The following is a 72089-nucleotide window of genomic DNA, read 5'->3' on the forward strand; positions in this document are numbered from 1 at the left end:
TTGGTCAGCATGAAGGCAGCAAGGCACTGGGGGCCATTGCATGTGAGTTAGGACTTGACTGTCTTAAAGGATTAGAAATGAATTAGTGATGTCATGAAATTGTCAACATTGGTTGATTCCACTGTCAGCACAAAGGAAAGATCTGTGCTGATTGATGATATGGAAAAATTATTTGTCATGTGAATGGAGAGAAAGACAGAGACATGTACACTGCTTAGCTCACTGACAATCCAGGCTAAAGTCAGAGGTTTTTTTCATATGCTAAAAAAATGATACTATGTGTATGCAAATGTTTATAGAAAATCATGGGTGATTCCAATATTTCAAAAAGTGTAGTTGTTATAATGTGGGGATCAGCAGTAAGAGTTGATACTCAAAGTGCTAATCTCTCTCTCTCTCTCTCTTTCTCTCTCTCTCTCTCTCTCTCTCTCTCTCTCTCTCTCTCTCTATATATATATATATATATATATATATATATATATTCTTTTTGAGATAGGTCTTGCTGTGTTCTCCAGGCTGGTCTCAAATTCCTGGACTCTAGGGATCCTCCTGCCTCACCTCCTCAGTAGCTGGGACCATAGGTGTGCACTACTGTACCCAGCTAGTGCTGAAGTTTTTAAGGAAGAGCTGAGTAGGATGCATAGGATGCCTGTGGATGAGAAATATTTGCCAGAACAAATATTTAAGGTTAATGAAACAAACTTGTTTTGGAAATGTGTGCAAGAACATGCATACATTCATCAAGAGTCTAAGACAATGCCAGGTTTCAAGAAAAAGACTGTGTAACACTGCTTTGGGGTGAAACTGTTGTCAGTTTCAAATTATAGCCTTTCCTAGTCAACCATGTGAAGAACCCTAGAGCATTCAAGAATGTGAGCAAGCATATGCTTTCCACTTAATATTGTCATAAGAAGAAAGCCTGGGTGACATTAGCATTATTTGAAGACTATTTTTTGAACTATTTGACTCTGAAAGTAAAAGAATATTGTGGGCAAAACAACATCTCAGTCAAGAGTCTTCTGAGCCTAGACAATTCTGTGGAGCATCCACAGTGTACAGTAACATGTACCCTGATGTAAAGGTTGTGCATTTGCTGCAGAACATAGCTGCACCCATTCAACTAATGGATGAAGACACAATAACTGCACTTAAAGTCAGTTACTTACATTATATATTGCAACAGGCTGTTGAAACAACTGAGTCTGGCAGAATGTTCTGAGAGTTTTGGAAAAAATTTTAACACTCTAAGTGCTACCTAGAATATTGCTGCAGCATGGGAAGAAGTCACATAGAAACACATGAATGGTATTTGGAAGAAAGTTTTGAAGACAAGTGTGAACTATTTAAAGACTTTAATGCATATACTGCTGTTGATTAAATTATAAATAACAAGCTATTAATGCTTGGGAAACAGCTGGAGTTGGACATTGATGAAGAGGGGTATTCACAAGCTCATTGATTTAGAGGTTGAGGAGGTTTTTAGTGAGGAGCTGATAGAATTGGAGGAATAAAGGAGTAAAGCAATGAGGCAGAGGAAGAAGCAGTTATACATACCCAAGGTGCCAAGAAAGTTCACAGCAAAGAAACTGGTGGAAGCTTTTGCTATTATCAGCAGTGACCTGTGAATCTAGAAGAAATGAAAGTCAGTTGTGAGAGATTCACAAGAACTGACAGGCAGATGCAGGATGCTCTTGCTAGATAAATAGATAAGAAAAGAAGAAACAGATGTACAATCAAAACTTATTATCTTCTTGAAAAACACTGTGGCTGTATCCATCAACAAGTGTTGATTCCCCCAGTGCCTTCTACCAGTGATTCTCAAGCCTCGTCAGAAGAGAGAAATTGTATATGTGTGGTTTTGTTTTGTTTTGTTTTTTTGGAGGCGAGAACTGGGGACTAAACTCAGGGGCACTCGACCACTGAGCCACATCCCCAGCCCTATTTTGTATTGTATTTAGAGACAGGGTCTCATTGAGTTGCTTAGTGCCTCACCATTGCTGAGTCTGTCTTTGAATTCTTGATCCTCCTGTCTCAGCCTCCCGAGCCACTCAGGTTACAGGTATGCACCACTGTGCTTGGCTAGAAGAGAGAAATCGATGATTCTATCACTATAGCATCCTCAGCATACAGCAGTTAATTTTAGTTCAATGCTTCAAACATTCCTCAGGCCCAGTGTGTTTTCAACTGTGTACATTAATGGTGAGCACCCATTCGATCATTGTGGTTTCTACTTTCTGCCAAGTGTTCAATAAACTACACAAGAGATTCAATGCCTTATTATAAAATGGGGTACATGTTAGATAGTTTTGTACAACAATAGGCCAGGTAAGTGTTCTTTAAGGTGAGCTGTAATGTTTAGTAAGTTAGCTGTATTCAATGCATTTTCTACTTCTGATACTTTCAACTGCTTTTTAAAAAAATATTTTATTGGTTGTCGATGGACCTTTATTTATTTATATGTGGTGTTGAGAATTGGAGCCATTATCTCACACATTCTAGGCAAGCTCTCTACCACTGAGCCACAACCCAAGCCCCCAACTACTTTTTAATTATGGGATTATCAGAATGTAACTCCATATAAGTTAAGGAGCATCTCTAAACTGTGTGTGTGTGTATATACATTTGTGTATTTGCAATGCCTGTTTTTATACAGATAACAAACAAAGGCTCAATGCTCACCTGTCTTGGTGTTTACTAGAATTAGAATTCAGAAATAAAATTCCTGCTATGGAGCACATATTGACATTTTTCCTTTAATTCAAAGTGAAGCTCGGTTTTTCACAGCACACACATGTCTGATTTGACTAATTGTTTATGTGAGAACTGGCTTTGCCAATGAGGTTTTATATAGCTGATATGTTTCATAAACAAAATGGGATAAATTTGCAACTCGAAGTATATTTTAAAATATATTTAAAATTTCATATGTAATATGCAATATTCTAGAAGTTGTATCTTTGTAACTATTACATTTATATAATATTTAAATGTCAACTTAAAAGTATAAGAATATATATATTTTAAAATCACAGTGTCAAATGGAATATTTTATGTGTATTATAAAGAAAGCTTTAATTTTAAGACCTTATAATAATTTAAAATCAGAAAAATTATGTTTTGAATAATAGGGCTTGACTAATTTAAGGGACCTAGAGACCCCATCAACTTAGTAATTAGAAAATGAGGGTAGAGAGAAGTCAATAACTAGTCTGTCCATTAAGATAAGGACTAACTCCATCCATTTTGCTTGCTTTGTCAGAATACTGCTCATTATACTTATAAAAGGCTTATGAAACTGCTATTGTCAGTCCATGAACTTTTATTATATAAGGGAGCATGAATATACTGTACAGTTCATGAAATACACATGCATAAATTTAACCCAATAACAATATAATATGTATTATAAACTGAGCATTTAATTAATAGCTGTTTCCTTACCTTCCTACCATTTATAAGGACTTCTAGACATTTTTGTAATACAAATCTTTTAAAATGTCACCTAGGGAACTGTGAATTGATTTCCCTTTTTCTTTCAATAATTTTCCCTTCAGCAAATACTTTTAAAGCTGTTGAAAATATTGTTAATTTACTAATTAGCCATCACAGTACCTTGTGAAACAAAGAGCACCAACTTCTGGAAATAGGAGGCTTGGACCTAGTTCTAGATGTACCACTATACGTCTGTGTGACTTTGGTCCTCGTGTATGTGTGTATGTGTGTGTGTGTGTGTATGTATGTGTTGAATTGGTTTCACTCTGAGATTCAACTGTAACTGATGACAATTTCGTGGAGTTTTGCATAAAGAATGCTACTTCTGGCTTTTGTGGGAAAGGGTGCTGATTGGTTGAAATGATCTCTTAAAGGTGTAGATGGAGGATGTTGCATATTTGTCAACTCATATGATACAAATAATTATGTTGACAGTATTTGGTCTTCTGATGCATGCTCACCTATGTGTGTGTGTGTGTGTGCGCACACGTGCACACACACATGTATGCACACGTGCTTGTGTGCCAGGAGCCATCTGTGAACTATGCATGAACTGAAGCAATGTTGAAGCCATTAGGCAGGAAAACCTGGTATCAGGAACTCCCAGTAGCAACCCTGCTGGTTTGAGAATGCCTGGTTCATGTGGCATCCTGCCTAGCTCCATCTCAAGCTAAGCACAGTATCAGAGATGGGGTGGCCCGCTAGAACCAGACAGCCTCTTGGAGATGGGTGTGGCTTGCCAAAAATGCCAATCAACCTGCTTACTGCAAGACCCCTGCTACACTGAGATGCAAGCACTGAATCAAGACTCCTCCTGCTGAAACCTTACCCCTGCCTTTGATGTACTCCCCCTTAGGTAAAGAATTAGGGCCCTTTTTCAGTTGTTCAATTCCAGCTCCTATTAGGACTGGAAGACCTATCAGACGCTTTCCTTTTTATATCTAATTTCTGACTCTGCCTCTATTTCTTAGTAATTATTTCAGACTTTTTGTTTCCCAGGTGGCTCACACCTCCTGAGCAGGAACCTACCCTGGCAGGGTGCTGGTCACCTCGATATGTGAGTGTTCCTCCTAAACAGGGATTCCTGAAAGGAAATAAGAAGACAAGAGCAATCATATTCCTTTAATTAGTGTGGGGCGACTGTCATTTATGAGTTTTTAAAAATAACTGCCAAGATCACCTCATTTTCCCTCTAGATGAACAGCTCACAAGATACCTAATGATGAGAATTAGAAATGAATTTATAAAAATTTGAGGGACAGATGAGGTGGTCTTCTGGGGTCAGGTATGTTGTAGGTAGAGCATTTCAGAAAAATTTTGATTGAGTCACTTTCTCATGGCTTGTACCGTTCCTTTGCAGATCTATGGATAGATTTGCTTGGTTGAAATAGATTTCTCTCTTTCTCTCTTTTTCTTTGATGCTGGGGATTGAACCTAGGTTCGAACACATGCTAAGCAAGAACTTTACCACTGAGCTATACCCCTGGTCCCTCTGAGCTTACTCTTGATGACAGATTCTTTGCTATTAAATTCACATGTATCTGGTGCATAATAACATTATACCTAATTAAAAATGGATGATAGATCTTTCACAAGTCCTTTACCTAAGATAGGCACTTCCTGGTATCAAGGTAACTGGGAAGTAAATTTATTACTGATCAGAAGAAAATCACAGAATTATAGTCCTGGAGATGAAGTGTGTTTAAATAGCCTTAAAAAAGACTCAAAAGGCATACTGGGCACTGTGCGTAAGGGGTAGTGTGTGTCATCAGCAGGCTGGCTTTCCATCTTGTCTTGGAATGTATAAACTATTTTTATATGATTTATGATCAAGTCACATTCCTATGAGTCACAGTTTTGGTATTTGTGGGACCTGAAGAGGACAATACTCTGGACTTGAAAGGTTGGCAATGCCCACCCTTTTTATTATCTATCTGAAGACAGTGCTGTGGCTGATGGGTGGGTGCTGGGAAGCACAGAATGAAAAGAAATTCAACATGAAGAAAAGATAAGAAAGGAAATCTTCAAGTACAAACATTCCAAAATTATGAATTTTTAAAAATAACTGCCAAGATCACCTCATTTCCCCTCTAGATGAACAGCTCACAAGATACCTAATGATGAGAATTAGAAATGAATTTATAAAAATTTGAGGGACAGATGAGGTGGTCATCTGGGGTCAGGTGTGTTATAGGTAGAGCATTTCAGAAAAATTTTGATTGAGTCACTTTTTGATTTAGCACCACTCAAAGGAGGCAATTGATTTTTATACTAGTTTGTTTCTGTCCTTCTTCCTTCTGAAACTGGATGTGGAATGTTATGGTGAATGGGAAGCTGAGGGGGATTGTGCCATGTGCTTGGATTATGATATGTGTACATGCATCAAAGGTGAGTCTGCATCTGGAGGCTGATGTCACATGGCACATTCTGCTTTGCAGACCCTTAGAAACCTATGTTTAAGTGGGGAGTCAGAGCATAGAATAAAATTGAGCTGTGATCCAGAAATTTCCATAGGGCAGAGATTGCTGACTCCTCTTTACTAATTGTTCTTCCTTTCCCTTTTAGCAATAGAATTCCTCTCCAGTCAGTTTCAGTGGAGAAGGTGGTCACTCCAGCTAGAGAACATATTTGTCAAGTTGTGGTCACGTAAGTAAGTTTAAACCAATGAGTGGTGGGAAGAAATATGTGTAATTTCTAGGTCTTATCCTTAAAGAGTACTGTTTATCTTGGATTGTTTTTCATCCCTTCCTGATAGCTGGGAAATATTGAGAACAGGTGCAACCTTAAAGATCACGGGTTGCCAATGTTAGAGCCACATTGCCAGCTCTGGACTGCCTAGTGGGAAAGTAATAAACTTTTTTTCTTATTATTTGGGGTCTTATTATTATGGCAACTAACTAATGCAGAAAATAGCACCTAGGACTGAGGTCCTACATAACAATAACAAAAACTATGCTTAGCAGGCTGTTAGTGGGTTGCTAGGCAACAGGTGTTATAGACTGTCATAATGCCACCTGCTGGCTGTTGAAAAAAACTTGATCCTATTTTGACTACAGCACCAGGAAGATAGAACACATGATTACTGATTCTGATAGTGTAGGGTAACTACATGGAAAAATTCAGAAGTTCCATTAGAGACTTGCTGCTCTTTTCAAGAGAGGTAAAGACAAGACAAATGCACTTGGAGCTTGGCAGAAGCAAACCTACAAAAGCCTATCCCATTTTTGAGGAAATGGTTGTGCCAAAGAAATTATACATATGGCTTACATAAGCTTATGATTGTTCTGAGCCACCCCCTTCATCCTGCACCTGGGTCAGCAGAAAACTGGCATATTTGTCAATATCTATGTCATGTGGCTGTGAGGTCATTACAATGGTGGGTGAGAGCAAAGCATCCAGACAGCAATGCCAGGGGACACAGAGGGTTACTGACAAAGGCGGTTCTTCTTAGTAAGTAGAACTATATTTCAACCAAGAAAAATGCTGTACTTGTAAGACAGGGAGTCTTCACAAATTCCACCTGGACAGATTCATGATTGCTGTAGATCAGCCATTGCTGTGCACACAACATTCCCTCATTCACAAGTGGCATGTGTTATTGCAGCTGCCCCTCCCTTCTCTACCATTGCAAGTGGGGCAGGGGAGAGACTTGTGTGTTAGTTTATAGGCTGCTTCAATGTGAGGAACTTCATTTGAACCTGATGGAAAGGACTTTAGCACCACTCAAACACCCAAGGTTTTAAGCTGGAAACATTCACAGGACTTGGGGATAGCGTAAGTGTGTTCTTTATGTACAAGAAACAACACGCATGAAAATTTGAATGACCAGATGGTTGGGTTGTGACATTATATCCTACCTTTCACCCCTGCTCCTATTACCAAGAAAATTCTCATAGCCAGCTAGGCATGGCATTTCTTCACCTCTCTCGCCAATTACTGACCAATAGGATGTGAGCAGAGGAATGTGTTTGGGTTTGGGGCATCTCCTTCAATATTCTTTTGCTTGTGCTAGTTATTCTTGTTTTCCTGTCACTAGTTGTGGAATGGTGAGACTTTGGAATGATCTTGAGAATCATGTGTAGGGAACAGCAGAGTTGACTCCACCAGGTCTGGATTATTTACATCTGGACTGCTCTGGGAGAGAATAAGCAACCTCTATTTCATTTGAGCACTACTCTGGCATTGTTTCCTTTGAGGTACTTTGTTACCCAAAATCAATTTCTTTCTTCTGGCATTACTAAAGTAACTGTGGATGCACTCCTGATAATAGTAACACAATGGCTTGCTAGGATGTATCTACTACATTCTAAGATCTTATCACAACCATACCACAGTGGAGACTGACTCCCTGCTGGTGGGGTTATTTGTGTCTTGAACAGTACTGGTTAGAAGTGATGTGGTTTTTCTGAATCTGATTATTACTTGCTTATTTTCCCTCTTTTCTGGTGATTTTAATTAAATAATGCTTATTTAACTTATTATATTTTTATAAAGCTGGAGGACAGTCTGTACAATTTCAGTATGTATTTATATAATTAGATGAACCCCTGGCATTCTTCAAGAAACCTGATATAATAGGCTGAATTAAAGAATTAGTACAAGATGACCCTTAATGAACAGAAATATGGTGTGAGATGCACCAAATAATGAAAGCTCTGTGTATCTATAAGAATAATGACACCATAATGATATCTAATGTATAATCAGTGTTTTAGTCAGCTTTTTTTGCTGCTGTGACTAAAAGATCTGATCAGACAATTTTAGAGGAGAAAAGTTATTTGGGGGCCAATAGTTTCAGAGGTCTCAATCCATAGGCAGCAGGCTTCATTCCTCAGGACTCAAGATAAGGTAGAACATTATGGTGGAAGAGTATGGCCAGGGAAGCAGCTCACATGATAATCAGAAAGCAGAAAGAGACTCCACTTGCCAGATACCAAATATATACACGCTAAAGGCACGCCCCCAGGGACCCACTTCCTCCAGCCACACTCTACCTGCCTTCAGTCACCACCCAATTAATCCTATCAGGGGATTAATTCACTGATTGGGTTATGTCTCTTATAACCCAATCATTTCTCCTCTAAACTTTCCTGCATTGTCTCACACATGAGCTTTTGAGAAAATACTTCACATCCAAACCATAACACTCAGTTAATTTAATTCTTTAAATTAATTTCAATTTCATGCTACTGCAGCTGAAGCAGAATCACTTCCTTGGACACCATAAGATGACCCATCACTACATTCATATTATGAGAGGGACAGGGAGAGAGGCATGGGAAAGAAGCTGGGAGGAGGAGAGACTCTCATTGTGTTGGGGAATTGAGTTGGGGAAGGGACTGTCCAGCAGCTGAGGGCCTCTCTCTTCCTCTCATGCTCTCACTGGGATTTGTAGTCCAGGGCTCTTACTCCTTGGAGGCCATGTGTACTATAGCGTCCACCAACCTGTTGCTACAGCCAAATTAATTTTCATACTAGGAAATATTTTTGCCAGAGTGGTCATTGAGGGTGAGGCCAGGCTCAGCATTGAAGGTGGAAGACTGGGTATCTCTGTTAACATTGCAGGAGGAAGCCTGGTCCTCCATTTAGTCCAGTATGTCCATTAGGGGCCCTAAAGCCTGCTTTACCACCTTCTTGATGTTATGGTATTTGGCAGCTTTCTTCAGGTGACAAGTCATATCCATTACCTACACTTTGGAGGTGGACACCGGAAGGCCATGCCAGTGAGCTTCCCACTGAGCTCAGGGATGACTTGGCCCAAAGGCTTGGAAACATGTGTGGACCCAGGGATGATGTTCTGTGCAGTTCTACTTCCATCATATCTCAGTTTCTCAGAGAGGCCATCTGTGGTCCTCTAAGTACCAGTGATAGCTCCCTCCATGATGCCACAGTTATGGATGACCTTAGCCAGGAGGGCTGAACAATTGGTGACACAGGAGGCACTGATGATAATCTGGAGGGAGTTGTACTTTTCCTGGTGCATGCCCACCACCAACATGGGGACATCAGCAGAAGGGGCAGAGATGATGACCTTTTAGGCTTCATCCTTCAAATGAACCCTATGGTGGGAGGTTGTACATATTTTTATACCCACTAACACTGATATCCTCAAGGTAGGCAGTATTCCATCACAAGTGGATTAATGATATTTATTAAAAAACAGGACCCCAAATGATATTATAAAGTTGGCACTGCAAGAAGTTTGGAACAAGCCAATAATGATATGTTCTCATGGGGGAGACACAATGAAAGTGGAATTTGAGAAGGATTAAAATAAAGATATTTTCCTTGGTGTCAGAACATTTTTCCAGCTTGAATAACTGATCTTCAAGAGCTTGTATTTATAATCATCATCCATAAGTTAGGGAGCTATGCCCATTGGTTATGAACCCACAGTATTCAAAATATTACTATTAGCTGCTTTTTATATAGAGAGATCATGATCATGTCTGGGTAGTTATAAAGGGAGATCAGTGAATTATTGCTGGCAATAATTGCACTAGTTGTAGTGTCCTTGTCCAGCCATTCTTCTGTCTCTGACACCATACAAATATGAGCAGCATGTGTTTGCATGATGCCCAAAGGGCAATCAAATGAGGCTGACTGATTTTAATATTCAGATTGAACTCTTAGTGTTAGGTTTGTAACTACCAGGCACTAACTTGTGAGTTAGCAATGTCAGACACTGAGTAATTATTATGTATTTGAATCTGTGCATATTGTTTTTATGTATAAAATCTATTAAATCCAGGAACTCAAACATAATAGGAATATATTACTTCATTTATAGTTCTGCCTGGCATCTTTCAAGGTATATAAAGACACAAAGAGTACAACTTCACATTAAAGGGTTTCCTGTGGTAAGCAGCATATATATATATTATTTATGTTAATAATCTGAAATTTACAAAGGCCATTTTAATAGTGGGTGGAAGAAACTTTTCATTTTATTTTTTTCCAGGTTATTGACATTGGTCCTGAAAAAACAGGGAATTAAAAAAATTCTCTTCCCTTACTTCAGTTTCTCTCTCTACTTCTTTGTAAGTTTGGTGAACCACATGACCCAAATATAATACTTTCTGGTATTTTTACAAATGGATATTTCAAGTAGCAGAGTCAGAATTTCTGCAATATAGAATGTGTTTCTTATGTCACATAAGCTCAGCTGCAAAGTTTTTTAAAAATTAACATGACGTTTCTATTTTTGTTTATTTGTAGCAGATAATGGTTTTAAGAAAATCTATAGGCTTTTATTTCTACAGGTTGACACTGTGAAACTAAACTGTTCAAGCTTTTTGCTAGAATGTCTCAGAATGAGTTGGAAAGAATGCCAGTTGTTGAACTTCATGTTTTCTCTCCCTTGTCAAGTCTGGTGTTAGGAGCTGCCTTAGTTAGGACTGTGGATTTATTTTCTATCCCTGTAACTATGGACACTGATGATGGGGAAAGGGGAGTTTTGGTTAGGGAGAAATGAGGCACTCTTTGGTCAATGCTATACTTAGGATAATATTCATGGGATTACAGAATTTAAAAATGTAGAGGATATCAGAGATGATCACATCCCTCACTTTCTAGAAGGAAATGGATTCCCAGAGGTTAAGTTGAGCTGCTGGTGGTAACTCATCCCAGTGGCAAAAAAAGATTGCAGCAGTGTGTGGAAATCTGGTTGTATTACCTAAGTTCAGGCCACATTTTCTCCCCTGGGGTTTTTGGTTTGGGTCAGCCTCATTTTTCCCTGCCTGTTTCCATCTCTTCACTTAAGCAGATGTGTCCTCAGTCTCTCCCAGTGAGAAGTCTTGCAAACAGAGGGTTTCCCTTAAGCTTGTGCCTATGTCCACTTCACAAAAGGCCTCATTATGATCTTCACCATCATTATAACATTTTTCTTGGAGATGCATTAAGAATGGAGAAGAGAGGAGTAAAGAAGGGAGAAAGGAGATTTTCTTCATGATTACTCTCTATCTCAAGAGGACACACCACTTCTTTTTCCTCTCTTTCTTCCTTCTGAGCAAAACCTGCCTATGTAGACGCATGTGGACTTTATGGCTCAGGCTTCTGTACTCCATGGAAACTGGTTCAGTACATGTCAACAGTCATTCTTGGATTGTCAAATACAAGGGATGCTTTTCTAGGTCTTTTCTGACTTGATCCTTCTGTACATCAACACATTTGGTAACTTGCCCCTTGAAATAGTTCTTCCTGCATCTTCTGTAACAAGACTGACTTCTCTCTCATTTTTCTATCCTTAAATATTTCTGTTCCTGCTTCATGGGCATCTCTATAAAGGCTGTGCCATATATTGGGAGTTAGGATGATGCAGTGCTTAAAATCTTATATTCTGGAGCCAGATAACCTGTGCTTAAACCCACTTGGGTCAGTTACTTAATTTTTCAGTGCCTCAATTTTGTCATCTGAAAAATGGTGATATTACTAGTACTGTTACTTAGTGTTTTGCAAATTAATTTTTTATTGATTTTTTAAAAAAAATAAATGTCAACAGAATGCATTACAATTCTTATTACACATATACAGCACAATTTTGCATATCTCTGGTTGTATATAAAGTATGTTGACATTAATTCGTGTCTTCATACATGTACTTTGGATAATGATATCCATCACATTCCACCATCCTTGCTAATCCCCTAACCCCTCCCTTCCCCTCCCACCCCACTTTCCTATCTAGAATTCATCTAATCCTCTCATGCTCCCCCTCCCTACCCCACTATGAGTCAGCCTCCTTATATCAGAGAAAACATTCGGCATTTGTGTGGGGGGGTTGCCTAACTTCAAAGTGAAGCAAATTAAATTATTTAATATTCCTAAAGTACTATGAGTAGTTCCTGGCAAATAATACATGTTATAAAAAGGAGAGAAAGAGAAAGAGAGAATGCAAGAGAGTGAGTATGTGAGTGCTCTGCTTAAGAACATTTGAATGTCTGTGATCCTCATGTGGAACTCTTGAACAAGCTTTCTAGACCCATGCTTAAGAGACAAATGAAACATGCTCACATATTCCTTTTTTGAATAGATTTAACTATTTTGCAATAACTACCCCATCTAAACTTTTGTGGCCAGATACACTACAGAGCTGCTGGACTCTGTGTTCATCTGTGTTCATTGCCCCTGCACCAGCCTCCTGCTCATATTCACCTGTCCAATGTCAGGCCAGCTTCCTCTGCCCCTGTGCTCATATTTGTAGCTTCAAACTTGTGTGTTAAATATAATCTCAGTAAAAATTAACATGGTGTCTACAGCCTTTTCCCCATTCTTACAGAAATATAAAGAACAGAAAGGTGTTTATTATAATTATCACAGGAGAAAGCATTGGGAACCAAAGAGGAAAGATACTTTCCAGAGCTCTGGGTGCAGGATGGTGGTGTGAGTGGTGGCATGGAGGTTGTGCTTGCAGAAGCTTTGATCTCCAGCTATGTGGCAGGGAGAAGTGACATTCTCATGGGCTGTTTCTATAGGAGGAGGTAATTCTCAGACAAACAAGTGTTCCCCACAGAATTTAATGCAAGCACTGTTGGCACTGCTGTGGTATATGAGGGCAGTGCCAGGGACAGGGTGGGTAGAAAGGAAGAATTTATCCTGGTTTGTCTAATCTCCATATAACCCCACAGTGTTCAAGAAATTGGTGTAAAGAACTTGGGTCATTTTTGAGATGACCTTTAGCTATTATGCCGTAGTCCCTCATCAACTGCTGAGACTGAGACTGGTGCCTGGCTTCATTAGGGTACATAAGTCAATATCTTTGCAAAGCATGAAATAAAATTTCGTCATCAAACATACTCCTCTGTTTGAAATCATAGCTGAAAATTTCCTCTGTGCTTTACCACTTAGTTGCCAATACTTCCCTTGCCTCTGAACTGCCCTTCTAGCAATTATTGAAGATCTCTCTAGGCTCATGTTTGCAATAAGATTCTTCTCACTGATGGTAACTCATTTGTTCACCCAGAAAAATGTTTTTAAAATCCACTTACAATTTATGAGCTTCTTGTGGTTAGGGAAAATGCTTGATATATCTTTTGCCCCTTATTTAGTTTTGCATTTTACCTAGTGTCTTTAAGGCACATTTCACATAATTGCTACAGTAAATCCTAAAACAAAATAAAAAACAATAATAAAATAAACAAAAAAAACCCTTTGTTCAATAAAAAGGTAGAGTAATTGCTCCATTTTACAGATGGAGAAAATGAGGCTCAGTGGTGTGGAGTGAGCTGCTCAAGGACATGTGACTTATAATTGGTGATTTTTTTTGGTAGTGGAGATTGAACTCAGTGGTGCTTAACCACTGAGCCACATCCCCAGCCCTTTAAAAAATATTTTATTTAGACACAGGGTGATGAGTGGCTTTATCCAACTATATTGTGAGAGGTTGGGTCAAGCCTTTGTAGGTTTGTCTTTCTCTGTTTGATATTAAGAGGACAAAATAAATATAAAAGTAAATAAATAAATAGAAAAAAGAAAACCATCAAGATGTTACATTCTGTTATATCTTTTTATTTTAGCATCTCTAGAAACAGAACCAGATTGCTGCCTTCTCATTCTGCCTCCATCACAGGCTACACAAGGATGAGCTGTTGGGCACCTTCTCAGTATTTCACAAAGTACCTTAGTGTGTGTGTGTGTGGGGGGGGGCTGGAAATACCACACTTGACAGAGGGGCATTCCTCAAAGGAACGTTGTGGAGAATTTTAGTATTTTAAGTTTCTAAGGGAAATAAATATCCACTTAGTGGGTTTTGGGGAAATGTGGATGCTAAGAAATTGGTGCTGACACTTGAATTCTGAGGACTATGATTGTAATGGAAACTTATAAAGAAAATGCACAGTTTTAACACAATCTATAGAAGAACAGTGTGGCACTGCAGGCTTAACTGACATTCCTGCAAGGCTGTTGCAGTTTTGATAACACTTCGACAAACTGTTTGACTTAATAGAACACCTCTGTGCTTGGACCCAGAATCATAGTTTGATGATGGATGGGGCCAATAAAGGATAAATATATTGGGTATTTCAGGATTAAAGATCAGAATCTCATGACACACTGAGGGTCTAACTTCATTTGTTGCTAAGTGGGTCCCCTTGTTCTTATGCCTTCCATGGTGATTTAATTTCAGTGAAATAGCACTTATTGTCTTTAAAGACGTTTTTAAGATTGATGTGAGGACTTACAAGGGTAGATGACACAAAACTGGTGTCCTCTAGTCCCTCCCTATTTAGGGAAGAAACTGGACTCCTACAAAATCCATCAGTTTGGAAGCCCTAAGTATTGCATTTCAATAGCTGCACAGGAAAAAAATCTATATTAAGTGTGTATACAGGCTAATCCCTAGTCTACAGAGTCAGCTATTTAAACCCTATTTCTGTGATATTCAATAGAAATTTGAGTTTCTTGTTAGGTTTCGGGGACTCCTGGGTTTATAAGACATGAACCTTGCTTTTGTGGTGCGGAAGAGATGTAAACAAAGCATGTGTGGGCAGGGCAGCTGGGCAAGTCTGTCCAACTACAGCAGGACAGAGGGGAAGGAGGGACCAGCTAGTTCAGGGAATGAAGGATGAAGTCAGGAGGAAAGGAAGGGCTGGGGAGAGGAGGGAGTTTAGCTATAATAAGGAGTGGTTACCAGTGGGCCAGGAACAGAGACATTCTGGGTAGAGGGAATGGCTTGTGCCTTCTGTTATACCTATCTTAAATGGACACTTAAAGGTTAATCAATCACATTTTACATTTAGAGTTTCCTTCAAAAACATGGTCTTGATTCAGTTTCTCAATTTTATGTAATGGTAGAAACAAAATTATTTCACTTTTATTCCAGTGTGGAAATGGAGTACACAAGTAATGGAAAGAACCATGAAATAAAGGACTGAAATAATGTTTAGGGTAGTACCTAGATTACTCACAATGCTGGCACCACTGCTGCTCTTCTAAAAATTCTGACTGCTTCATCAGTGATGAAGTTTTTGATAAATATGATGGACAAGATGTGACATTAAGTTGGATAACTGGTTTGTATGAATGTCTGGATGTTTCATTTTACAGTCAAAACTTTATCTGAAACTGCACTTGTTTGTTCTTATTGCAATCTTTCATGCACTGTATATTGTTTTTCTGGAAATAGTCATTAACTGGCATAGTAAGTCACTATCATTTGTTCTCATTTTCTGAAAAGACATACTCCTTTTTTTTAAAAACAAAGTCTAAGATCTGCTAAAATATTCGTAATCCAAAAATGTGATTCTGTTAGATTTTTTTTAAAAAGCAGAGGGCTGGTTCTGAGTTTGGCACAAATAGCAGAGAAAAAGACATCAATTAAAGTATAAATTATAAAACTTATCAGTTATATTTTTAAAAATTTCAGCCTCCTAAAAAACTGGCCAGAGCAATTAGATGAAAGAAATTAAAGGGATACAAATAGGAAAAGAAATCAAATTAGCACTATTTGCTGATGATGTGATTCTATACCTAGAAGACCCAAAAATTTTCACCAGAAAACTTCTAGAACAAGTAAATGAATTCAGCAAAGTACCAGGATATAAAATCAACATATGTAAAATGCCCATAAATCAAAGGCATTTCTGTATATCAGTGTAAAGTCCTCAGAATGGGAAATAAGGAAAACTACCCCATTTACAATAGCCTCAAAACAAACAAACAAACTTGGGAATCAAGTAATGAAGAGGTGAAAGACATCTACGATGAAAACTACAGAATGATAAAGAAAGAAATTAAAGAAGATCTTAGAGGATGGAAAGATCTACCTTGTTCTTGGATAGGCAGAATTAATATTGTCAAGATGACCATACTACCAAAAGCAATGTATAGATTTAATGCAATTCTAATCAAAGTCCCAGTGACATTCCTCATAGCAATAGAAAAAGCAGTCATGAAATTCATCTGGAAAAATAAGAGACCCAGAATATCTAAAGCAATCCTTAACAAGAAGAATAAAGTAGGTGGCATCACTGTACTAGACCTTAAACTATATTACAGAGCAAAAACAACATGGTACTGGTACCAAACTTGTAGACCATGATACAGAATAGAGGACATAGAGACTAACCCATAAATTACAGTTATATTAGACAAAAGCACCAAAAATATACATTGGAGAAAAGATAGCCTCTTCAACAAATGATGCTGAGAAAACTGGAAATCCATATGCAACAAAATTAAATTAAACCCTATCTCTCACCATGCACAAAACTCAAAGTGGATCAAGGAACTAGGAATTAAACCAGAGACATTGCGTCTATTAGAAGAAAAAGTAGGTCCAAATCTCCATCATGTTGGATTAGGACCCAACTTCCTTAATAAGACTCCTATAATGCAAGAATTAAAATCAGGAAACAATAAATGGGACAAATTCAAAACTAAAAAGCTTCTTGTCAGCAAAAGTAACAATTAGTGAGGTAAATAGAGAGCCTACAGAATGGGAGCAAACTTTTACCACTTGCACATCAGGTAGAGTACTAATCTCTAGGATATATAAAGAACTCAAAAATCTTAACCCCCCAAAACAAATAACACAATCAATAAATGGGCCAAAGAACTGAACATCCACTTCTCAGAAGAGGATATGCAATTAATCAACACACATATAAAAAAATGTTCAACATCTCTAGAAATTAAAAAAATGCAAATAAAAATAACTCCAAGGTTTCATTTCACTCCAGTCAGAATGGTAGCTATTAAGAATAAAGGCACACTCATACATTGCTAGTGGGACTGCAAATTGGTGCAGCCAACATGGAAAGCACTAAGGAGAATTCTTGGAAAACTGGGAATGGAACCACCATTTGACCCAGGTATCCCACTCCTCAGTCTATACCCAAAGGACTTAAAAACAGCATACTACAAGGACACAGCCACATCAATGTTTATAGCAGCATATTTCACAATAGTTAAACTGTGGAACCAACCTAGATGCCCTTGAATAGATGAATGGATAAAGAATATTTACTATATATACACAATGGAAACCTATTCAGTATTGAAAAAGAATAAAATCATGGCATTTGCTGGTAAATGGATGGAGTTAGAGTTGGAGAATATAATGCTAAGTGAAGTTAGCCAATCCCAAAAAGCCAAATGCCGAATGTTTTCTCTGATATAAGGATGCTAATTCATAATATGGTTATAGGAGGTGTGTGTGGGAGGGTTAGATGAACTCTAGATAGGGTAAAGGGGAGGGAGAGGAAGGGAGGGAGTATGAGGGTAGGAAAGACAGTGGAATGAAATGAACATCATTACCCTAAGTACATGTATGAAGACCCTAATGGTGTGACTCTACTTTGTGTAAAATCAGAGATATGAAAAATTGTGCTCTATATGTGTAATATGAACTGCAATGCATTCTGCTGTCATACATAACAAATTAAGTTAAATAATTTCATTCTTACTTCTGTTTCTTTTGCATGTTTTTATTAGTGTGCTATACCTAATAGTGGCGTTCATTGTGACAGATTCATGCATACAACATAATTTGCTCCATTTAATTCCCTAGTACTTCCCTTCTCCCTTCCCTCCTCCCTCCCCTGAATACCCTTCCTCTACTTGTCTGCCTTCTATTTATTTATTATTTTTAACTTGCATATTTCCATTTCTTAAAAGAAGGAGAGGCAGGGGAGAGAGGGCGTGGGGGTGGCAGCAGGCATCACAAAAGGAAAGGAATATATTTGTTATGTGGCTTTTCTTATATCTCTAAGATCATCAATAATAGACAGCATTTATGAAATGCTTACTCTGAACCTTTCAAAACAAATCTCTAAGGTAGGAAATATTATGATGATACTCATTTCGCAGTTTAGTAAACCGATGCCCAAGATGTGAAGCCACATGTCACCTGTGTGTGCATGTTCTCGGAACTGTTCTTCTACAGCTGCCTTCAATTTACACCTTTACTTTGTAGTAAGGGGCTCTCCCTGGCTAAATTTCTAGGGACTATTTCCTCCTGTGAAGTATATGTGTGAGTATGATGTGTGTTTCTACATGGGTGCATACTTATATATGTATGCTTTGTATATGTGGACCATCTGGGCAAAGTTTCATAAGCAACTGTTGTACTAGTCAAGATTAGGTAGGCCACGGCAGCAGTAACAAATGATCCATGAATCCTGATAGCTTAATACAGCAGAAGTTCCTGCAAACTTATGGAAAAATTTCTTCCTGTCCAACGTGGGATCAGACGTGGGGATAGGAGATGGTGATGGGAAGTTTGTAAATAATAAAAGGGCATAGAATAATATAACTTTAAAGCATTTATTAGGAGTAAACTCATACTCAAAATTTCTGGGCAATCTCAGCCTGCCCAACCACTTCACCTCTCCCCCTGACGTTTCTTGAGGATAGGCAAGACTGTGGGTCACAAGTCTAAATTCACTCTTGTGACATACTCTGGACTCCACTGGACATGTGGGATTTTTGAATGACTGATATTCTCTCTCTCTCAGCTTTGCCTCCATCCAGCTGTCATCTTCCCACTACATTGGGTGCTGCCATGCAGAAGACTGATAGAGCAAGGCTTTGCCTGTGATCAAGTCTCTGGATATCAGTAACAATGAAACTCTCTCAAAAATGCTCAGAAGGAAGAAGGAATGCAGCTTATTTCTTTTTTTTTTCCTGATTGAATTTTCATCACTATGTTCTGTGTCATTGCCACATTCAATATGGCACCTTGGCATATTGAATATTTCAAGCTGAAGGAATTTATAGAAGCTGGAAGTTCTCTCTGCACCCCCTCCCGAGCCCCACTGCCTTTTCCCTGAACTAGGTCATAAGAGTCTCATGTGAGAAGTACTCTCCCCAAACCTGTAGAGAAGAACATCCTTATCTTAAAAGATGAAGAAATACAGGGAGGAATCTGAATGAACAGGCCTTGATGGGTTCCCCAGTTCTCTGATATTTATCTCATACTCTATTTGAATCATATTTCTCCAGGACTGACCACTCTTAATCAATCCTATTACATAAAATACTCTGGTTTAACTGCCTCTTTGGGTCTTTATTTCCTCCCATGTCATGTAAAAATTAGATCAAATTTTATGCTTTTCTCTTATTGATCCATGTTTTATTATAGGAGTTCCAGTCATGAACTTAGAAGAGTTGAAGAAATATATATCCTCTCTTGCAACTGGCTCTTCCAAAGGACATTTATCAATTAACTGATTTATTGATAAATTGATCCATCTATCTCTGTGAAAGATATTTATAATATTCTTACCAGAAGTCCTTCTGGCCTAGGTCATTTGCATCACCTTTTTGATACTTAATTAAATAAACTGAAATGAGATTTTAGCATTTTTTCAGCCAGCTACTTCCCCAAGCAACTAATACAACTCACCAAATGTTGATACCTCTGTGCCCAGTCCACCAGATTTCCCTCAGAATTCGACTATGTTAAGTTCTTGATGGACATTCAATCCCTAATAAGGTAGGGGGAAGAAAATATCATATGACCCTCCAGCGTTCTTTTGAGGTCACAAACATGAAACAGAATCCTTGATATAAATATCTCCACAATACACAACCAATGCAGGGCAAGTAAAATATCATAGCCATAAAACTCACCTCCTGAATTATGAGAGGTCCAAAGGAAGTTAGGCTAGATCTTTATCCTGGAAAGTTTTTCTCGTGGAAGTTATTAACAGAATAAATATGATAATGTAAACATATCCATTGCTTCATGTTGTAGACTTATTAATGCACAAGTATTCCAACCTGATACACCTTGGCACAAGCTTTGGGACATTTGTTTCTTAGCCTGGTTCTTGGCCTCTGCAGCATCAGAATGGTAGAATGGACTTTCACACAGGCCTCAGAGTGATAGACTATGAGTTCTTTGAACCAAACTTGTGTGGGAAGGATGGGTTTAAGAAACTGAAAGAGCTCTTGTGCATGAGGCAGCCTGTGTACTTAAGGAGTTAGGAGAAAATCTCTTTCCAAAGATACTCTTCTGCCCTTCCACTCACTGCCAGTGGTAGATGGTCGCTTTGTCATAGCGACAGAAATTGTACTAATTAGTGATTCACTTATGTTAACAAGCATCCCTTTTAAGATGTAATTACTTTGAGATGGCAATTGCTAATTCACAAGTTCATGCAAATTTTCTTAATCATATTGCTTTCTCCTTAACACCTCGCTGTGACTGTTCTTTCTGAAGGAAATTAGAAGGAAATTTTGGAATTTGGTGGTGTTGGGGGCTGAGTAAGGGTGGGCACAGGGCAGAGACAAGAAAGAAAAGGTATTTTAATGTATTTTTTTTTCTAATTATCAAAATCTTTGATGCAGTTCAGTGGAGTCAGGCTTTGGGGCCAGGTTGCTCTTGCCAGTCCTGTGAGTTTGGGACATTGCCTCACTGCCACATACCTCAAAGACAGGAAGGAAACACTAATACTCACATCAGAGGATTCTGTTGTTATTGTACTTAAGATTAGTTGAGTTAATGCATGTGAAGACTTTAGTGCACAGAAACACTCAATAGATATCAACTATTTTGAACAATTTAGAAAATATAAACAATAAGAATTTCTTGAAGATCCATAACATGTCTCCAAACCATTGCACCTTTACAATGTCCACTGTTAATATTTTGCCCTGTTTTTATCCAGGATGTTTACATTCCATATAAAAAAACATAGAAATTTAGATCACATTTTTTTTTCAGATAATATTAGCTATGAATACTTTGGGGGAGACTTTGTGCAGGAGGTGGGTCAGTAAATGCATTTCCAGTTAGATTAGAAAGGTGTTCACAGGCTAGGGGTACAGTAAAAACAAAGGCATAGGAAGACCTGAGGATACCTGTGGGGGGTGGGGTGGGCAGGAGGGCTCAGGAGGTGGAGAGCTGAAGGAGCACTTGGGTCTCATTTTGGAGGAACAGGAATACTTGCTCTTTAGGCACTAACAGTGGTTTAAGTTTGCGGTGGGTTACAGGACATCAGTTAGGAGTTGCCTGCAATAATCTAGGGATAAGGGACTTGAACTGTTCACATTTGAATAAACAGAAAGTTATGGGAGACAGTATAGAGAAAGAATTAACAAAATGTGCGGATAAGAGGCTGTTGGAGAAGAGGGAAGAGATAAAAACAACCATGAGAATTCTAGAAAGTATAAATGGTAGGGTGTTATAGAGAGACAGGAAAGAGGAGGAAAAGTCATTCTGGTTGTTGTAGCTTTCAGATGAGAAAACAACAACCACCGCAACATTAGTAGTTGTCTGTTAAGCATTAAGTATAACTCTGGCATTGTGCTGAGCACTTTATATGCAAAATCTTGTTTGATCTCCATAAGATTATTCTTTTCTCCACAATTTATAGATGAGCAAATATTATGGGGAGAAGTGAATTCCTCTTCAAAGTAACACAGCACATAAAAAGCAGGGCCATAGTTGGAGGCCTGCCTACCACTGAACCTGATGTCCACCCTACTCAATGATAATGCCTCCATGCTTAGTCTGAGGTGTATGTGTGGTATTTTTTCACTGTTTCCAGCACAGAGATGGAAATTTGGATTTGAAGTCTAGGAGAGAAATCAGGATATATTAGAGATGTGCAGATGATCAACATGAACAGAATTAATTGAAGTACACACTATATAATAATACAGATTATTATATAGTGTACAGATTATTATATAGTGTGTATAATGAGAATATACAAATAATCTGAAAATGTAACTATAGAAGAATGAATATCTAATGGTGACTAAATGGAATGAGATAAACTGATATAAAGTCAGAATGACAAGAAAGAATTAGAATTAGGGAATTTTCAAAAAGTTAATTATGAAGATAAATATCCAGGAAGCAGGGGTCAACAGCATTAGGTTTCCAAGAGGTCTTGCAGGATGCGAATTAAGAAAATGGGTTAGATTTGTGACTATAAGTCCCTTAAAGACATTTAAGAGAGAATGTTTAGAAGATTAACAAAGAGGAGTAAAGATTGCAAGGTTAATAGTACATGGCTAAGAAGTTCAGAAAATGAGTGGACGAGTGTAGATAACTTTTTCAAGGGCTGATGTCAGGAAACATACCATGGAATGATAACTTAATGGGGGAATGAAATAAAACAGGTGAACCTTTTGCTTTGTTTGTTTCTGATTAATTTTGTTTTCTCTTTAAAGATAAGAAAGATCTCTATCTGACAGGAAGGGAACAGGTGAAGATGAAGGAGAAAGGTAAGATAGCGAATACAAAAAGATAAAGGGCCTCCTTGAAAAGGAGGAGGTTGCTACCCACTTCTGAGAGAGAGTGAAGGAAAGAGCATGCAGTATGGGGGTAGGTGAGAGATATTGCCATGGAAGGAACTGGAGATCAGATCATAGCTAAGGGCAGTGAAGACAAGCACTTTCTGGAGATGGTTATGGAGTGGAAGATGTTCTGACTAACCATGACGAAAGGTTAGGAATTTTTAAAAAGATACTCTAGTCCTTTGAGGCTTACCTGATTTATCAGAGAAGAACATATACCAATTTAAAACCAAATTTAAAATTCAATCAATGTGCTATACAAATTCTTTAGTTAAATAAACATATTAGTTATTGAAGACATCTTCTTTTACTATAGCAGTAAGGGAAAAGATGCATCATCATATAAGTTATGTGCTAATTCAGTTTTCCTTTCAATTATTTCTTGGACCTGAAGAACAGAAAGAACAGTGTCTTCTATGTCTATCTGAGGAATTGGTCATAAAGATTCTTTCTCTGTCCAGTGCTTTACCTATTGTCTAATAGGTGCACATGCTAAAGGAATGGAAAGGCAGAAAACTCTTGAATATAATTCACATTGGAAAAATATTTCTAGAAAAGGGATGGTCTTTCCCCGCTGAATAACCACTATTCCAGAAAAATTGTATAGAAAAGAAAGTAATACTCAAGAGCAACTCAGAGAGTTCTTCTAAGACCTTGTTAAAGGAGCTGTTGCAAGTGTTCTTGAAATTTGATACTTTGCCAGTAAAAATATTTCTTTTCCCTTAAATTTATGAAGGCTGCACAGAGTGCTCTAAGCTTCTTGAAATTCCAATTAGTACTTTCAGATTGTACAGCAATAATAATTTCTTAAACAGCCTCAAGCTCTTTTCTAGGAATGGTGATGAGTTTTGCAGATTAAGTTAAATTTCTGTGTAAGCATTTTAAAACATCTGGTTACATTTAGGCTACTGGTCCTTAGGCCAAGTCAGAAATGCTAATTATAGGGTTCTGAAGGATTGGCTTTGGCCTTGACACGATTATCTAAAACTCAGTTAACAGCACAGTGGAGGGCTCTTTACGGTCATATACACTAATTTCTGCTAGTTGCTACTCTTTCACATTTGAAACTCAGGAATGTGGCTTGTTGGATTTTTCATATTTAGAAGTGTTATATATAAACATCATGTTTTATATCCTTCACAGTTTTTATACACTCCATTTGATCCTCACAAATCCCTATGAAATATGCAGGTCAGAGCAATATTATTTTTCAACAGGGAAATAAGTCTGTAGTAAAGATGATTTATCCAAAGTCTCCTGCTTGTCAACATGGAAATCAGGATATAAGAGAACCCCCTTTCTCTTGTTTCTGCTTTTAACTGACATTTTAATGTTTATTTATCATGGGATTTGATTTGAGAGTAATAATAAAAGTGAATTTTGTTTTTATTATTTGGAAATAACATACAACTTCCACTTTTCTATGTCTGAAATGATTTAACATCAGCAGTGTCATACAGGGAGCCAAATCCTATGTGGAATTAGTGTGGACTTTCCAGTCAGACAAGCCTAAGCTGGAATTCCAGTTCTGCCCCATGTTAGTATTGAATTACCTCTATAAAACTATTTAACCTTCCTAATCATTTGCTTCCTGAGCTTTAAAAAAATGTTGACAATACTTAATATAGAGGTCCTCATGCAGAGCACATGGTACAATGTACTATCTCAGTACATGATAGATAGTAAGTTAAAAATTGCTCACAGCAAATATCATTGTCAGCAAAGGATTAACAATGCCAAATTGGATAATAAAATTACTATTTTAATTATATCTGTATGTTTGATATTGTGTTTTTAGAAAAGAAATAATTTGTCATTTTTTTGGTACTGGTGTGTTATTGATCACTTCAATTTCATTTTATTTTGCATATGTACATTTTCTTATTTTCTATAATAAACAAGGGATGATTCTTATAGTGGATATAAAGTTATAAAATAAAATTTTCTTTAATTACTCTGTGTTAAAATATTAATTATGTGAAAAAAGGACAGCTTTCTAAAAAATCAATAGACCTTGGATAAACAGAAATGGTTGATATTTAAAACAAAATTCAATATACCTCTTCCTTCTGCTACTTTGCATTCATTTACTCATTCAACAAATAATACATAAGTGGCAACCATGTTCCAGGAACTATGAGGAGAAAAAAAAGATGGAACTCTTAACTCATAACTGGTTATTGATAACTTATCTTTTCATTAGAATGTGGAAATGCAAAGAAACAGCCCCAATTTGAGCAGCCAGATGCATGTACTCTATATGCACAGGTAAGCTTGCTAAAACAGAGCAGGACATAGAAATTCAGCTCCAGGGAAATAAAGGATTATGCTTATCATAATTCAATGGCAACTGAAAAACTAATTTTTAAAGAGAAGGTAGTTTATTTGCCATTGAAAAAATCTTAAAAAACATACTAGGAATAGGTATTTGCTATCATTAAAATATTAAAATACTTCATGCAAGGAAAAATAATTATAGGTTTTCATGAAAAGAACTTTTGCCTTGGGATAGAATAACTTAACTAAAATTCAAGGAATCCTTGAAATAGCATGTTGTGAATTCTGTCCTGTATTTGCCACATGTTGGAACCAATATATTTCCCCTTCTTTCAAGATGTAGGTCAAAGTGAACACATTTTTTTATTCAATGTTTAAAATTTTAGTTAAACAGCATTGGTACTTATTGATTTATTTTTAACATTATAATTAGGAAGAAATGCATATTTTCAGAAGGTGCCTATTATAGAACTGGCAGCTGAATCTGAATCCTGTTTCTGTCCTAATTACTTGTATGATCTTAAGTAGGTCACTGAACAATTCTGAACTTCAGTTTTCTCATCTATTAATCAGGCACAATGGTTTCTAAGGCATGGGATGGTTGTGAGGATTAAGTGTGACAAGATAAGGAACATACCTATGACAGTATCCAAGACACAGACTCAAAAATGTTCCAGTATTTAAAAAGTATGATGAATGGAGTGTAGTTTTCAGAGATTTGGTTCGATTTTGATCCTAATTTAATTATTTCTTAATAATTGTTTCTCCTGCAGAAATATATAGCCAAGTTTATATAAAAGTCAAATGGAGAGGACAGTATGATCTGGTTTCTTAAATTAATTGTTTCACCTGGTATTTTAGATAAATGTCTATTTTTTTTTAATAGAAAGGTAGTCTTGTATGTTTGCAAATATTTTCACATGACACCAGGAAATAGTGGTATGAACTGACTTTTCATGCAATAAAAATATTTTGAGTAACTACTGTGAGGCATGAATGAAACAGACATGGAACCTTCTCTAATGAGACTCATAATATGATATATGAAAGATAGAGAATAGGGAACTACAACTCTAAATTGTGTGACATGAGAGGACATGTCAGTTAAGACTGAAGAATGAAAAAAAAATTAACCATGAGATAGTAGTGAAAAATAGGAATCCAAATGCCATGAAATGGGAAAAATGCATACAAAGAAATGACAAAAGGGAAGTATGGCCAGAGTACGGAAAGTTTGCAGAGAGTGGTGTGAAATATTAAAAAACTGGTTAGTGACCTATCACCCAGGTCCTTGCAGACCTTGTCAGGGAATGTTCATTTCCTTCAGAGCACAGGGAAGGCAAAGACGGAAAGTAAAAATTATAAAATGCCTGGCCCGTGTGCTGTCATTTAGGTAAGACATATATTGTGAAAAGAAGTGGGCCAAGACTTAGTGCTGAGGGACTCTGATGTTTGGAGGTTGGATTGAGGGGATGAGGGCAGGTTGAAGCCCATGGAGACCAAAGAATGACAAAGAAGATTACAAGATCTGAGAAGGAACCCAAGGCATAATTCTAAAAAGAAAGGTTATAGGATGGCAGAAGCAATTCTTTCTCGTTTTCTTACTTGATTTTTTCTCCAACAAGTCTGTATTTCAGCTATCACATTATTACTCTGCATAACTAAAACCTAATTGTATTAACATTTTCTTCGTACATAAAGTTCTCAAGTAATTGATATTGTGATCATAATAGCAATATTTGTATTCACTTCTTTCTTTTCTCATTACTGTTTATTGAGGGAACTATTTACCAAATATTTAGAAATATCTTCATCCTTAAATTGCTCCATAAGATTATTTTGTTCCCCATCTGCCTTTTTGCCTTTATGTATGTCTCAACATGTGTTTGTTAAAAAAGAAAAAAATGAACTGGACTAAAGTAAGATGGGTGTGGATGAGTGAGATTAAAGTATCACCAGAATAATTAATTAACTTTGAAAACAGGCTATTAAAGAAAATGGTAATGTCATCTATCACTGACATACCAGTATCTTCAAAGTCACAAATATAATACAGCAAGATCATTGGGCTTGGTTGAAAAAGAGCAGGATGGATAGTAGGTTTTGTTTTACTCAACTAATATAGATTTAATAAATCAAATTTTCAGGCTGGGTGTTACTTAAACAAGTCTATGTTTGATTTGATTTTCCAAAGCATCACCAGAAAATTAATTTTACTTCATTGTCAATGCTACCAAACAATTTCCTTGGTTTTGAAGTAATTCAAGGAAGGCTTAAAAAAAGAGAGCCAAGAATATATTTTCACAGTTGATTTTATCTGTCTTCTAATATCCTGACTTATTTCATAATTTAGAAATGTATTTGAAGCTACAGCCACCTTGGCCACTGGTAAAATACATGTTATTTTCTTTTCTCAGAAGAAGTTGTTCTTTCAATTTGGGTCTCATTAATGTTTCTACATTGTTCTCTTAGCTATGAAGAAAATACTGTACTCTTTGGCATTATGGCAAATAGTATACAATTACAGATTTTGCTTGAAGTTATTTCTTAATAGTCCAGGTGGTATTTATACTTGCATATGGAATACTTTAGTTTTAAGTAAAATTCTAAAGTCAATTTATATTAATTAAAATAACAGCAAATGGTCTCTTTTCTAATCATTATTTCTGATAAAGTTAGGACAAAGTGTTCTGAATTTGTGTCTTCATATAGTTTCAGTTTGAATACATAAGGAATAAGACTTAAAAACTATATAATGAAAGTATTCTCTTTCTCTCTCCCTCACTTTGTTCCTTTTCTCTTGTGTTTCACTAAGCTTTAAAGTGGCATATAAACATGTTTCTCTCTCTCTCTCTCTCTCTCTCTCTGTTACAGTAAATATAAGACTAGTAAGACATGTGAAGCAAAAGAAAAAGTAAAAGGTAGAAAAAGTAAAATGAAATCAGGAGTGAGATTAAATACCTAAATTGTAGCCACATAATCCCATGTACTTATTAGAAGTGGGTGGTGGATGTGAAACTAAGGCTTCTGATTGTCAATGTGAGTATGGAAAAACACATTTTTCCATAAGGAAAAAATAAGCTAACCTAGGGTAATCAGCATTATTCTTGACAGTGAGACCAAAAGAGCTGTTCTACACTTGATCCTTTTTGAGGGGCACTGTGTAACACAATCAACAAAATCCTCAACAACATTCTCAAAAATTAACACAGAATCACTCATATGGCCTTATGGCATTAATCCAAAATATAACTCAATAAAATAAATTCAGGTTCAAGGGGTTGGGAATATGGTGGGCACTTATAATGTGGTCAAGGGGAAACAGTCTGTAATGAACTACTTCTATTCAAATTACATAATATTTTGATGAATGGTAAGTTTCATATATTTTATAGCAGTGATCATCAAACTATAGGTTATATCTGCTAGTGGGTACTAAAATTAACCAACTTTTTAAAAAAAATAATAAAATAAATAGAAATAGGATGAAACAGAAAAATCAGAGTGTTTTGAGAAATGTTTCAATATTTACTATCATTTTGTGTGCTGGTCATGAAGCAATATGTATTTCCTACTACGGGTCTATTATGGGATTTTGAAAATTCTGAATTGAGACAATTCTCATAAGTTATCTTCTTTGCTTAAATTTGGGGATGGCATTGTTTGGCAGTATCTCTGAGATTATCTCTTGGTGAGCACCTTGAGACCTGCAATTCTGTGTTTAATTATCAGCTACAATAGATGGTAGATTGCAGAGAAGGGGAGTGGAAGGGAAGCACTGATATGTGTTTGGACAAATGAGGTCATTGGCAGTCCTACATACTGCTCTACAATGTGGTAAACCAAGACAGTATGTACCAGGCAGACCAGGATTTTTTATGGAGAAAAAAGGAAAACCTATATAAATAAATGCATTGCTTAGTTAAAAGTTGGAAGCCACCAATCCAAAATAGTGATTTGGGTCCTCTTTTCAGGGGAAGACCAAAGTTTCAGAGGTAAGAAATATGGTAACTGCATCATTGTGGTAAAATTACAGCAGGTACAATGAGATTAATCTAGAAAATAATACCTTCCTTCTCTTTCCATAAGGTAAGTATCCCTTATTCTAAAGACTTTTTTTTTGTTTTGTTTTAGATCTCAAGAATTTGATCAGATTTCAGAGGATTTGTCACTGATACATAGAAGTGCTTTTGATTTATGGGTATTGATTTTATATCCTGATACTTTGCCGAATTCATTTACTAGTTCTCAAAGTTTTCTGGTAAAGCTTTTTGGATCTTCTAGGTATAGAATCATATTATTAGCAAAGAGTGCTAATTTAAGTTCTTCTTTTCCTATACATATCCCTTTAATTTTTTTCGTCTGTCTAATTGCTCTGGCCAGTGTTTCAAGAAAAATGTTGAATAGAAGTGGTGAAAGAGGGCATCCCTGTCTTGTTCCAGTTTTTAGAGGGAATGCCTTTAATTTTTCTCCATTTAGAATGATGTTGGCCTGAGGCTTAGCGAAGATAGCATTTTACGATGTTGAATTTGTTTCTGTTATCCCTAGTTTTTCTAGTGTTTTGAACACAAACATGGTAATTCTTACATCCCACTTGTCCTAAGAGAAATCACATAAGGGAAGGTTATAACAGCTCATGTCTTATAAGTATATATTCTTGGTTCCTGTGAATCATTTTTTTCCTCTGGTCTTGGCTTATCCACCATCCCTAAGTTCCTTGAGGTCACTGACAATGTTCTCTACTTTTTAAAGAAGTGAATTCATTTAGGGAGAATTTATGTATGGTAGAATTTGTCCTTGTTGCGTGTACAGTTCTAATGAACTTTGACAAATGTATGCTGTGTTCTGTAACCCCCATTGAAATCAAGGTGTAGAACTCCTTTGTCACCACCAAAAGTTCTGTGACCATTCGTCATTATATTTCTGTCTCAGCCTCCAGACCTTGATAACCACTAATCTGTTTTGGTCTGGTTTTGTGTCTTCCTAAGTTATCTTTAAATTGAATTATGCAGTATGTACCATTTGGGGTTTATCTTCTTTTACTTTGCATAATATCTTTAAGATTCACCCATATTGTTGAATGCATGAGTGATCCATACCATTTTAATGCTGAGCTGTATTCCATTACATGCTTAATCTATTCACCAGTTTATAGACCATTTATGTTTTTCCAGTTTTTAGTGATGATAGCTGAAGCTGATATAAACAATTATGGTTTTTATATGGACATATACTTTTATTTCTCTTGGATAAATGCCTAGGAAGGAGGTTGCTGGGCATATGATGAATATATACTAACTAAAAGAAACTTCTTAACTACAGTCATTACTCAGTTGTTTTTAGCCAAGGACCAAAGCTAATATGGAAGAAATTTGGTACATGCAAATGAAAACCTTTTATTGGCCATTAATCCCAAGTGAATTATTACTAGAAAGTATAGGGTAATTGACTGAATTTTATCTCCTTAGTTACCTTTGTTCATTTTAAATTAGCTGGAAATAAAGAGTGAGGTGACCCAAGGCCTATAGAAAGGAAGACAGAGAAGCAATCAAAAATCTGCTAGATCCATAAACTGAAAAATAAGCATCTAGAGAAGTGTGGATTAACTATGCTTAAAATATATGTAGTGTTTATACTATTATCATTTTTATACTTTGAGGTTAAAATTTAGTGATATTTTAAAAGATATTATTTTTCAGTTAAAGCAGTTGATTTTGCATGTAAGTAACACTAAAGGTGACCCAGTTATTTCCCTTGAAAATATAAAGAAAAACAAAACAATTTTGCACTTATAGTGCTAAGTTATAGAATCTTGACTAGAGATAAATAAACAAACGCTATCAAATTAAGGTTCTGTTTGATGTTTAAGTATCTTAATGTATCTCTGAAAATAAAAAACCTACTACAATATGAAATTCACATTTTAATCAAAGACAATTTCCATTGTGTCCTTCCTTTTAATTTTTTGTTTGTAAAAATCTCAATTATTTTGACTATGGCTCAAAACTCCATCAATAGAGTGAAAAGCTGTTTTTCTGTCTTAAGTGCTCAGAAGAATTCTTCCAACTGAGTTAATTATCAGAGCTATTTTGATTAAGTGTTGTTCACTGTAGGAATTAGAATTCATAAGTGCAAAGATTATTTGAATGATAATTAGTTTTATTATTTTTTAACAAATAAGGTGTTGTGGGGATTTACTCACACAAAAACTCTGTTGAAATGGTTTTAACTTTTGAAATAATTATGTGCTTTTCAAATCATGTATTAAATATACACTGTAGACTATCACATTTTTATGGTTACTAATAAATGCAAAAACAAATTCCATGGTTATGAAAGAGGCAGTCAGGTTATACTTAGAAGATAGTATTATATTATTACACATAGAGTCACCAACTGGTACTTGGCAGGACCAGCAACAGTCTTACATGATAGTATGAAAAAAAGGCTAAAGAATAGATAATACTAGATAGGTTGAGGATGCCTGGAAACCATTGAAATGCCATAGATTGGGAAAACACAACTCATATCCTATCCATTGTAGGGCATGACTTGCTGCCTGCTTCCGGTCTTGAGGCCACGTATGTGGCTGGGATGGCTCCTGGCAATCAGCCATGAGGCAGTGCTGTGGGTAGTGATGGAAAAGGTGGACCACCTCCAGGATAGGTCCAGGACTCTTCCGCCCTCGTGGTCAGCTCGTGCCTTCCCTTACGGACTATGGGATGGGTGTACACGTGGACTCACTCCACCCCTCTGACCTTTATCCTGATTGGCTCCTGTGCAGTATATAAGTTGTGTGTACTTCCTCAGTCACTCGTCTCTCTGGCATGTCTGATTGTCCTCCGGGGAGGGAGGACTGAGTGCTGGCCACCAGTCGACCTGAGTGCTGGCCACCAGTCGACCTTTACCTTTGTTGGCTCGTCCTGTTTGGGGCGTGCTTTCCCTGCTTCTCCTGCGCTGGTCAGGAGGAGACAGGGGACTAAAAACCCTGACACTAAATGAACTTGCTTTTACTCTGGAAATATAAATAACTTTTTCATAGTTCCCTGTAGATAGTGCCCTGCCACCTTTGCATAGGACACTTGACCTAATCAATAATGGCTCCCTTTGCAAGTATGTATACAAAAATCAGAGCTCCTCAAAGGAGAAATGATGGTGCTTTAAACCAGGATGATAGTGGTGCAGAGGAAGAGAACAACCAGATTGATCAATGCCAAATTTGCTAATTGTTTGTTGGGCTGTGGGTGGGGGTAAAGAAAAGACATGAAGCAACGATGAACAACAAGGGACAGGAGAAACAATTAAGGGGTGCATTTTGATGAAATTAATTCCAAGATGCCAATAAATATGGATTGAAAATGTGAGACTCGCAGAACTCTTGGCATGAATGACTTCATTCAACTTCCTGTAATAAGAAACTTGACTGAACTCTACATAACTTCTATCAGCCCCACATCATATCCCTAACAAGACCCCAGCCCCTTTAAAATGCCAGCCTGAGAAAACTCTACAGTACTGTAAGAATTTACTGTTTGTTCCAGCCCAAACCTGACTGTAGATCCCTGATTTCCCTTTCTTTAGAACAAGTTATTTTAGAAAACTTGGAATTGTAAACCCTTTCTCTGCCACTTTTAGAAGTTAACTAGGAAGTTAAATGCCACCCAGATATGTCTTCCCAAGGACCTGGGAGTGGTCTGTTTGGAATGCAAACATCCAAGGAGACAGCTTTCCTCATTTCAATTCCTGTGGGAGGGTAAGACCTAACTTTGGTGGACATTGTGTTCTAATTTGCAAAACTACCTTCAGTCCTAAACATATGATTTATCTCTTGACATTGACATCTCTTGAAGGGGCAAGGAATGAGAGACAGGTAAGTGAGAAATGAAAGACAGAGATATACATGAGAGTTTGTCAGAGTTGACAAATAAAGGACATCTCTCTATAGTGGAGAGAGGCAAACAGTCTTGGGTCCCAGGACTTTCTAGGGGCAGGCTCAGGAATCAGAGCTGAGTGGGTCCTAATGCAGGTGGTTAGGGGTTGGGTTGGTATAAGGGAGTGGTGAGCCTCTTAGAAACACCCTTGGGTGGGAAATCAAAACTTAATAGTGGCTATCACTTAAGATGGCCATCCAGATGCTAAGCAAGGACCTTATATACCTCTTTTAAACACTTAATTTCTTTTCCTATCACGCATTTTGGTATTTAAAATGTCTCATGCCTTCTGTTTTAGTAGAATTGAGATCTGTTTGCACTCAATTTTTTCTCTTCTTCTACAGTATCTGAATAAAATTTGTCTTACTGCCTTTAACAAATTTCCAATTTTGTTATCCTTTTCCAGATGCCAAGTGGGCAATTGATATACACATCAAAAGTTCAGAGGATAGGTTGGGTATTAGACATGTGAATTCAGAAATCCTCAGTACATGAATGCTATCTAATTATCATAGAAAGAAGAAGTGGGAGAGAGAAGGAAACTTAGAAGAAAGTAGTGGGGAACCTTACATTTAGATGAGTACTATGGTTTAGATATGAGGTATATACCCAAAGCTCATATGTGAGATAATGCAAGAATGTTCAGAGGTGAAAGGATTAGGTCATGAGAGTCCTAACCTAGTTAGTGGATTAATCCACTGATATAGATTAACTGGGTGGTAACTATAGACAGGTAGGATGTGTCTGGAGGAAGTAGGTCTCTGGGGCCAAGCCTTGTTGTTTACATTTGGCTCCTGGTAAGCAGAGCTCACTCAGTCCACCCCCTTACTTCCTGGTTGCTGTGTCCTGTGCTTCTTTCCTTCTTTCCTCTACCACCTTGTTGTTCTCCCTCACCTCAAGAGAAATTGACTTGGAATCCTAACCTGGAATAACCTGGACTGAAGCTCTGAAACAGTGGGCCAAAATAACTTTTCCTCCTCTAACTTGTTCTTGCCTGGTCTTTTGGTCACAGAGATGCCAAACTGACTAAAACAGACTAGGAAGGGTAGAAGAGGAAGAATCAAACATCAAATGGAAAAAAATGTAGACAGAGGATTGAGGATAGCTTTCAGTGAGGTAAAAGGAAAACTGAGAGAGTATGTTATTGTCACAAAAACAAGGGAGGGAGTTATTCCAGGTTAGGAGTAGCTAGTCATATCAAATGATATGGATGAATAACACAAGGAAAGAGAAGTGACTACAAGATTTTGCAATGGGTTGGCATTGATGGCTTTGATAAGCTCTATCAGTAGGTTCTAAGGGTCAGAAGATAGAGCTTAGAGGATGAAGGAGTGAACGGGAGCTGAGGAAGAGGGAAATTTCGAGTTCTACTGGAAATAGAGTTAGAGAAGGGGACATTAAGTGCATTGTTTCATTTTTCTTTTCTTTCTTTTTTTTTTTAAATAAACACTAGAGCTGGATACAGTAGGACACATTTGTAATCCCAGCAATTTAAGAAGCTGAGACAAGAGGACAGCAAGTTTGAGGCCAGGCTAGACAATTTAACAAGACTCTGTCTCAAAAGAAATGTTAAAAGCATTGGAAATGTAGCCCAATGGTAGCATGTCTCTGGGTGCCACAATATGTCCACACTAGAGACTTTAAGATAGTTGGCATAGCCCAGTAGGAATGGAGAATTGATGATCTATCTGGGGCAGGGAAGGGAAAATGCTAGAGTGAAACCCTTCAGAAAGTGAGAGAGATGGGATCCTCCAAATTAAGGTCTGTACTCTTATAGGAGGAAGGGCACCCTCTCTATTCTTAAGAGCAGGAAAGTTTATGGATTGAGTGATATGAAGATAAATGAGTTCCTGTGTGGTGGTACTTATTTCCTCCATTAAACCTGAAGTGAGGTCACAGAGGAATGGGGAAAAGTCAAAGAGTGAGGGAAAAGTATAAAATTGTCATCTTGAGGGAGAATGGCACAATGACTGGGAAAAACAGTCAGATGCTGGTGTTTTCAAGGCCCGTGGGAGGCATGGTCATGAATGGTCTATGAAGCGGTCACTTTACATGTGTGATTTTCTCCAAAAATGTTCAGCTGTTTAGTTAACTATAATAAATTTGGCACCAACCAGGACTTTTATTTTCTATTGGCACTTCCATTTAGGGAGATAGGGCAAAGAAGATGGCCTGATAGAAAACCATGGAGTCGTTTGTTCTCTTATAGTCTAATTTTTTGAGTTCTTTGTATACTCTGGATATTAGGGCTCTATCTGAAGTGTGAGGAGTAAAGATTTGTTCCCAGGGTGTAGGCTCCCTATTTACCTCTCTTATTGTTTCTTTTGCTGAGAAAAAACTTTTTAGTTTGAGTAAGTCCCATTTGTTGATTCTAGTTATTAACTTTTGTGCTATGGGTGTCCTATTGAGGAATTTGGAGCCCGACCCCACCGAATGTAGATTGTAGCCAACTTTTTCTTGTATCAGACGGCGCGTCTCTGATTTGATATCAAGCTCCTTGATCCATTTTGAATTCACTTTTGTGCATGGCGAGAGAAAGGGATTCAGTTTCATTTTGTTGCATATGGATTTCCAGTTTTCCCAGCACCATTTGTTGAAGATGCTATCCTTCCTCCATTGCATGTTTTTAGCCCCTTTATCAAATATAAGAAAGTTGTAGTTTTGTGGATTGGTTTCTGTGTCCTCTATTCTGTACCATTGGTCCACCCGTCTGTTTTGGTACCAGTACCATGCTGTTTTTGTTACTATTGCTCTGTAGTATAGTTTGAAGTCTGGTATCGCTATACCGCCTGATTCACACTTCCTGCTTAGCATTGTTTTTGCTATTCTGGGTCTTTTATTTTTCCATATGAATTTCATGATTGCTTTCTCTATTTCTACAAGAAATGCCGTTGGGATTTTGATTGGCATTGCATTAAACCTATAGAGAACTTTTGGTAATATCGCCATTTTGATGTTGTTAGTTCTGCCTATCCATGAACAGGGTATATTTTTCCATCTTCTAAGATCTTCTTCTATTTCTCTCTTTAGGGTTCTGTAGTTTTCATTGTATAAGTCTTTCACCTCTTTTGTTAGGTTGATTCCCAAGTATTTTATTTTTTTTGAAGATATTTTGAATGGAGTGGTTGTCCTCATTTCCATTTCAGAGGATTTGTCACTGATATACAGGAATGCCTTTGATTTATGCGTGTTGATTTTATATCCTGCCACTTTGCTGAATTCATTTATTAGCTCTAATAGTTTCTTTGTAGAGCCTTTTGGGTCTGCTAGGTATAGAATCATATCATCTGCAAATAGTGATAATTTAAGTTCTTCTTTTCCTATTTTTATGCCTTTAATTTCTTTCGTCTGTCTAATTGCTCTGGCCAATGTTTCGAGAACTATGTTGATCAGAAGTGGAGAGAGAGGGCATCCCTGTCTTGTTCCAGATTTTAGAGGGAATGCCTTCAGTTTTTCTCCATTCAGAATGATGCTAGCCTGAGGCTTAGCATAGATTGCTTTTACAATATTGAGGTATGTTCCTGTTATCCCTAGTTTTTCTAGAGCTTTGAACATAAAGGGATGCTGTACTTTGTCAAATGCTTTTTCCGCATCTATCGAGATGATCATATGGTTCTTATTTTTAAGTCTATTGATGTGGTGAATAACATTTATTGATTTCCGTATATTGAACCAGCCTTGCATCCCAGGGATGAATCCTACTTGATCATGGTGTACAATTTTTTTGATATGTTTTTGTAACCGATTCGCCAGAATTTTATTGAGGATTTTTGCATCTAGGTTCATTAGAGATATTGGTCTGTAGTTTTCTTTCTTTGAAGTGTCTTTGTCTGGTTTAGGTATCAGGGTGATGTTGGCCTCATAGAATGAATTTGGAAGTTCTCCCTCCTTTTCTATTTCCTGAAGTAGCTTGAAAAGTATTGGTATTAGTTCTTCTTTAAAGGTTTTGTAAAATTCTGCTGTATACCCATCCGGACCTGGGCTTTTCTTAGTTGGTAGTCTTTTTATGGTTTCTTCTATTTCCTCAATTGATATTGGTCTGTTTAGGTTTTCTATATCCTCCTGACTCAATCTGGGCAGATAAAATCAACAAATGGGCCAAGGACCTGAACAGACACTTCTCAGAGGAGGACATACAGTCAATCAACAAGTACATGAAAAAATGCTCAACATCTCTAGCTGTCAGAGAAATGCAAATCAAAACCACCCTAAGATACCATCTCACTCCAGTAAGATTGGCAGCCATTAAGAAGTCAAACAACAACAAGTGCTGGCGAGGATGTGGGGAAAAGGGTACACTTGTACATTGCTGGTGGGACTGCAGATCGGTGCAGCCAATTTGGAAAGCAGTATGGAGATTTCTTGGAAAGTTGGGAATGGAGCCACCATTTGACCCAGCTATTCCCCTTCTTGGTCTATTCCCTAAAGACCTAAAAAGGGCATGCTACAGGGACACTGCTACATCGATGTTCATAGCAGCACAGTTCACAATAGCAAGACTGTGGAACCAACCTAGATGCCCTTCAATAGACGAATGGATTAAAAAAATGTGGCATTTATACACAATGGAGTATTACTCTGCATTAAAAAATGACAAAATCATAGAATTTACAGGGAAATGGATGGCATTAGAGCAGATTATGCTAAGTGAAGCTAGCCAATCCCTAAAAAACAAATGCCAAATGTCTTCTTTGATATAAGGAGAGTAACTAAGAACAGAGTAGGGATGAAGAGCAGGAGAAGAAGATTAACATTTAACAGGGATGAGAGGTGGGAGGGAAAGGGAGAGAGAAGGGAAATTGCATGGTAATGGAAGGAGACCCTCAGGGTTATACAGTGGAGGAGGTAGAGAGAATTCACGAATTCACGAATTCAGGGGAGAGGTGGGGAGGGGGGAGGGGGGAGGATGGGAAAGGCAGCGGAGCACAACGGACACTAGTATGGCAATTTGTAAATCAATGGATGTGTAACTGTTGTGATTCTGCAATCTGGGTATGGGGTGAAGGTGGGAGTTCATAACCCACTTGAATCAAAGTGTGGAATATGATATGTCAAGAAATTTGTAATGTTTTGAACAACCCACAATAAAAAATTAAAAAAAAAAAAAAAAAAAAAAAAAGAAAACCATGGAGTCCCAGAATAAAGGTCTTAATAAGATTTTGTTAGTGGAGGTATTAAATAAGTAATTTAGAGGACTGGAGGTGGTGAGTGAAGAATGAAATGTTTGTAATTGAGATTCTGAATGTGGAACAATTTCCAATGATAAGACATAGGACCTAGGATATAACGGTATGTGGGGGTGACTGGGGTACTGTGATGTGACGTACATCAGAGATAGTCTCTTAAGAAAATGATGGTCACAGGTACTCATGTGCATGTTGAAGCCATTCTGAATGGTGGCAGTAGTTTTGATGGAAAGGAAGGCCACACACAGAGCAAGGGAGGCTGACAAAGACCCTCACAGATGATAGCAAAGAAGAGACAAATGACATGCTATCTTTAGGTGGCCTATGCATCAAGGAAACAGGAGGTGTGTCCTTTCCCCTCCCAGGACATTTGCACCAACCACTTTAAACTCTTTGAAGGGGACCACAGGACTTCCTGCCTTTTCTGGTACCATGCTTCTGAACAGCACCTACATTCCAGTCACTATGGCCCTTCAGTTTCATGAGGAGGCTGAACTCTTCTACCTCAGGGTCTTACCACATGCTATTTCCTACGCTTTATATTCTTATCACACGAATGACCCCCTTTCAGCCTCAGTTTAGATGTCATTTCTTTCCTAATCTCACAGATAAAGGTGTTCCTATGTATAATACCTTGTTAACAAAATTTGAAAGTTACATATTTTTTTTTTTACTTTTAAAATTTTTTTAAAATTTGAATTTGTTATATATGATAGCAGAATGCATTATAATTCACATTATATAGAGAGAGCACGATTTTTCATATCTCTGGTTGTATACATTTTGTCTTCACACATGCACTTGGGGGTAATGATGTCCATATCATTCCACCATCTTTCCTACCCCCATGTCCCCTTCCTTCACCTCCCTCAACTTTGCTCTATCTAGAGTTCGTCTAATATTCCTAAGCTCCCCTTACACAACCACATTATGAATCAGCACCCTTATATCAGAGAAAACATTTGGAATTTGGTTTTCTGGGATTGGCTAACTTCACTTAGCATTATATTCCCCAACTCCATTCATTTACTTGCAAATGCCATGATTTTATTCTTTTTTAATGCTAAGTAATATTCCATTGTGTATATAAACAACATTTTCTTTATCCATTCATTCACTGAAGGGCATCTAGGTTGGCTCCACAGTTTAGCTATTGTGAATTGTGCTGCTAAAAATGTTGATGTGGCTGTGTCCCTGTAGTATGCTGTTTTTAAGTCCTTTGGGTATACATCAAGGAGTGGGATAGCTGGGTCAAGTGGTGGTTCCATTCCCTGCTTTCCTAGGAATCTCCATACTACTTTCCAGATTGACTGCACCAGTTTGCAGTCCCACCAGCAAAGTATGAGTGTGCCTTTCTCCCCACATCCTCACCAACACTTATTGTTGTTTGTGTCCTTAATAGCTGCCATTCTGACTGGAGTGAGATGAAATCCTGGAGTGGTTTTGATTTGCTAGAGATGTTGAACATTTTTTTTTCACGTATTTATTGATTGATTGTATATCCTCTCCTGAGAAGTGTCTGTTCAGGTCCTTGGTCCATTTATTGATTGGGTTATTTGTTTTTTTGGTGTTAAGTTTCTTGAGTTATTTTTATACTGAGAGATTATAGTGTTCTGTCTGATGTGCTTGTGTTTAAATTTGCTCCCATTCTGTAGGCTTTCAATTCACCTCACTGATTATTATTATTATTATTATTATTTTTGCTGAGAAGAAGATTTTTAGTTAGAAACCATCCCATTTATTGATTCTTGATTTTAATTCTTGCATTGTAGGAGTTTTATTAAGGAAGTTGGGGCCTAGTCCAACATGATGGAGATTTGGGCCAACTTTTTCTTCTAATAGGTGCAGTGGCTCTAGGTTAATTCCTAGGTCCTTGATCCACTTTGAGTTTTGTGCATGGTAAGAAAGAGGGGTTTAATTTCATTTTGTTGTATATGGATTTCCAGTTTTATCATCACTATTTATTGAAGAGGCTATCTTTTCTCCAATGTACATTTTTGGTGCCTTTGTCAATATAAGATAACTGTAATTATGTGGGTTAGTCTCTGTGTCCTCTATTCTGTACCATTGGTCTCCCAGTCTATTTTGGTGCCAATACCATGGTGTTTTTGTTTCTATCACTCTGTAGTATAGTTTAAGGTATGGTATTGTGATACCACCTGCTTCACTCTTCTTGCTAAGGATTGCTTTAGCTATTCTGGGTCTATTATTTTTTTAGATGAATTTCATGATTGCTTTTTCTATTTCTATGAGGAATGTCATTGGGATTTTAATTAGAATTTCATTAAATCTGTATGTTGCTTTTGGTAGTATGGCCATTTTGACAATATTAATTCTGCTGATCCAAGAATAAGGGACATCTTTCCATCTTCTAAGGTCTTCTTTAATTTCTTTCCTTAGTGTTCTGTAGTTTTTGTTGTAGAGGTCTTTCGCCTCTTTCATTAAGTTGATTCCCGAGTATTTTTTTTGAGGGGGGGGCTATTGTAAATGGGGTAGTTTGCCTCATTTATCTTTCAGAGGGTTTGTCACTGATATACAGAAATGCCTTTGATTAATGGGGGTTGATTTTGTATCTTGCTACTTTGCTGAATTCATTTACTTTAGCCCGTGGCCAGCACAGGTTTCATAAATGAAGGCTCAGCTATGTGAGAAATCCAAAAAGGGAGTTTGAATTAAAGAGACAGACTCTAATTACCTTTAAACCAGCTCCAGGATGGCTTCTCCTACCTTCAGCCTCAAGCTACCTATTAGAGTAGCGAGGTTTACTGAAGAGGCCAGTGAGAGAGAGAGAGAGAGAGAGAGAGAGAGAGAGAGAGAGAGAGAGAGAAAGAGAGAACAGGGAGTGGACTTTTATTGGGGAACAAAAAATTCTGGGGAAAATCCCATCCAATGAAGATTAAGGGGGGCAGTGTCCCAAGGTCAGGTGCGATGATTGGGTCTTCAGGAATTATGGCCAGACACGCCTCCACACAGACAAGCCCTCGGACCTGAGAAGGGTGGGGAAAGCTCTGGAAACAAAGTTGTGTCTAAGAGCCTCTTGCCCAGCCAGGGAGGTAACTCAAATCACCTGTGAGGATGGCCTCCTACAATTTACTAGTTCTAGAAGTTTTCTGGTGGAATTTTTTGGGTTTTCTAGGTTTAGAATCATATCATTGGCAAATACTGATAATTTGAATTCTTCTTTTCCTATCTGTATCCCTTTAATTTCTTTCATCTGTCTAATGGCTCTGGCCAGTGTTTCAATAGAATATTAAATAGAATTGGTGAAAGAGGGCATCCCTGTCTTGTTCCAGTTATTAGAGGGAATGCTTTCAATTTTTCTCCATTTAGAATGATGTTGGCCTGGGGTTTAGCATAGATAGCTTTTATAATGTTGAGATATGTTCCTGTTGTCCCTAGTTTTTCTAGTGTTTTGAATGTGAAGGTGTGCTCTATTTTGTTGAATGCTTTTTCTGCATCAACTGAGATGATCATATGATTCTTATCTTTGTGTGTGTGTGTGTGTTTTGCTTTTTTTAAAAATTTTTATTGTTGGTTGTTCAAAACATTACATAGTTCTTGACATATGATATTTCACACTTTGATTCAAGTGGGTTATGAACTCCCATTTTTACCCCGTATACAGATTGCAGAATCACATTGGTTACACATCCACTGATTTACATATTGCCATACTAGTGTCTGTTGTATTCTGCTGCCTTTCCTATCCTCTACTATCCCCCGTCCTCTCCCCTCCCTTCCCCTCTTCTCTCTCTACCCCATCTACTGTAATTCATTTCTCCCCCTTGTTTTGTTTCCCTTTCCCCTCACTTCCTCTTGTATGTAATTTTGTATAACCCTGAGTGTCTCCTTCCATTTCCATGCAGTTTCCATTCTCTCTCCCTTTCCCTCCCACCTCTCATCCCTGTTTAATGTTAATCTTCTTCTCATGCTCTTCTTCCCTACTCTGTTCTTAGTTACTCTCCTTATATCAAAGAAGACATTTGGCATTTGTTTTTTTAGGGATTGGCTAGCTTCACTTAGCATAATCTGCTCTAATGCCATCCATTTCCCTGCAAATTCTATGATTTTGTCATTTTTTAATGCAGAGTAATGCTCCATTGTGTATAAATGCCACATTTTTTTTTATCCATTCGTCTATTGAAGGGCATCTAGGTTGGTTCCACAGTCTTGCTACTGTGAATTGTACTTCTATAAACATCGATGTAGTAGTGTCCCTGTAGTACGCTCTTTTTAGGTGTTTAGGGAATAGACCAAGAAGGGGAATAGCTGGGTCAAATGATGGTTCCATTCCCAGCTTTCCAAGAAATCTCCATACTGCTTTCCAAATTGGCCGCACCAATTTGCAGTCCCACCAGCAATGTACAAGTGTACCCTTTTCCCCACATCCTCGCCAGCACTTGTTGTTGTTTGACTTCCTAATGGCTGCCAATCTTACTGGAGAGAGATGGTATCTTAGGATGGTTTTGATTTGCATTTCTCTGACTGCTAGAGATGGTGAGCATTTTTTCATGTACTTGTTGATTGATTGTATGTCCTCCTCTGAGAAGTGTCTGTTCAGGTCCTTGGCCCATTTGTTGATTGGGTTATTTGTTTTCTTATTGTTTAATTTTTTGAGTTCTTTGTATACTCTGGATATTAGGGCTCTATCTGAAGTGTGAGGAGTAAAGATTTGTTCCCAGGGTGTAGGCTCCCTATTTACCTCTCTTATTGTTTCTTTTGCTGAGAAAAAACTTTTTAGTTTGAGTAAGTCCCATTTGTTGATTCTAGTTATTAACTCTTGTGCTATGGGTGTCCTATTGAGGAATTTGGAGCCCGACCCCACAGTATGTAGATCGTAGCCAACTTTTTCTTCTATCAGACGCCGTGTCTCTGATTTGATATCAAGCTCCTTGATCCATTTTGAGTTACCTTTGGTGCATGGCGAGAGAAAGGGATTCAGTTTCATTTTGTTGCATATGGATTTCCAGTTTTCCCAGCACCATTTGTTGAAGATGCTATCCTTCCTCCATTGCATGCTTTTAGCCCCTTTATCAAATATAAGATAGTTGTAATTTTGTGGATTGGTCTCTGTGTCCTCTATTCTGTACCATTGGTCCACCCACCTGTTTTTGTACCAGTACCATGCTGTTTTTGTTACTATTGCTCTGTAGCATAGTTTGAAGTCTGGTATCGCTAAACCGCTTAATTCACACTTCTTGCTTAGAGTTGTTTTTGCTATTCTGGGTCTTTTATTGTTCCATATGAATTTCATGATTGCCTTCTCTATTTCTACAAGAAATGCCGTTGGGATTTTGATTGGCATTGCATTAAACCTATAGAGAACTTTTGGTAATACCACCATTTTGATGATGTTAGTTCTGCCTATCCATGAACAGGGTACATTTTTCCATCTTCTAAGATCTTCTTCTATTTCTCTCTTTAGGGTTCTGTAGTTTTCATTGTATAAGTCTTTCACCTCTTTTGTTAGGTTGATTCCCAAGTATTTTATTTTTTTTGAGGATATTGTGAATGGAGTGGTTGTCCTCATTTCCATTTCAGAGGATTTGTCACTGATATACAGGAATACCTTTGATTTATGCATATTGATTTTGTATCCTGCCACTTTGCTGAATTCATTTATTAGCTCTAATAGGTTTTTTGTAGACCCTTTTGGGTCTGCTAGGTATAGAATCATGTCACCTGCAAATAGTGATAATTTAAGTTCTTCTTTTCCTATTTTTTATTCCTTTAATTGCTTTCGTCTGTCTAATTGCTCTGGCCAGTGTTTCGAGAACTATGTTGAACAGAAGTGGTGAGAGAGGACATCCCTGTCTTGTTCCAGATTTTAGAGGGAATGCCTTCAATTTTTCTCTATTCAGAATGATGCTAGCCTGAGGCTTAGCATAGATTGCTTTTACAATATTGAGGTATGTTCCTGTTATCCCTAGTTTTTCTAGAGTTTAGAACATGAAGGGATGCTGTACTTTGTCAAATGCTTTTTCGGCATCTATCGAGATGATCATATGGTTCTTATCTTTAAGTCTATTGATGTGGTGAATAACATTTATTGATTTCCGTATATTGAACCAGCCTTGCATCCCAGGGATGAATCCTACTTGATCATGGTGAACCATTTTTTTGATATGTTTTTGTATCTGATTCGCCAGAATTTTATTGAGGATTTTTGCATCTAGGTTCATTAGAGATATTGGTCTGTAGTTTTCTTTCTTTGAAGTGTCTTTGTCTGGTTCAGGAATCAGGGTGGTGTTGGCCTCATAGAATGAATTTGGAAGTTGTCCCTCTTTTTCTATTTCCTGGAATAGCTTGAAAAGTATTGGTATTATTTCTTCTTTAAAGTTTTTGTAAAACTTTGCTGTATCCCTGTCCGGTCCTGGGCTTTTCTTAGTTGGTAGTCTTTTGTTGGCTTCTTCTATTTCCTCAATTGATATTGGTCTGTTTAGGTTGTCTATATCCTCCTGACTCAATCTGGGCAGATGATATGACTCAAGAAATTTATCGATGCCTTCACTATCTTCTATTTTATTGGAGTATAAGGATTCAAAATAATTTCTAATTATCTTCTGTATTTCTGAAGTGTCTGTTGTGATATTGCCTTTTTCATCCCATATGCTAGTAATTTGAGTTCTCTCTCTTCTTCTCTTCGTTAGCATGGCTAAGGGTCTGTTGATCTTATTTATTTTTTCAAAGAACCAACTTTTAGTTTTGTCAATTTTTTCAATTGTTTCTTTTGTTTCGATTTCATTAATTTCAGCTCTGATTTTAATTATTTCTTGCCTTCTACTTCTTTTGCTGTTGTTTTACTCTTCTTTTTCTAGGATTTTGAGATGAAGTGCGAGATCATTTATTTGTTGTTTTTTTCTTTTTTTAAGGAATGAACTCCAAGCAATGAATTTTCCTCTTAGAACTGCTTTCATTGTGTCCCATAGATTCCGATATGTTGTGTCTGTGTTTTCATTTATCTCTAAGAATTTTTTAATTTCCTCCTTGATGTCTTCTATAACTCATTGATCATTCAGTATCCTATTGTTCATTCTCCAAGTGATGCATGATTTTTCCTTCCTTCTTTTATCGTTGATTTCCAGTTTCATTCCATTATGATCAGTTAGGATGCATGGTATTATCTCTACTCCTTTATATTGTCTAAGTGTTGCCCTGTGACATAATATATGATCTATTTTTGAGAAGGATCCATGTGCTGCTGAGAAAAAAGTGTAACTGCTTGATGTTGGGTGGTATATCCTATATATGTCAATTAAGTCTAGGTTATTAATTGTTTTATTGAGTTATATAGTTTCTTTATTCAACTTTCTTTTGGAAGATCTGTCCAGTGGTGAGAGAGGTGTGTTGAAGTCTCCCATAATTATTGTATGGTGGTCTATTAGACTCTTGAACTTGAGAAGAGTTTGTTTGATGAACATAGCTGCACCATTGTTAGGGGCATATATATTTATGATTGTTATGTCTTGTTGGTGTATGGTTCCCTTGAGCAGTGTGTAGTGTCCCTCTTTATCCCTTTTGATTAACTTTGGCTTGAAATCTATTTTATTTGATATGAGTATGGACACTCCTGCTTGTTTCTGAAGTCCATATGAGTGATATGATTTTTCCCAACCTTTCACCTTCAGCCTATGTATGTCTTTTCCTATCAAATGTGTCTCCTGTTGGCAGCATATTTTTGGATCTTTTTTTTTTCATCCACTCTTCTAGCTTGTGTCTCTTAATTGGTGAGGTTAAGCCATTAACATTTAGGGTTATTATTGAGATATGGATTGTTTTCCCAGCCATATTTGTTTATTTATGTTACTTACCATGGTTTGTTTTTCCTCTTTGATTATTTTTTCCCTTTACTGTACTACCTCCCAGTGTTGGTTTTCATTGTTATTTTCCATTTCCTCTTCCTGTAATGTTTTGCTGAGGATGTTTTGAAGAGATGGTTTTCTAGCTGCAAATTCTTTTAACTTTTTTTATCGTGGAAGGTTTTAATTTCATCTTCCATCCTGAAGCTTAATTTCGCTGGATACAGAATTCTTGGTTGGAACCTATTTTCTTTCAGCATTTGAAATATGTTATTCCAGGATCTTCTAGCTTTCAGAGTCTGTGTTGAAAGATCAGCTGTTATCCCGATTGGTTTACCCCTAAATGTAATCTGCTTCCTTTCTATTGTAGCTTTTAAAATTATCTCCTTATTCTGTATGTTGGGCATCTTCATTATAATGTGTCTAGATGTGGATCTCTTATGATTTTGCACATTTGGCGTCCTGTAGGCTTCTAGGATTTGGGATTCTATCTCATTCTTCAAGTCTGGGAAGTTTTCTCGTATTATTTCTTTGAACAGATTGCTCATTCCTTTGGTTGGACCTCTATACCTTCCTGTATCCCAATGACTCTTAAGTTTGGTCTCTTAATGTTATCCCATATTTCTTGGATGTTCTGCTCATGGTTTCTTAACAGTCTCACTGAGCTGTCTATGTTCTTTTCAAGTTGAAATACTTTGTCTTCATTGTCTGATGTTCTATCTTCTAAATGTTCTACTCTGCTGGTAGTATTCTCATTTGAGTTTTTAAGTTGGTTTATTGCTTCCTGCATTTCTAGGATTTCTGTTTGTTTGTTTTTTATAACCTCTATCTCCCTGTATAGTTGATCTTTTGCTTCTTGGATTTGTTTATGTAAGTCACTGTCGAAGTGATCTTTCATTGTCTGATTTTGCTGTCTAATGTCTTCCTTGAGACTCCAGATCATCTGAAGCTTATATATCCTGAATTCTTTATCTGACATTCCATCTGCTGCAGATTTTACCTCTTCTAAAGTTGAGTTGAACTGCATTGCTTGTGGTCCTTTCTTTCCTTGTCTTTTCATACTGCTCATGTTTCTTTCTGCTTGGTGAAACTGTTGTGTTATTGAATTTTCCCCCTATATATTTATATTGCTCTTGTATAGTTGCAAAGTCTCCCTTGCAGGTGCGGGCGGTGGCTGTGCTCCTCCTCCAATTGGGGTCATCTATTATGCCGGCGGGCCGCTGGGCCCCTTCTCCGGGTCGTGTGGTCTGCCTACCTTGCGGGCAACGGCTGGGCCCCTCCTCCAATAGGGGTGATCTGTCTACCATGCTGGCGGGCCGCTGGGCCTGTTCTCCAGGTTGCAGATCTGCCTACCTTGCAGGCGCAGGTGGCAGCTCTGCCCCTCCTCCAATTGGGGTGATCTTTCAACTAGGCGGCGGGCCGCTGGGCCCCTTCTCCGGGTCGTGTGGTCTGCCTACCTTGTGGGCGGCAGCTGGGCCCTTCCTCCAAATGGGGTGATGTGTCTACCACACCGGCGGGCCGCTGGGCCTGTTCTCCCTGTTGGTCGCAGGTCTGCCTACCTTTCAGGCGCGGGCGGCAGCTCTGCCCCTCCTCCAATTGGGGTGATGTGTCTACCATGCCGGCAGGCCACTGGGCCTGTTCTGATTCTTATCTTTAAGTCTATTGATGTGATGAATTACATTTATTGATTTCCATATGTTGAATCAACCTTGCATCCCTGGGTTGAACCCCACTTGATTGTGGTGCACTATCTTTTTGATATGTTTTTGTATTGTATTTGCCTGAATTTTATTGATAACTTTTGCATCTATGTTTATTAGAGATATTGGTCTGAAGTTTTTTTTTTCTTTGATGTGGTTTTCTTTGCCTGGAAATCAGGGTGATACTGGCCTCATAGAATGAGTTGAATGAGTTTGGAAGTGCTCCCTTTTTTTTCTATTTCACAAAATAATTTTATGAGTATTGGCATTAATTCTTCATTAAAGGTGTTGTAGAACTTAGCTATGTATCCATCTGGTCCTGGGCTTTTCTTGGTTGCTTGGCTTCTGATGACATTTTCTATTTCATCACTTGAAATCAATCTGTTTAAATTATGTATATCATTATGATTCAATTTGGGCAAATCATAAGACTAGAAATTTGTTGATGCCTTCAATATTTTCTATTTTATTGGAGTACAAGTTTTCAAAATGATTTCTAATTATCTTCTGTATTTCTGTAGTATCTGTTTTGATATTTCCTTTATCATCATGTACAGTAGTAATTTGAGTTTTCTCTCTCCTTGTCTTCATTAGAGTGGCTGAGGGTTTGTCAATTTTATTTATTTTTTTCAAAGAACCTACTTTTTGTTTGTCCATTTTTTCAATTGTGTCTTTTGTTTCAATTTCATCTCTGATTTTAATTATTTCCTATCTTCTACTAATTTTGATGTTGTTTTGTTCTTTTTCTAGGGCTTTGAGATGTAATTTTAGGTCATTTACTTGTGAAGTTTTTCTTCTTTTAAGAAATGAACTCCATGCAATGAACTTTCCTTGTAATGCCTTCATAGTGTTCCAGGGATTTTGATATGTTGTATCAGTGTTCTCATTTACCTCTAAGAATTTTTGAATCTCCTCACTGTTCATTCAGCATATTATTTATTCTCCAGGTGTTGGATTAGCTTTTATTTTTTACTTTATCATTGATTTCTAGTTTTATTCCATTATGAACGAATAGAATCAGGGTAATATCTCTACTTTTTTTTTTGTATTTGCTAAGAGTTGCTTTGTGGCATAGTATATGGTCTATTTTAGAGAAGGATCCATGTGCTGTTGAGAAGAATGTGTATTCTCTCATTAAAGGATGAAATATTCTATATATATTGGTGATGTCTAAGTTATTGATTTTATTATTGAGTTCTGTAGTTTCTTTGTTCAGCTTTTGTTTGGAAGATCTATCCAGTGATGAAAGAGGTGTGTTAAAGTCACCCAGAATTATTGTATTGTGATCTGAATCTTGAACTTGAGAAGAGTTCTTTTGATAAACATAGATGCTCCATTGTTTGGGGCATATATATTTATAATTGTTAAATTTTGTTGGCATATGGTTCCCTTGAGCTGTATGTAGTATCCTTCTTTATCCCTTTTGGTTAACTTTGGCTTGAAGTCTACTTTATTTGATATGAGCATGGAAACCCCTGCTTGCTTCCGCAGCCCATGTGAGTGTTATGATTTTTTCCAACCTTTTACCTTTAGTCTATGGATATCTTTTCCTATGAGATGATTCTCTTAGAGGCAGCATATTGTTTGGTCTTTTTTTTTTTTTTTTTGATCCAAACTGCTAGTTTATGTCTTTTGATTGGTGAGTTTAGGCCACTAACATTCAGGGTTATTATTGAGACATGGTTTGTATTCCCAGACATTTTGGTTTATTTTTAGTATTTAATTTGACTTGACTTCTCCTTTGATTAGTTTTTCCTTCAGTGTAATACATCCCTTGTTGATTTTCATTGTTGTTTTTCATTTCCTTTTCATGGAATATTTTGCAGAAGATGTTTTGTAATGCAGGCTTTCTAGTTATAAATTCTTTTTACTTTTGCTTATCATGGAAAGTTTTTATTTCATCATCAAATCTAAAGCTTAATTTTGCTGGCTATAAGATTCTTGGCTGGCATCTATTTTCTTTCATGCTGTTCCATGGTCTCCTGGCTTTGAGGGTCTGCTGAGATAAGAACTGGTCTTCCCCTATACACGAGCTGATTCCTTCCTCTTGCGGCCTTTAAGATTATATCCTTATTTTCTATGCTAGGCATTTTCATTATAATGTGCCTTGATGTAGATACATGCTAATTTTGTACATTTGGTGTCCTGTAAGTCTTTTCTATTTGATTTTTCAATTCATTCTTCATGTTTGGGAAATTTTCTGATATTATCTCATTGAAAAGATTGTACATTCCTTTGGTTTGAAACTCTGTGCCTTCTTCTATTCCAGTAATTCTGACATTTGGTCTTTTGATGCTGTCCCATAATGCTTGGATGTTCTGTTCATGTTTTCTTACTACCTTCACTGTGTGGTCAACTTTGTTTTCCAGATTGTATACTTTATCTTCATTATCTGACATACCGCCTACCAAGTGATCTAGTCTGTTGGTGAAGCTTTCTATTGAGTTTTTTTCTTAATTTGGTTTATTGTTTCCTTTGTTTCAAGGATTTCTGATTGTGTTTGTTTTTCAGAATCTCTCTCTCTTTTGTGAAGTAAGCTTTTGCTACCTTTTTTTGCTCCCTTATCTCTTTGTTGGTGTGATCAATGGATACCTATATTTGCTCTCTTATCTCTTTCTTGGAGTCATCAATTTTTGCCTGTATTTGCTCATTTAGGTCATTCTTTAATTCACAGATAATTTTAATTATGAACTTTCTGAACTCCTTCTTTGACATTTCATCATCTGTGCTGTCCATAGGTTCTGTTATTGTGGTGTTCTGTTTTGTTTGGGGCACTTTCCTCCCTTATTTTTTCATGTTGTCTATGTGATTTCCTTACTTCCAGTGTGGATCTGAGTTATTACAGTTTCTACCCTACAATCTTGTAGTATCTGTGCAGATTATCTCTATCTCACTTTGGTGTTAGGTTTCCAGACCCTACTGGTGTTCCATGATGAATGCTGCTGCAACTATAGGTGGTAGTGGCACCAGCAGAGGTAACTCGAGATAGCAATGGAGGTGCCCCAAGATGGATGCAATGTCTTTCAGAGATGGGTCTGAAAGGGTGGCCTTACAGTGGCTTTGGGATACCTGCTCTGAGATGCAGCTTCTTCTAGGCCCTGTTTTGTTGTCACTAGTAGAGGCTACTGCATGGAGAAGGCTATGGCAAGGTCTGCAGTTTTCCAAGAAGGCAGTGGGTTAGACCTGGTCTCCTAGGTGTGGGGAGGGTGATGGACCTGGACCTACCCTGGGCCTGGGATTCCACACAGGTAGGTGGAGGTGGTTCTGGCCCAGGGCCTGAGCTCCAGGCAGAGGGTCTGCCCTTCGATGGGATGGACCTGGGCCTACCCAGGGCCTGGACTCCTGTGCAGGTTGGTGGAGTTGGATCTGGACTGGGCTTGAGCTCTTGCAGTGGTCTGCTTGTGGTGGGATGGACCTAGGCCTACCCTAGGCCTAGGCTCCCATCTGAAAGTTACATTTGATAGTTGACTTACCTTTTTGCTTTTTATGTTAGGTCCATGAATGTAGGATGTTCTTCTCCACATCTGTAGTTGCAGAAGCTAGGAGAGTGCCAGGTACACAATAAGTTGCAAACAGTAATGCACTACAGTGGTTAGGTGTGCAGGCTCTGGAGTTAGATGGTCTATGTTCAAATCCTGTCTCTAACAATCCTGCCGCTACCAGGTCATCCTCCAGTACTTAAAACATTGAGTTTTTTTTTTTTTTTGAAAATTATTTAACCTCTCTTTGCCTTTATCCTTTCCTACCCAATGTGTGAAATAGAGAGAAAATAATTATTTCACAGAGTTTAGAATAGATGTGAGGATTGGAAATAATGTTCGCAATTGTAATACTTATCAGAGAGTAAATGCTCAACAATTGTTGCTGAAAGATACAGTAAATAAACGTTCACTTATTCAACTATCTTGAGTATTAATTTGTTATAGGAAAAAAAAAACCTCTTTTAATTGTACAATCAAATTTTCTCTAACATTGAGCAATCGAACCTCTATATTGTTGATTTCCTTCAACTGTACAATGAGGGATTTGGGCATTGTCACCTCTGTTTTTTCTAGTTCTAAAATCCTCAGTCATGTGACTATAACATTGTCATTTTCCTTCCTTGGTTTGCCAGAAATGGTCATCCTCCAGTACTTAATGGTGTGTTTTATTTTATGGTTGTTTTTTTTTTTTTGTAATAGGAGTTGGTGGATAATGGAATCACCTAGAATTTTTGTTGGTTTGTTTTCAAATTACAGATGTTTTTCTATTCCTTTGCCTCTGATTCTGACACATGTAGGGAGAGAGTGTTTTAGTTTAAAAACCTCCCAGGTATATTAAATCCCCTTCTGGCTTCTCTCAGTGATCTGCTTCTATTATCTATCCTATTGAGAACCACCAATTTAACAGAGAAAAGAAGAGATACTTAGCATCTGTGCATGCATAAGCCAAACATTAATAACTTTTCTTTTTTGGACAGAGTGATGACTATGACCACGAACATGCACAAATGTGCCATTTATTCTCCTTAGTTGGAATTGTTATGAGTGTCGCTCTTCCAAAAATGATTCTATTCACAGCTCTGTGCAACTGCAGCTCTCCAATCTTTAGGACTTTTGTGTGAAATGGCATTTTATTAAATGAGCACAAATCTCCCTAAATAAAATTGCACTGTAACAATACAAAAGGATTTTAGTCATTTGAATTTCCTTGTATTCATTTTCATGAAATTCTGTTTAGATTTTAAAGGTTAGCATATATTCAAAATATGCTAAATTCAAATTCCAGTGAAAAATCACAACAAATCTAGGCTTCAAGTGTAAAATTTTGATTAAATGTTTGTTTGTCCTTCTTGTCTGGCCTGCTTCAATTCCTCTTTCATTTACCTTCAAACCACCTGGAGGCATCAGGGAGGCAGTTTCATTAGCAACAAAGGGCAGAGAGCTGGGTCAGCATGTGGACACTGGACCCTAGTAACTGCCAAGTTTTGTGTCTGGAGAGCACTTAATTGAGAGAGCTGATTTGCTTGCTTAGGTGCTGACCACTGACCTGCCCTAATTCATGGCACTTCTTCTCTTTGGATAGGTTTCCTCTGAGACACTTGTTCTCTGCAGGTGAAGCTAGGGAATTTTCTAGAATTTGAGGATGCCTACTCTACAGCAACTCTCACTGGAGAAACAGTCAATAGAAAACTCTAAAACTTAGTCTTACTTGTATTTCAATTTTCTTTTTATAGACTTAAAATTTCAGATCAAGTCAATTGTTGTGTGAAATTTTCATTTCAATCAGCACCTGTGCAAAAAAGCTTTCAGATTCTTTTGGATTTATACCTGGTAAAGTCAGTTCCAGTATTGTGAGGCATGTTTCTTTGCCATGAGTGAGCAGTTTTGCTGCATCAAGTACTTCTGCCATGATGTGCCACCATAGGCCCAAAGCAACTGTGTCAACAAATTATGGACTGAGACCTCTAAAACTGTGAGCCAAAATAATTCTTTATAAGTTGATCATCTTAGGAATTTGTTATAGTAATAGAAACTTACAGTGTTTGAAAGTAATTTCAGCAAGGTGGAATAAGGCTGATGTAGAGTTTTAGGCCTGAGACACTTTAAGGAGGTAGCAAAAGACTCAGAAGATTACCAGATGTTTAAAGGTGATAAATTTAAGAGGGGATCTGTGATATTCCATCTGATCCAATAGTTTCTTGTAGAAATTTCAATTCTTAAGTTTTTGGATTATACTCATCAAATTATAAACCAAGTAATGTATATCTTCTGTTAAGATGCACAAAATACAAATGTTTAAGTAGAAGTGTCTGATGTTATAATAATGTTCATCCAAGTAATGAAAAGCCCCATGTTCTGAATTCTTTACTGGACATTTTTTTTTACTCAGTAGTGACTATATTTACATATATTTTGATATATTATTTGTTTTGAATGTGACAGATTTTCCTTTGCAACATAAATATTCCTAGGTTTTTCAAACGTTCAAGTATATAGTGATAAATACCACTTTTTTCATTTTTATATAACAATTTCATTCAATTTTGAATACTTTATTTTTTAATGAAATAGGTATTTATGGATAAAATGACAACTATTCTTCACAATAAATCATTTTGATATTAAAATGTAGATTTTAAGTTGTATATAGTTCAGTTTTACTCACTTAGAACTATGCAACATCATGTTATGCAAATACACTTCCTTTTGAAACAAAATCTTTAAGGGCATTTATTAAAACTGGTTAACATTATAAGATAGATTATAAAAAGGATAAGTTTTTGGCATCTAATAGTGCTGCAAATAGAGGCTTATTTTGAAGATTTTATATTACAAACTTATTCTTTTTCTCCTGTACTTTTTGTTGGGGCATTTTAGTTGTACATAATGATGGGATTTGTTGTCACATATTTGTACAAAATTTATTCTTAACATGAAAGTTGACAGATTTAAAAATTCAGAAATAATGTTTTAAAAGATGTAGACTAATCATGCCATCACTTGCTCACAAATTAATGTTACACACACTATACTAATGATGGCATGATGGAAATAGATGATGCTTTGGGTACACTATGTAGAATAGGAAGACTACTCTGAACAGAGAGACCCTTTCCACTGATAAACTTCCTGGTCAGAAGCTTTTTTCCAGAGGGAGAAATAAAGCAGGAATGTTATCCATCCATTCATGAGAGAAGTGATGGGGGTGTGGCTGTAGGTGGGGGCAGGACTAAAGTTACTAAAATGTGTTGACATACCCTAAAACACTCAGGTGACTAATCCATCTCATTTAAGACCCATTCCTTGTTAATCTATATTCTATCCAGTCATCATTCATTGTCTGTTTAACATGTATTAATAATTACATTGATCCTTAGTCTAGGCTGTTGCAACCTGAGTGACCTAGGAACTTGCGAAAATGCTGAATCTTACCCCAATTCAGACCTTAGACCTACTATATTAATATCTAAAGTTTGCCATGATTCCAGGGTGATCCATTTGCACATTTAGATTGTAGAAGCACAGTGTTTCTCACACTTTAAGCTGTAGAAGAATTACATGAACATTTTATTAACAGGGAGATTCTGTTTAGTAGGTATATGTGGAGCTTAAGATACAGCACATCTAAGAAGTACCCAGGTATGGGATGCCCATGCCGTGGATCATTGTGCCACACTTGGAGCAATTAGACTAAAGAAGGGTTCCTAAATTTCTCTGATGCAAAGAATCACTAGGAAATCTGTTGAAAATACTGAATTCCAGTATTTTATGAGAATTCCAGTGCTTTACTAGAACAATTGAATTCCTTATCTGCTTCTAAATAGCTGTGTAACTCTGGGCAAGGGACTTAACCCTGAGTCTCAATTTTCCCGTATGAAGAAGGAAATAATAACAATACTAGTGTTTGGGTATGTATATGAGATCACACATATAAGAAAACTAGTGCAGCATATGAGGCACAGAGATAGCTGGTAATTCACAGGTTTTGTTACTACCATGAATCACACTTTGTTTCATTTGTATGTGTTTAACTGATCTTTGTTCTATTTTCAGCAGCTCTAAATTCTGCAAAAGTACTAATCATTGCTGTTTTAACCTAGGGAGGGCCGGGGTGATAAATGACAGTGGTGTCTATGACTCCATATGTTTTTCTATACCTGATTTTGTTGTGATATTTTAGTTTGATGAGTTATACCCGACTTAGATAATGTAGTCCCAAACACATATCTAGACTACGCTTTTTACACAACTGCTATATCCATATGTATATGAGTAAGTACCTAAGGCTTATGCATATGTGGCTTAATTTGGAGGAGAGCAGTGGAGACTCTCACTCACTGTATACTTAGGTAGTAACAGTTGGATTTCTATGTGATTATAATTCTATCTGACTGCTGATATCTCTATCGCATATGGTTTCATCATCTTTTCTGTCATTGTGACCTAAATACTGGCCAAGAATAACTTAGAGGAGGAAAAATTGTGGAGGAGGGGGGGTAGAGGGCTCATGGTTTCAGAGTTCTCAGTTCATAGATAGCTGATGTCCATTGGTCTGAGCCCAAGATGAGATAGCATATATGGGGGAAGAGTCCAGTCAAGGAAAGATGCTCAGTTCATGGCAGAAGTCAGGAAGCAGTGAGGAGGGAAGGGACTGCTGGGAAGATGGACCTTTCCAGGGCATGCCCGCAATGACTCACCTCCTCCAGCCAAATCCCACCTGTTTACACCCAGTCATTCAAACTAGGATGGACTGATTAGGTTACAGCTCTTACAATATGAATATGATCACTTTACCTCTGAACATTCCTGCATTAACACAGGAAATTTTGGGGAGACACCTCACATTCAAGCCATAACAACATATTGTTGATTTTTTTTCTCTGTCCTTTAGATAAGTAAACCTTGTTTCTAATGCCTATGCCTGGACTTTCTATTAATCTAAACACACACTTAGAAAATATACTATGAAATTATTGTCCCTTAACTAACTGCCACTAAACTAATTTGCCAAAATAATCATGCTCTCCATTGAGTTGTTGCTTACCAAAAGTAAGTTGTCTCAAAACTGCTATCTTAGTTGTACTATAACTCTAATCCTATACTTTCAGAATTTAATTAAATATTATACAACCAGTGATAAGAATGCAGAAGAAAAAAGGATCATTGCTGAATTATTTTTTGTGTAAAATACTAGATAAAAGTAAGATGCTTTCTTCAAATGACCAATATACCTAAATAATATTTAATTAATATTTAGTTAAATATCTAGTTATATAGAACATAAAAATTATTGCTATAGAATTAGGTGGGGTGTTTTTTTTTCATATTATATACAGTTAAATACAAATTCTACATTCTTTATTGCCTATTTTTTTAACCTATTCTATATTATTATTTCTCTTTGATTAGTGGAGTTGTAGAGAGTATTTTCAATAAGTTTTTATTATATGCTAGTATCTGGTTTGCTTTTAAGCTGTTACTGTTACTGGTAGTTATTTTCTCCTCTCAGAATAGTGCTGAGGTTTGAACATAGCACTTTGAACACATTGGTGGATGCTTGAATGTGAGATATACTCCCAACCAGGACACATCGTAAAGAGAAAGCAGCTCATTAAAAAGGCCCTTACATAATAGTGAAAGGCCATCCTAATAGATGTGCAAATCTCAACATAAAAACAGGAGATGAGAAGAAACAAGGTAGTAAGATACCACCAAAAATTCACAACCCCCCCCCCCCCAACTGAATCCAGAGATTACTGAATCTGGAAGAAATGCTAGAAAAAGAATTTTAAAAGTTCACTATTAAAATTATCAATGATTTAAAAAAAAACTAAAGAATGAACTGAGGAAGATAATACAGGATATGAAAGATCATTTAAATAAAAACAGATTCTGAAAAAGAACTGAACAGCAATTTTGGATATTAGAAACTCAATAAATCAAATAAAAAAAAATTCAGTGGAGAGTCTCACCAGAACCCTAGATCAAGCAGAAGAAAGAATATCAGAGCTCAAAGACAGGCATATGAAGTAGAACACTCAAACAGTAATTAAAAAAACAAAAGAAACTATGAACAGAATATATAAGAGCTCTAGGACATTAAAAGACCAACTGTAAGATTCATAGGTCTTGAAGAAGTGGAGATATGAGCTAATGGCATAGAACACTTATTCAGTAAAATAACAGAACATGTTCCTATTATTGGGAATGAGATGGACATACAGGTACTGGAGACATTTAGAACTTCATATAGACATGATCAGAAAAGAACCTCTCCAAGACGTACTATAGTTAAAATGCCAAAAATTCAGAACAAAGAAGGGATTTTAAAAGCTTTAAGAGAGAAGTGACAAGTCACTTAAAAAGGTAAACTGATAGGATTTACCTTTATAAGATCAGATTTCCCAGAAGAAACTCTGAAGGCCACAAGGACATAAAATTATGTATTTCAAGTTCTTAAAAATAAACTACCATCTTAGATTATTATATCCAGCAAAGCTATCTTTCAGAATTAAAGAAGAAATAGGGACCTTCCAAGATAAGCATAAACTAAAGGAATTTGTGACCACTAAACTAGCATTGCAGAAGATACTTGATGGAATCCTGCATACAAAAGAACAAAATAAAAATAACCAAGAAGGCATGGAAAAAATATTAGAAGAGTAAATAGACAAATGAGAATTAGGAACAAATCAAACTTTAAAAATAAAACAGAAGAACAGAAAGCTACACAGAGCTTTTTATAAAACCTCTGAATGCAAATAGTCTTAATTCTCAATGAAAGACATAGAATGGCAGAACCTAGTGAATACTGTCTGTAAAAAAACACACTTCATGGAGAAAGACATTCACAGACTAAAAAGATAAAAAATGGTATTCCATAAAAATAAAGCCTGAAAGCAATCTAGAGTAGCTATTCTCACATACAACAGGGTAGATTTCAAGCCAAAATTAGTCAGAAAGGACAAAGATGGTCTTTTACATATTGGTAAAAGTAACAGTCCAACAAGAAGAAATAATTATGTAAATATTTATATCTGAAAATTGGTGTATATAATTTCATAAAACAAATACTGTTCAGCCTAAAGGGACAGATAGGCCCAATACAATAATAGTGGGTGACTTTAATATACTCCTTTCTAGTAGATAGGTCATCCTGACCAAAAAAAAAAAAAAAAAATCAAAAGATACTACAGACTTTACTATAGATCAAATAGACTTAATAGACATTCACAGAATATTTCACCCATCAACACCTACATATACCTTTCTAGCTGCTCACGGCACTTTCTCCAAAATAGATCATATATTAGGGCATAAAGTAAATCTTAACTTTTTCTCAGTCTTTTTTCAATACAAAATATGGGAATAATTTCTAGTACATTTTCAGAGCACTATGGAATGAAATCAACAATAAGAAAAGCCACAAACACATAGAGATCAAAAAATATACTTTTGAATGATGAGTGGGGTCATTGAATATATCATGAGGTAAATTTAAAAATTCTTATAATTATTCATTGATCCACTGAAGGGCATGAAGGTTGGCTCCACATTTTAGCAATTGTGAATTGTGCAGCTATAAAGATTGATGTGGCTGTGTCCCTGTAGTATGCTGTTTTTAAGTCCTTTGGGTATAGTCTGAGGAGAGGGATAGCTGGGTCAAATGGTGATTCCATTTACAGATTTCCAAGGAATCTCCATACTGCTTTTTAGATTGGCTGCACCAATTTGCAGTCCCACCAGCCCTCTATGAGTGTAACTTTTCCCCACATCCTATCCAGCACTTGTTGTTTGTCTTCATAATAGCTGCCATTCTTACTGGAGTGAGATGAAATCTTAGAGTAGTTTTGATTTACATTTCTCTAATTTGCTAGAGATGATGAACATTTTTTTTCATATATTTGTTAACTATATATCCTCTTCTGGAAAGTGTCTGATCAGTTCAATGGCCCATTTGTTGATTGAGTTAAAAATTTGAGTTTTTGGTGCTTAGCTTTTTGAGTTCTTTATATACCCTAGAGATTAGTGCTCTATCTGATGTATGAGGGGTAAAGATTTTCTCCCAGGATGTAGGCTCTTTGTTCACCTCACAGATTGTTTCTTTTGCTGAGAAGAAACTTTTTAGTTTGATTCCATCCCATTTATTGATTCTTGGTTTTAATTCTTGTGATATAGGGGTCTTATTAAAGAAGTTGGGGCCTAATCCCACATGATGAAGATTAGGGCCTACTTTTTCTTCTATTAGACGGAGAGTCTCTGGTTTAATTCCTAGGTCCTTGATCCACTTTGAGTTGAGTTTTGTGCATGGTGAGAGATAGGGTTTAATTTCATTTTGTTGCATATGGATTTCCAGTTTTCCCAGCAGCATTTGTTGAAGAGGCTATCTTTTCTCCAATGCATGTTTTTGGCACCTTTGTGTAATATAAGTTAATTGTAATTTTGTGGGTTAATTTCTGTGTCCTCTATTCTGTACAATTGGTCTACCAGTCTGTTTTGGTGCTAATACCATGCTGTTTTTGTTACTATTGCTCTGTAATATAGTTTAAGATCTGGTATAGTGATGCCACCTGCTTCTTTACTCAGCAAATACAGAGAATAAAATCATGGCATTTGCAGGTAAATGGATGGTGTTGGAGAAGATAATGATAAGTGAAGTTAGCCAATCCCCAAATAACAAATGCTGAATGTTTTCTCTGATATAAGGAGGCTGACTCATAGTGCGGTAGGGAGGGAGAGCATGAGAGGAATAGATGAACTCTTGATAGGGCAGAAGGGTAGGAGGGAAAGAGAGGAGGCAGGAGATTAGCAAGGATGGTGGAATGTGATAAACATCATCATCCAAAGTTCATGTATGAAGACACGAATTGGTGTCAACATACTTTATATACAACCAGAGATATGAAAAATTATGCTTTGTACATGTAATAAGAATTGCAATGCATTCTGCTGTCATTTATTTTTTAAAAATATCAATAAAAAATAAAAATAAAAATTCTTAGAATTAAATTAAAATAGAAACACAACATAAGGAAGGGGATAATGAAAAGAATACAAAAAAGGTCAGTTGAGAAGATAAAGAGGAATGAAGGGAAAGGAGGAGAGATGGGATAGGGAAAGATAGAATGATTCTAACCTAACTTTCCCATGTACATATATGGCTATACCAGAGTGAATCTCATCATCATATATATCCACAATACACTAATTAAAAAAAACTGTAAGTAAGTAGCAGAAAGATCAGTAGAGTAGAGAGAAGGAATATGTAAGTATAGCAAGCAATTCAAAGAAAAGAAACACAACATACTAGAATCAGTGGGATGCAGCAAAGGCAGTTCTAAGAGGGAAGTTTATAGCTATGAATGCCTACATAAAACAATCAGAGAGGTTTTTGTTTGTTTGTGGTGCTGGGGTTGAACCCAGGGCCTTGTCCATGCAAGGCAAGCACTCTAACAACTGAGCTATATCCCCAGCCCCCAATCCTAGAGTGCTTAAACCAATGACCTAATGATGCATCTCAGGGTCTTAGAAAAATAAAAACAAACCAATCCTAAAACCAATAGAAGGAAAGGAATAATAAAGATTAGAGCTGAAATTAATGAAATGGAGAATAAAAGAACAATATAAAGGTTCAATGAAGTGATGAGTTGGTTCTTTGAAAAGGTAAAAAAGAGGGGTAAATCCTTATTTGAACTAAACAAAAGAGAGAAGCCCCAAATTAATAAAATTGGAGATGAAAATGGAGATATTACTTATGACATCAGTGAAATCCAGAGGATCATTAGGGTCTGTTTTGAAAACTTATATTTCAGTAAGTTGGAAAACTAAGAAGAAATTGATAAGTTTCTAGACACACTTGATGACCTACCATAAATGAACCAAGAGGATATAGAAAACCTAACAGGCCAATGGCAAGTAATGGAACCACAGCAGTAATAAAATGCTTCCCAAAGAAGAAAAGCCTAGGACTGGATGGATTCATAGCTGAATTTTACCAAATCTTAAAGAAGAACTAATACAGTTTGTTCCTCAAACTGTGTTTTGAAATTGAAAGGGAAGGAATACTTCCAAACTCATTTTATGAAGCTAGTATCAACCTAATACTGAAACCTGATAAAGACATATAAAAGAAAGAAAACTACAGGCCAATATCCTTGATGAACATAGATGCAAAAATTCTTAATAAAATACTTACAAACTGAATTCAATAGCATTTTTAAAAAATCATGCACCACAATCAAGTTGGTTTTATTTACCAGCAAGGATGGTTCAATATGCACAAATCAATAAAAATTAAATACCACATAAATAGAAAGATAAAAATCATATGATCATCTCAGTAGATGCAAAAAAAAGCCTTTGCAAAATTTGACATCCCTTCATTATAAAAATACTGAAGAAACTAGGAACAAAAGAAATATACCCCAACCTAATAAAGACTACATATGACAAACCCAAAACCAATATCATACTGAGTGGAGAAAAATTAAAAGCATTTCCTGTAAAATCAGAAACAAGACAAGGATGTCCATTCTCACCATTCCTAATCAATATAGTACTTAAAATTTTAGCCAGAGCAATCTCGTAAGAGAAGGAAATTAAGAGGATACAGGTATGAAATGAAGAAGTCAAATTATCTTTATTTGCAGATGATATGACACTAGTCTTAGAAAAATAAAAGCTCCTAAAAGCTCCACCAGAAGACTTTTCTAGATCTGATAAACAATTTCAGCATAATAGCAGGATGCAAAATCAACATACTAAAATCAATAGCTTTTTTATATTCCAATAATGAACCTGTTGAGAAAGAAATCTGGAAAACAATTCCTTTCACATTAGCATAAAATAGATCCTTGGAATAAACCCAACCAAGGGGGTGAAAGTCCTCTACAAGGAAAATTATAGAATTATAAAAAAAGAAATAGACTAGAAGATGAAAAAACCTTCTTGCTTATGGATTGACAGATTTGATATTGTTCAGGTGGCCATACTACAAAAAGTGATCCACAGATTCAATGCAATCTTCACCAACATACCAATAATATTCTTCATCCAACTAGAAAAAAATTCTAAAATTCAAATGGAAGAACAAAATACTCAGAATCACAAAAACAATCATGAGCAAAACCGGAGCCTTTTTAACAAATGGTGCTGGGGAAATGGGATATCCATATGTAGAAGGATGAAATTGAAACCCCATCTCTGACTCAATATATATGTGTCACTTCAAAATGAATCACAGTCCTAAGTATCAGACCAGAAAATTTGCAACAGGGGAAATACTTCAACATACAGGTCCAGACAATGATTGAACACAATTTCTATAGCTCAGGAAGTAACAGCAAGAATTAATAAATGGGATAGCACTAAATTAAAAAGCTTCTACACAGCTGAGGAAACAAATAACAGAATAAAAAGACAGCCTATAGAATTGGAGAAAATCTTTGCCACCTACTCATTGGACAGAGATTAAAATCTAGAATATATTAAAAAGTAAAACAAATTCAAAACCAGAAAACCAAATAGCCCATTAAACAAATGGGCAAATGAACTGAATAGACACTTCTCACTTTTCAGAATAAATACAGATGGATAATAAGTATATAGAAAAATTCTCATCATCTTTAGCCATCAGGGAAATGCAATGCAAATAAAAACCACATTGAGATTCTATATCACCCCAGTCAGAATGGCATATTAAGAATACAAATAACAATAAATGCTGGTGGAGGATGTTGGGGAAAAGGAACCATTATATCTGTTGATAGGAATGTAAAACACTGTGGAAGTTAGTATAAATTAGTATAAATGTTCCTCAAAAGAATAGCAGTACCACATGATACAGTTATATCACTTCTCAGTATTTATCCAAAGGAATTAAAGTCCACATTGATGCATACATCAGAGATAAATGTACACCCATGTTTACTGAAGCACATCTAACAATAACCAAATTATGGAATCAGCCTAGGTGTCTGTCAACAGGTGACTGGATAAAGAAAGTATGATATATGTACACCATGATGTATGATTCAGCTGTAAAGAGGAAAAACAATTATGTCATTTGCAGGAAAATGGATGGAACTGGAGATCATTATGTTAAACAAAATAAGCCAGGCTCAGAAAGACAAGTAATTATGTTTTCTCTCATATGTGGAAACTAGAAGGTAGAAAAAAAAGTATGTCATAAATGTAGAAGGAAGACCGTTAGTGCAGAGAACATGGAGAGAAGGAGAGAGGATACAAAGGGAATCAGAGGTATTAGCATTGAAATCAATTGTGTTACATTATATGCCTGTATGCCACAACAAAACTGATTGTTCTGCCTAACTAATATGCACCAATAAAAAAAAAGAAATAAAATATTGCCAGCACACACACAAAAGAGTTATAAATGCTGGGGAATTAGGGAAATGTAGTCCTAAAAATCTGATTCTTCACCAGAAAGTATCTTTAGGTTCTTGGTTCACTTAAAAGACATTGAAACTGCACATCATCTATGATGTATTATCAGTTATAGACAGACATTACAATGCTAATGAAAGATTTCGTTATAAACCAAAATCTTGGTGAATTAAAATGTTCTTATATGTTTTTAGTCAAAATGAAATATATGTGGTATCATTACTTACCATTTTAAAGAATAATGTAATTTTTTATTACAATTAAAGAAAATTTTGCTTTTTTAATATTCTTGGACCATCCATTATATCAGAAATTGTGCCACATGTAGCACTGAGCTTGTTCTGTAACAAAATTATTTATTTGTGCAAAGGAACCTCATTTGTTGGCCAGCACTTTAATGTTTCAAGGAGATTGGGACTGATATTTTAGACAATATGACAGGTAATAGAAGAGGGTTTATGTAAATATATAACTGTTATGTCATTTTTAAGTTACTGTTTGGTTTGAACTGTATCTTTCTGTCAACCAACCAACTTATTGGTCCAGTCTTGTTAAACTGGATAAGAGACTTTGCTGTATGAATGTTGTGATAAATGAATCATCTGACTGCACCCTACAACTTCAGCTCTCCTCTCTCAGAGAGCTGCCTGATATGTTCTATTCCTTTTATCAGCTCATTAAAGCTTTTGCTATATTCTGATTGCTGCATTCCAGACATTTGCTTTCCCTAGTTATAGAAACCTAGTTTGCCTTTCTTGACATTGCATTCACTTCTTTAAACCAATGATTCACTTTGGTAGCTGACAGCTCAGGTTCTTTGTTCTCATCTCATGGCTAATGGATCTCTCATCTGTCCTGCCCATATTTCCCATGGCTATGCTCATCTCTAAGTTGAACTTCTTGTTCACAATCCCATGTTTTGTTCTTCAGTAGGCACTTTTCATGACTTTGGCACAGTCCTCATCTTATGTTTTTTAACTCTTCAACTAAGTGCTAAAATGATTTTTCACTTTTTAATGTTTTTCAATAGGTGCAGCATACTGGAACTTAACTACTTGTATTGCTTCCAGTTTTGTTCTGTTCAATGTTATTTTGAACTGAATTTCAGTTTTAGGGTAAAACTGGTGGGACTAATTTCTTGTAATTATGTAGATTTTTCACAAGCATTTATAGTTACCATCCCATAATAGGATCTCAAGTTAGCTCTGAATTATTAATTATTATTATTAATTATTAATCTTACTAAGTTTATCTGGAGAGCCTATATACAGTGTTCTACTATTATGCTTTACTGTAAGAAATTAGAAGCTTATACCACTAGTATTATGTTACCTAAATATATACCTATATATCTAGATCATGGTCATAGATTTTAGGAATTGAGGCAAGGAGTTCAACGCAACCATGGAAAGCTGGTGGGTTTAGTAATGAATGGATAAAGAGGAGCAAGATGGGGTTGTTAGTGGCTATTACAATAAGATACATGATATTATTCAGTCAATTAAAGAGTTATTATGAATATGAAAGCTGAAGAGGAATAAGAAAATAATATTTGTCCTTAAGATACTTTGTTGAAATTAGTGTGTTTAGAATTTAAAGAAATGCAGGGATGAGTTTAAAACATATTTTAGATGTAATATCTTTATAGAAATAAAACAAGAATGAGAACATATATCATCTGTGGTTATGGTCCTCAGAGCACTCTCCTCAAATACCCTTGCATAATGTTAAATCAGGGCTGTCCAACAACATAGCAAATAACTATTCATATGAAAAAGTACAAAAGTCAGTATAGCTATACAAATTAACTTGAGTTGAATTCTTCAGTCTGGAACTTAACTACTTGTACTGTTTCAGTCTACCATTTATTTCAAGATAGAGTTGTGGATGTCATTATAATGTTTTATAGCTTATTCAATAATGAGCCTTCCAGTTCTACTGTTTAGAATTTATCACTTGGATTTAGTCAGTTTACATGTTGGAAATATTAATAAATATGGCTCAGTATTAACTGAAAGATTGTCTCTAGCAATTCCATCTCTAGTATCTTTTAGTTCCTCTGTGGCAAGGCAAAGGCTTAAGGATATGATAGCATGATGCAGAAAATAGACACAGAATATAGCAAACTCAATGCTAAAAGCAATAAGCAAGCTGGGAATATTTATAGGAATAATTCCCACAATATAAAAAGACAGCATCTTTAGGTAGAGTCACACTAATGGTGTAAGCTTCTCATTTTATACAGTAAAATGTAAGAGCAAAAAATTGTAAACAGGCTGTTAGCAAAAGGTAACCATGCTGCACCACTCAGCAAATAGTTACAGACGTGCACAATAAAAAATCTCATTGGTTTTTGTAGGTGATTCTTGGAAACTTTTCCTTGAGATAAAGAAGAGTGATAATTCAAACACAGGGATTTAAGTGAATTTATTTTATACCAGAAAACATCAAGTTGAAGTAATTTAAGTTACATTACACACTGATTATTAATATTATGCAAAAAAATTTAAAGCACCCATCAAAGTCTCCCAGTATTATTGTGTACAAAAATTTCTTCCACTGAAAAAAAACACACTGCAAGGTCAATTTGGAACCTGTTTATGTGCTAAAACTATAAGACAAAATACAGTTCCAAAGATCTTGGCAGAAAAAAATATAGCAATGCTGAAGCACACCTGGGGATTCTGATGAGGTCTGATTCCTGCTTCCAAACTGTACCCTTCTGTCCTAAACAGAAGTTGCCCTGAGAACACCTCAAGAAGTACTCTTCTGGGTATATTAGAAGCTGGCGCAGTGCACTACTGCCTACAAAGTTGTGTTTATATAATTATGTTTATGGCAGTGATTCAGCTCTGAGCAATTACCCCAGAATTTTTTATTATATAACATTTTAAGTATTGGACAGACACGTACCTGTGCCACAACCTTGGCTTATCCTCAGATGATGATCAGAACCAAGTTATCTACTCTTACTGAACCTCTCGGCTGCTACCACATTAATATTTCTTTAGGAATGCATGTGTAACTGCTGTAGTGACCAATTTGGGTTCAGATAACTGACATACTAAAGCAAACTTTTTCTTTCTTATCACTCCCTTTGAACTTGGCTTCTGATTTTATTCTTTCACACTCTTGGATAAAAAAACTCAAGGCAGACCATAGGGCTTTTAGAACTTTCTGAAACAAAGAATAGGCTCATTTCATATATTATTATGTTCAGTTGAGTGTAATAACCCAAACTCCAAACTTCATTCAGTTGAGATCTTTTCTCCTCTCCTAGCTTGGACCCCATTCAGGCTTGGAGCCTTTGCTTGGCTTCTGCTCTCTTGGTACCACCAGACCCTTCTTGCTTTATTAGGTGAGAGACTGACTATTGGACTTGAGCTAAGGGAATAAACAAAGGGAAGAATTTATACATTTGGGGGGAGATTGTGAGGTTCTAATGTTATTGGGATGCTTGTGTGTGTGAGAGTGGATGTGTGGTGCCAGCCTTACACAAGAGCAGAAAGGGCCTTGCCCTGAACTCTAATCTCTACTCTGTTTGAGCCCAAAGGAAAGAAAAGTACCCCCACTCCCAAGTCTCAGCTCAAAGGCAGTAAGGCAGGAAGTATTCCTTTTTATTTGGGAGCAGGGTCAGCTTTTTTGTTCTAGTAGGGCCTTCAACTGATTGGATAAAGATCAATCAGGGAAGGAAATCTGATTAACTCACTATTTAATTTAAATTTTAATTTCACCCAAAATACCCCTATGGGAAAACCCAGAATAATGTTTGATCAAAACTATTGCAGTCAAGTTGACACATGAAATTAAACATTACAACTGAGTCCTTTCCTCCTTCTAGGAAGAGAGATGAACCTTTTAAAGTAAATAGAAGCTGACTCCCCGCCATTTGTCTCTTTGGCCACGAGAAATCTAGTCATCCCTTCTCATGTACCTCATGCCAAGTGAAACTCTTTCTCCTCAGTATTAGGCAGGTGTTTCTGACTTTAACCTTTCTTTGTTTCCTATTGGCAACAGTCAATCCCCATTTCCTCAAATACCAGGGCATATTTGGTGATTCTTCCAGGGGATCCATCAAAGCTACTCTCACTTGGTCTGAAATAATGAGGAAACACCTCCATTGCATCATTTACAGGGGTGTGAGATGCTTCACAGTATACGCACAATTCTGCAGGGAAGGACTTCCTCCTAGCATCTTCAACATCGCCTGCAATTAGGCTTTTGAGTTCTTTATATATCCTAGAGATAAGTGCTCTATCTGATATGCAAATGGTAAAAATTTGCTCCCATTCTGTAGACTCTCTATTCACCTCACTGGTTGTTTCTTTTTGCTGAGAAGTTTTTTAGTTTGAATCCATTCCATTTATTGATTCTTGATTTTAATTCTTGTACTATAGGAGTCTTATTAAGGAAGTTGGGGCCTAATCTGATATGATGGAGATTTGGGCCTATGTTTCCTTCTAATAGGCACAATGTCTCTGGTTTAATTCCTAGGTCCTTGATCCACTTTGACTTGAGATTTTTGCATGGTGAGAGATAGGGGTTTAATTTCATTTTGTTGCATATGGATTTCCAGTTTTCCCATTTTAACATTGACAGAACAAGATATTCTGTCCCTGAGCTTCTCAGTACAGGTATTCTAGTACCCATCTGTAAGGAGTCCTTGACATTATTTTTCTGGGTCTTTGAGGTCTGTACCAAAGTCTCCCAATACCACGAAAAGCCACATTTAATTTCCTGTTATATCTGCATTTAATGGGACCCATGTCTTTATTTATCCTTCCCACTGTTGATGAAGTAATGAGAAATATGCAGCTCACCAGAAAGACCCTCAAGAAGTATGTAAAAAGAGCAAAGAATTAGATGCCAAGTAAAGGGAAAATAAAATATAAGAAGATGGTAAAAATCTAACAAATACTATTATATTACAAGCATTAAAGGAAAGGGATCAATTTAAGAAGCAGGTTAGAATAATAAAAACCAACTGAGCTCACCTCAAAGGAGTAGTTGCACATCAGGAAACTTTAGAAATATTTTTACTACTATCAAGAAAGATGTAATAGAACAGATGGCCTGGATGGAAAATTCAAAATTTGAGAATTTTAAGACTTCTCAACAACACATATCAGAAAACCTATTGGTTAACACTCAACTGTCAAAGTCACAGTCTTTAAAATCATCAGCAGAAGCTTCAGCCCAGGAGACTATCAAAGGTGACTATCCTTCTGGGACAGATGTGGCAATGTGGGAGCAACCCGTCTGAAGAAACAGGTTTTTAAAAAATTTTTTTAATTTTTAACTTTTATTTTCTAATTTGTTACATATGACAGCAGAATGCATTACAATTTATAGTACACATATACAGCACATTTTTCATATCTCTGGTTGTATACAAAGTATATTTTCTAGATATAGAATCATATTGTCGGCAAATAGTGATAATTTGTGTTCTTCTTTACCTATCTGTATCCCTTTAATTTCTGTCTGTCTAATTGCTCTGGCCAGTGTTTCAGAAACTATGTTAAATAGTAGTGGTGAAAGAGGGCATCCCTGTCTTGTTCCAGTTTTTAGAGGGAATGCTTTCCATTTTTCTCCATTTAGAATGATGTTGGCCTGGGGCTTAGTATAGATAGCCTTGACGATGTTGAGATATGTTCCTTGCCGCAGTCCGGCTGCAGCAAAATAACTGGGGGGTGACGAACAACTTGTGTAGATTAATACAGCAGGAGTAGGAGCCATTTATTGTAGGACAGGAGGGGTATATATACATTCCACACAGCTTATCTTAATTAACATAAACTAGATACATCAGTCAACCAATAAGAAATCTCCACACTTAATGGCTCGCTGGCGCCACCTCACAAACCACTCCCCCTGGCAAAATACCAGGCGCCATCCTGACTTGTTTACAGACTCTAACATTTCCCCCTTTTGTTTAATTTAAATAACGACCATAGTGGTTTTTACACAAACACCATAAATAATCTGCTACAAGTAGAGGGGGAGGATACAAAATGCCACAATACCAAGCCAATTGATGGCTCCAAGTAAGAAGCCTTTGGAAAAATTATACCAGCAATGACACCATTAGCAAAGATACCGAGTTACAATTTGTTGTAGATTACAGTTTGTTGTCTCAGTCCAGGTAAAACAGTGTCTCAATAGATTAACTCACAGTCCAGGTAAATCACAGTCCAGGTAAGTTCACAGTCCAGGTAAGTTCTGCAGGCATCTAGCTTAAATCACAGTCCAGGTAAGTTCTGCAGGCAGCTAGCTTGATCCAAAGTTTCCTCCGGTTCTCAGCAACACTGGAAATTCTTCCACCCTCGTCCTCACTGGCATTGGGACAAAGGCAGGAACTCCAGCAATGCTGACTAAAGAAAATCCTGTAGCATTCCACTAAGAAAACAACCTTCTGAACAATTTAGTACATTATCTCAAGGTTTTTTACATTTGAAATAAGCCTTAATAGTGCTCATTACTTATTCGCTTCCAGGTGTGGGAGAGTCATTGTAGTTACTGGCCTTGGAAATGATCAAACTTCAGGGACACAGGCAGTCTTCCCCCTGCAGCGTCCCAGGCAGCCCCAGATGGCCCCAGGGAGAGTCCGGGAGTGTTCCGGACTCAAACTGCTTCCGGGCACAGGGAGCAAGAGCCTGCGAGACTGTGCCTCCCGGTCAGGTTTGGATTTGGGCTCTCACAGTGGCGTCCCGCTCCCTGGGCGGGGAAGAGCCAGCTGCTGCAGCTTGGAAAGTCCTTGCTGCGCCATGACCGGCTCGCGCATGTGGTAGCCGCGGCACCGATTCACGCACCCTCCGGTAACGAAAAGTATTCAGTAATAGCCTTTTGTTGCAACTTTTTTCCTGATAATCCTTCTTTCTCTGAACTTTCTTCTTTCTGACTAGAGTTCCTGGGCTTCCATCAACACATGCCCTAATTGCTCTTGGTTCCACTGGGGTGCCTCCTTCCCTTATCAATTTACTTAACACCCCTTCCATATTTTCATCACAAAGACAATACAACATTTCAAGACAAAACAAGACACAAACATACTGTATCAATCTTCTCCATTTTCTTGAAATGGCCATTTTTCCTCTCGCCCTATCTGCCTAGGGAGGAGCAGATTTGCTCCCGTCCTGTCTATGGATGGGCAGCTTTTTTTTTCGTCACTTACCCCGGGGCTCCTGGTACCGGCCACCATCTGCCACAGTCCGGCTGCAGCAAAATAACTGGCGGGTGACAAACAACTTGTGTAGATTGATACAGCAGGAGTAGGAGCTGTTTATTGTAGGACAGGAGGGGTATATATACATTCCACACAGCTTATCTTAATTAACATAAACTAGATATAGCAGTCAACCAATAAGGAATCTCCACACTTAATGGCTCGCTGGCGCCACCTCACAAACCACTCCCCCTGGCAAAATGCCAGGTGCCATCCTGACTTGTTTACAGACTCTAACAGTTCCTGTTATCCCTAGTTTTTCTATTGTTTTGAACATGAATGGGTACTGATTTTGTTGAATGCTTTTTCTGCACTTATTGAGATAATCATATTATTTAAATAAATGAGTTTTGTAGGCCTGTTCCAGAGCAGGAGGCACTGACCACAGCCATCATGGTAAGGGAAAAAATGTCTTGAGACCTTGTCATAGGTGAGAAAAAAACAGAGTAAAGAGCAAGAGAGAGGAGGACTGTAGAGAACACAAAGCTGCTGCAGATGTGGGTGGCTCTGATATCACAGTGAGGCTGTGTCTCAAGAGCCAAGGTTCCCAGAATGAACTCCAACTCAGTGCAGCATGTGTACCAGGGAGGAAGGGCTCAAAAGGGAAATGGAATGGGGAGGACAGTCTTGAGTAAGACCTTATGTCATGGGGGGTTGACATAGTGATTTTCTAAATTTTTCAAGAAGGCAGGAATGTTTTAAGTGCCCAAGAAGGCACTGGTGGAATTGCTCCACCCACTTCCCCAGCATGGCCCAAGCCATAGGGGACCATCGTTAACCTCTTCAAGGGAGACTTCTGACCCAGTTTGGGTCACAGACTGAACTTTAGATGGCCAGCAGAGTTTCTCTCTTCAGTCTTTGAGCCTGGGGACTCTATTCTAGTGATTCTACTGATGACTTTCCTTTCCCCAGGTACCATGCAGTCTTTGCTGCTTGATGGTCACTACCTTTAGGGGATGCTGTGGAGCTCCATGGATTCTAGAGGAAAGGCCAGGTTCTGCCACTGAAGGAACTCCATTCAACCCAAAGAAGTTTTACATTGAAGTGGAGTTGAATAAGATATTTTTAAGGAAGAATTCTGGACTTTTATTTGTGTGGTCTTTCATTAGAGTTTGTAATTTTAGACTTTGATTTTCAAGTGGAAATTTTAATTGGAAAATTTGCACTGTTCAAATTATAGGCGTATTTTACACTAATTTTTCCCCCTGTTATTTAGGCTTATTGGAATCTTCACTGTGTTATTTAGATAGTAGGAGTAGGCATAATTAGAAATATAATGGGAGGTAAATTTTTAGCTTTGGGTAAAACATGGTCATGGAATTAATTTAAAAGTTCCAATCC

At 37.0% G+C, this 72089-nt stretch overlaps 1 pseudogene; it reads right to left on the reverse strand.

The window, feature by feature from the left end:
- Nucleotides 1–8897: 8897 nt before the first annotated feature.
- On the reverse strand, nucleotides 8898–50035 carry LOC114086882 (glyceraldehyde-3-phosphate dehydrogenase-like; annotated as a pseudogene).
- Nucleotides 50036–72089: the final 22054 nt, after the last annotated feature.

Source organism: Marmota flaviventris, chromosome 6, assembly GCF_047511675.1.
Source record: "Marmota flaviventris isolate mMarFla1 chromosome 6, mMarFla1.hap1, whole genome shotgun sequence".
NCBI classification, from domain to species: Eukaryota; Metazoa; Chordata; class Mammalia; order Rodentia; family Sciuridae; genus Marmota; species Marmota flaviventris.